This window comes from Zea mays, chromosome 4 (assembly GCF_902167145.1).
Source record: "Zea mays cultivar B73 chromosome 4, Zm-B73-REFERENCE-NAM-5.0, whole genome shotgun sequence".
NCBI lineage: Eukaryota > Viridiplantae > Streptophyta > Magnoliopsida > Poales > Poaceae > Zea > Zea mays.
The window spans coordinates 187,206,688-187,277,468 of NC_050099.1; the positions used below are offsets into that span (position 1 = coordinate 187,206,688).

General features: G+C 46.0%; 6 protein-coding genes and 1 pseudogene across 11 annotated transcripts; 3 read left to right on the plus strand and 4 right to left on the minus strand.

The window, feature by feature from the left end:
* The first annotated feature begins 8,905 nt into the window (after positions 1-8,905).
* LOC541656 (starch synthase homolog 1) lies at positions 8,906-14,474 on the plus strand. The gene is made up of 8 exons (NM_001111410.2): positions 8,906-9,239; positions 9,529-9,922; positions 9,992-10,056; positions 10,316-10,393; positions 10,491-10,601; positions 10,706-10,750; positions 11,068-11,241; positions 13,060-14,474. Exons 1-8 carry the CDS (start codon positions 8,967-8,969, stop codon positions 14,014-14,016), a joined length of 2,097 nt encoding a protein of 698 aa, NP_001104880.2. The 5' UTR covers positions 8,906-8,966; the 3' UTR covers positions 14,017-14,474.
* A 3,334-nt stretch (positions 14,475-17,808) lies between these two features.
* LOC109939178 (expansin-A5) lies at positions 17,809-19,436 on the minus strand. Of its 2 annotated transcripts, XM_020552756.3 has the most exons (3): positions 19,150-19,435; positions 18,718-19,039; positions 17,809-18,579 (listed from the first exon to the last, which is right to left on the minus strand). In XM_020552756.3, exons 1-3 carry the CDS (start codon positions 19,346-19,348, stop codon positions 18,270-18,272), a joined length of 831 nt encoding a protein of 276 aa, XP_020408345.1. In that variant the 5' UTR covers positions 19,349-19,435; the 3' UTR covers positions 17,809-18,269. The 2 variants fall into 2 exon arrangements, with proteins under 2 accessions (XP_020408345.1, XP_020408344.1); XM_020552755.3 differs by having other exon boundaries at positions 17,809-19,039; positions 19,150-19,436.
* A 7,205-nt stretch (positions 19,437-26,641) lies between these two features.
* On the minus strand, positions 26,642-34,260 carry LOC100382865 (uncharacterized). Of its 4 annotated transcripts, XR_004857604.1 has the most exons (9): positions 33,933-34,260; positions 33,730-33,825; positions 32,980-33,198; positions 32,773-32,869; positions 32,408-32,470; positions 32,025-32,219; positions 30,145-30,351; positions 29,603-29,797; positions 26,642-27,962 (listed from the first exon to the last, which is right to left on the minus strand). XR_004857604.1 is itself a non-coding variant. In NM_001175560.1 (7 exons), the coding sequence occupies exons 1-6, from the start codon at positions 34,146-34,148 to the stop codon at positions 32,026-32,028; spliced, it is 885 nt and encodes a 294-aa protein (NP_001169031.1). In that variant the 5' UTR covers positions 34,149-34,193; the 3' UTR covers positions 29,465-29,797; position 32,025. The 4 variants fall into 4 exon arrangements, 2 of the variants coding, with proteins under 2 accessions (NP_001388185.1, NP_001169031.1); XR_002268634.2 differs by lacking the exon at positions 26,642-27,962 and having other exon boundaries at positions 29,365-29,797; NM_001175560.1 differs by lacking the exons at positions 26,642-27,962; positions 30,145-30,351 and having other exon boundaries at positions 29,465-29,797; positions 33,933-34,193.
* Positions 28,067-29,569, plus strand: LOC103635700 (uncharacterized). Its single transcript, XM_008658090.4, has 2 exons — positions 28,067-28,320; positions 28,742-29,569. The coding sequence occupies exon 2, from the start codon at positions 28,808-28,810 to the stop codon at positions 29,240-29,242; it is 435 nt and encodes a 144-aa protein (XP_008656312.2). The 5' UTR covers positions 28,067-28,320; positions 28,742-28,807; the 3' UTR covers positions 29,243-29,569.
* LOC109946075 (uncharacterized) lies at positions 30,614-31,991 on the plus strand. Its single transcript, XM_020552757.3, has 2 exons — positions 30,614-30,734; positions 31,157-31,991. The coding sequence occupies exon 2, from the start codon at positions 31,223-31,225 to the stop codon at positions 31,655-31,657; it is 435 nt and encodes a 144-aa protein (XP_020408346.1). The 5' UTR covers positions 30,614-30,734; positions 31,157-31,222; the 3' UTR covers positions 31,658-31,991.
* A 17,608-nt stretch (positions 34,261-51,868) lies between the features above and the next one.
* LOC112695091 (uncharacterized) lies at positions 51,869-53,067 on the minus strand (annotated as a pseudogene). The gene has a single exon (NR_157377.2). The product of NR_157377.2 is annotated as an uncharacterized protein (transcript).
* A 2,709-nt stretch (positions 53,068-55,776) lies between these two features.
* On the minus strand, positions 55,777-57,549 carry LOC100501358 (uncharacterized). The gene has a single exon (NM_001196102.1). The coding sequence runs from the start codon at positions 56,118-56,120 to the stop codon at positions 55,827-55,829; it is 294 nt and encodes a 97-aa protein (NP_001183031.1). The 5' UTR covers positions 56,121-57,549; the 3' UTR covers positions 55,777-55,826.
* Between the last annotated feature and the right edge of the window lie 13,232 nt (positions 57,550-70,781).

Genomic DNA, 70,781 nt, shown 5'->3' on the forward strand with positions numbered 1-70,781 from the left:
GATGATTTATTGTGCATCCATGTGGAGTAAGATGATTTATTGTGCATCCATGTGGAGTAAGATGATTTATTGTGCATCCATGTGGAGCAAGATGATTTATTGTGTGGTGTGATATCTGCTCAGAACAATAAAGAAAATATGAGTAGTTGTTCATCACAAGTTACCTTCAATTTTGCTGTTCAAGGTATTGTTCTTCAAGATCACATGGGCCTTCTTTCTGCCAGAACCTGTAGAGGGATTTATGTTTCGCAAACAAGTTAGAAAAACATATTCGTAACTAATTACACAACTGACCATTTCTAATTAATAGGCATGAAGATCACGAAAAGCAAATCTGAAACATTCAAGACTAAAGTTGCTAACTGCGCAGAGCATGTCGGTTGAACAAACAGAATGGTCCTTGCGGTTTGGGATGGAGATCCAAATTAATGGCCTGTTAAGTAGATATTATTTAGCAGTACCAAAACTGTAGTATCAAGTGACAAAAGGCTTTTATAGACCAAAACAACATTACCAAACTATGGAGCTAACTGGTTGTACGGACCAAAGCAACAATAACCAAAGAATGAGACAGAGATATTTTTTGCATTCCATCATGAGAAGCTAACCAGTTTGATATAGTTGTGAAAATCGCAGTCAGTAACCAGAGAAATGTATTCATCCAACATATATGGCGATCTGTGCTATGTGGGTGCAGGGCGATGCGATCTTATGAGTATGCGTGGTTAGTGACTGGGATTTTCACATCTATATCAATTGCTTGCCCCACTAATGATTAGCCAGGGTCAGGTAAACCAGATTGTGTAACCATTACTGTAACACTGCAATCATTTTCTAAATAATACTTCTATAAATCCCAAACCGAAGGTATACATACACAACAATTAAACACCGGCTTCATCGCAGTACCAAAACAACAGTACCAAGTGAACAAAATAGCAGTAATTTGATGACTGGTGGTAACTATGAGATTGTGATTGTAACACAAATAAACACTCCTATATTTTTGCATGTGTCCCAAGATTGCAACCAGATTTGTACAAATAAACAGTATGCCCCAAATAAACAGCTAGAAGACCTATGGTCCTTGGATGGCCAGCATCATGCGGCGGACGGTGGGCGTCATCCGGAGCAAGATCTTGCGCCGCACACTCATCAATGATGACGCGCCAGCCCGCCTTTTGAGTACAACCTTGTGCATGGATCACTATCGAGAGAACTGGTTCATTTTCTATTCAGCTACATTGACTCGATGTTTTTGATTCATGGACTGCCATGGCCCTTGAGGCATAGATTCTATTAGTGAGAGTTGAGACAGAGGGTACAAATAAATAGAAGCCAAAAGCACACAAAATAAGAAACACATTTTGAACAAAAGCTCAACCAGGAGACTGACGTGCTGATCGTATTTACTACTGCCACCATAGATTTGTTCAAGACAATGGGGGAGAGCATTGTTAACTGTCAATCTCAATAAATCTGTCATGAGATACCTATTGTAAAATCAAAATAATAACCAGCAATGCCTAGATTATCAGCAATGAAGTCAGGCTTGATGATTATTTTGTGTTCTGCAATAGCAAGCACTCATTTAAAGTGTCAGTGCATAGGAATCATAGTGTCTATGCACCATAAGGGAAAAAACATAACACAAACAGAGAAGATTCAGGCGCCTAAAAGAAATGAAGACGTGCAAGAACGGTGTACCTGCTTGGCCGTCTTTCCTAGCGATGCGAAGAACACGCAGCACCTGCTCATTAGCTAAAAAATAGGCAAATGTGAAGATAGATGCCAGGGGCTACTGGGGCGGGGCGATGGCGGCAACAGCACGGCGCGTGCCGCGTGCGGACGATGGAGGGGCAATACCGCAGTAGATGGCCAGAGCAGGCGGGAGCACTTTTTGTGAAGATAGATCCCTTGTCATTTTTGGACTTCCAGCTACCCGTGCCCCTCCAGCCATCTACTCACCTACTCCAGGCCTCCAGATGCGACGGAACCAAATCAGAACGACATGAACCAATTCCAATTCATCCATCCAATCCAGGTGTCGATGGTGCATAGGAGTCAGACACGAGAGCGGGCAGCGAGGAGGAGTGTCGTACCTTCACTTATTGCAGAGCAGGGCAAAGCCTCCAGATCGCAGTGGCCAACCCTTCCTCCAATCCCCACCCGCCCCCACCACTAACGGCGGCGGCGCGCCGCAGACCAGATTCGTGCACCTCTTGGTCGCAGCCGCCGGAGCCATGGTGGACCTAACACAGGTCCTGCACCCCGCCCCTAGAGTCCGCGCGTGATGTCGTGTGCCTTGTTGAGGTTGAGCCAGTGGAGCACAGCCCGTGCGCAAGCGTCCCTGACGGCGATGTAGCCGTGGCTGTCCCCCACGGCGAGGCAGAGCGGACGGCAGTCGTCGTCGTCGTGTCGTTGAGGGATGGCGTGTCGGGGGGCGTCCAACGGACGACGGTGACAGAGGTGGGGAGGATAAGGGAATGAGGAGAACGTAGATCTCGTAGCGAGGATGTCGATCAGGTCCGAGTCGTTGAGAGCCACAACGGTGGCCGTCGACGACCGTGAGCTGGAGCCGACTACCGTCCTTGGAGAAGTGCACGTTCTCGACCTTGCCGCGCTTGACGGCGGACGGACAAGAACTTGGTGTAGCGCTTGTGCGCGCCCTCGGGGAGGTCGGAGGCATACGCAAATGGCTTTAAGGCAGTGAGGATGGAGCTCGGGTGCCGGCGCGGGGGCGGGGGCTGAAGCCACGAGCGCATGCAAATGGGATGGGGGCGACGGGGTAGGGGCGACGAGTCGTAGCGGGGTCTGGGCGCCGCGGGGAAGGAGCGTGTTGTGGGGACTGCAGATGAGGCAGGGCTGGATTTGCGCGCCGCGGACATATGGGCGACGGCGCGCGCGTGGCTAGGAGCGGGGGCATGGTGAGGCTGTGGACACCCAGTCCGTACATATGGTGTAGTAGAGATAAGGAATGGGAGCCATGATTAGATGGAATATCCTAGAAAGAGCAGGCATGATGGATCATCTAGCTTATTGCTTTCCTGTGACTGCAAGTACCACCAGTGGGGAAAATCTAACTTGATCCTCACAACGAATCCAATTGATGAGTCTTATGGGTCGTCTAAAGCTGGTTAGAAGTTGCATTTTGCAGAAATGCTCCATAAAAAACATAGCAACTCTCCACCGTGTAATGGCAGTCTAAAAAGCATTATTGTGGTGGCAGTAGTGAGCAGCTACAGTTATTGTGGACGCTACGAAGTGTTCCCTACCTTGCACATTCACAACAGTAATCATTCTAATAGGATATATCCATAACTCATGAGCAAAGCAAAAATATGAAATTGAGCCAAGTTTGCAGTTTTACTGTGACCGAGCAATCGAAAACGGGAGACGAAAAAACAAGCAGCTGACCTCCAAGATGGCTGTTGTCTGCGCGAACTGCAGCGGCCTCGACGACGGTAATCAAAGAAATAATAAAACAAGATGCAATGTGCTTTGGGGAATGGTGAAGCAACCTCAAACAAATAGAACCTTGCCATCAGAATCTTCTTCTAAGCACTCAACACCAATCATGTCATCCCCTGCATTCAACACCTGTTGGTAGAGGTGAATGGGGCCATCTGCACACGATTAGTAATAGCCAACAAAACCACGACCAGTGGATACAAAAATACCCCCACCTTGCTCAAGAGCTCAAGCTGTTCATCAAGTATGTAAAAGCTCACATTAGGTCCTTCTTCAAGCGTCGGCAAATTCTCGAGTCAGTCGATCACCTGTTACAGATCAGTGTACAGCTAGCACGATACATTGGACTTTATGGCAAGAACATAACATCAACATCCAATTGCAGGTCCAGAAATATAATAGAATGACTAATTGTCATTATTTTATACTCTTGTTAGCATTTTTTAAATGTTAAATAGGTTTATGTACCTTAAAAATATATATGTATGTGCCCATACTTCCGTATGGAAACTAAAAAGAAAATTACTAAATTCATATAAATATTAAAAAAATAGATAAAAAGTATCATAGAAAAGGCATAGTAATCTATTACACTGTTCTAGAGGATGCATGGAAGCACAACACATGACATTTATTTTTCAAATCACACACGTGTCAACAAAAACAACAAAACAAGATGCTTGTAGCATAAAATTTAAGTTAAATTGTGGAATGCAAGCAAGAAACCACATTTGAGAACAAGGGAAACCATGCTATAATTAATAGTACAATGCCCGATATTTGATATCTATAAAAATAAATCTAATATCAAGTGAACATATGGTACATATGTTGTAGAGATACATGTAGAGTATTTCTTCACCTTTGAACCAACGACAACTATCTCATATAGGCTCTACAATTTTTTAACATACACCAACTATACAAACAAGTAACTTAAAGAAGGTGGGCAGGTATCACGCAAAGGATAAAAATTGAATACAGAACACGGTAGTTTATAAAATAAATTATTCTCGTTAATTTGAATAGTTTTAGCAAATTAAGTCCAATTCCAAAGAACAAAATTGTCAGTCTCCTTGAGGTCAGACAACTCATCCCTCACATGCAGGTCGATCCGCTCCTCGTCGATATTTAACCTCACCCTCCACTGACGCTGCCAACAGACTCCAGCTCGTACATGGACTGCAGGCTCCGGAGCACTTTAGCAATGACTAACCCTGCTATGACAAAGTTATGGAATAATCACTGGTTGCTCGCAACACTTAAGCAATTTCAACAGTAAGTTGTAGTGTTCATAAAAAATACATTATGCATTATTTTGCAACACTTTATTGATCATGGAAAGGAACACAAAAAATAAAGTGTCTGAAACAGGAAACAGTTAGATCCATCCCATTGTATGGGGAGAACAATATCATATCTTCCTCTAAATGTTACTGATGCTAGTTTTGTATCAGTAGGTGTATAAGCATGGAATCACTTGCGAACTTGAAAGATATCATAGCATATGATAGCAGGGGTGATTAGATAGCCAGATATTAAACAGGGCATTGCATACGAACATTTCAAGACATTCTGCTATGCACTTACAACATAAAGAACTTGGCCATCATCCATGGTCTTAAAGGACATGGAGCTTTCTCGATGCTGCGAAGGAAAAAGTGAGTTGAACTGTTAATTCCAGCCTAACAAAATGGAAATATATAGAGAGAGAGTAATTATCAACCGTTGTTTATCACAACATATGCTATCATAGGAAAAAGCCCAGAACATATAATTGCGGGCATTGTTGGTCTCCTAGATGGCAAAAGCCTCATACAAAAAGAGAAGGTACTACAAAAGGATAACAAACATAATAAAAATTGTTTTATTCATGACTAACCATTTCATCAAATTGATCAGACTGTATAGAATTCCCAACTTGAAGTTCACGGTACTTGGGACCAGGCCTAAGCCCAAGGGCAGCAGCCTTAGATGGGTCAAACTTTCCCTTAATTTCTGGCAGCCTTAGATTATCCTGGGTGGGCTCTCTATTCCCTTTGAAAACCAACTTAGAGATTGGTAATTGGCATGCAACAAATATGTATAGAGTTATTACTATACTTGCATGGGCGAAGAATTGCTGAAAAGAGTGAAGTATAAACCCAACCTTGAAAGTCATCATGTTGAACAAAGAGATTTTTCCTCCAGAAGCAGACATGACATATGAATCATTCTTTGACAAAGCAAAGTAGTGAACAACTTCTTAAAGATTATTGTCAGTCGTGTCATTAGTCATCAAAATGCCACTTGTTGGTTGCCATAGAGTGGGAGATACACTTGTGGTTGCCTATAAGATTGATGAATAGCAAAATTGAACAATTTAGTAACAATCTACACAAAATTTTCGCCTTTGACATGTAAAGAAGATGAGCTATCTGAACACTATTTATGCACATCTATATGTACATAAGAAACAAGTCTCACCTTTCCAGAATTCCGATCATTGAGTGGCCATTTCTAGAGTAGACGAACAATGCTTGAAGTTAAAGCCAAGATCGCAAGACCAGAGTTTGTGTAAATCAATCTTGAAATCTGTAATTATAGAGAAAATTCTTCAAACTACCTTATGTTAAAATCAGCACAGTCATTGCCAAGGAAAATGGAGAAATCAAGATTACAAGTCATATATGATGTTATCCATCCCATTCGGTTGGACAAGCATCACATATATTGAACTAAAAAATCTAAGGTAAAACGCGCAGGCAGGACACACCAAATGACAAAAAGAGCTAACACACCAAATGAACCTTTCTGAAAAATGAAACCAAAGGTTTTTTAGTACACTTTGGCACTGCAATCACACAAACTTTTCTCCATAACGAGAATACAAAGCCTAATTATCTCACGAATGGTTCATCGTTGATTATCTCAGGTTAACATTTCAATGAGAACATAGAGCACAAACATATGTGACAAAGGCTCCATCGTTGTGATGCAATTCTCAAATTACCTCTGACGAAGTCCATGGCAGACGCCTCAGGAACGTCACGCCCACGCCAGGAGATGACTACGACGAGCTCGACCTTGTGGTGTAGAGACTTGAGTGGCTCTGGGATCTCGACGGCGACGGTGGCCACGCCAGCGTGGAGGAACGACGAGGTCGGCTTCAGGAACAGGATGGGCTCCTGTAACACACCTAAACACACGCAAGGTCAAATCCAGACTCCAGAGGTAGCATGGGAAGGAGTGGGGAGGGAAGTTGGAAGCGTGGCAGCATTTTGGGATCGAAGATGGGAGGTGCGCGACTGCATCTTGGGGACCGGGTTGCCGAGCTCCTGGTCGTTCCTCTGTGGTCCGATGACCAGGACCGGGATTGCATAGATAGAGAGGAAATTTAGGGTTAGGGATTTTGGAAAACTTGAGAAAGAGATGGAGCGAACAATAGGAGGGGAACAAGCTGCAGCTCACCACTGTGTCATTGGCTGCCTTCCTCCGTGGTCCGGCCGCGGGGCATAGACTGGGGCGCCCTCCACCGTGTCCGTTGTGCTCCCCCGTGGCAAGGAAGTTGGCGCCCCTCCACTGCGTGTAGGGAGCATCGTGGAGGCCCAAGGCGGACCTCCGTGCGACAATGGTTGGGGTCGACGGTGCGACAGCTGCGTGTGAGAGAAGGTGTAGCGTGTGAGGCGAGGAGATCCAAACACGTGCGAGGACCGAGGAAGGGTAGGGGCGTTGCTGGAGAGGGAGCGGTTGCTGTGTGACGCTCGTGCGGAGGAGAGGATGAGGAGGAGCGAAGCACGAACAGGTCTCGCGGCGGCAAAGGCTTTTGGTTGGGGATACGAAACATCTCAGAATTGCGACGACGGCTGTGCACGGTGAGCTCGACGACGACTCCGTCTTGCCCGCCTCGTGCTCGCGATGGATGTGAAGGCGGAGGTCGAAGCGCCTGGGGCAGGGCGTGGTGGAGACGAACCTCCCGCATCGCTTCGTCAGGTTGGGCACGTCGAGGCCCCTGGAAAGCAACGACCAACGGTCCCCGGGGGAGCGGGAGGGCGGACAAGGAGGCCGACGCGGCGTGGGATAGGTAAGCATAGTGGAGGAACGACTGCTTGACAGGGGGAGCAGGACTTGGGATCCAGGCTGCGGGCACCGCGCCGCCGCCGCTTAGGGTTTTGGATCCGAATAGGGGAGGCAAAACAGGGATCGCGAGCAGGTGTGCATCGGGGAAGAGGGCGCACACATCGGACGACAGAGGGACTTTATGGCGTATTGGACGGTCCAGATCGCTGCAAGGCAGAACATGTCAGAGGCAGCCTACCCCTTAGAGTCTTAATAGGTAGTATAGATACTTCTTGCGGTATGCTTTGGGTTGGTTCGGATTTGCGTGGTTCTATGGGCTGTTCAGAATTACGACGCCTGGGCTTTGATGTCGGCCTCATGGGCCACCATTTTTCTCGGTGCAGAAATCCAGCCTTCTATGGGATACACGCGTCCCACTTGTCAGTCAGAAACGATCGACCAAAGAATCTCTCATGTCTCAGCTTCCAAACTCCGGGACCCGTTTCTGTATGGTATGGATAAGAGTATGGACCAACAGCGCACACCCATTACTCCACGTGGTGCACGTAATGATGAACCCTGGCCCGCAGGTCAATCACGCCGCGAGTAAAAAAAATAACTTTGGAGAAAAAATTATCTCCCACGCAAAATGCAAAAAACCACACCAAGCCCCCGTTCCCTCCCTGTGCTTTATTTCGTTTTCGTCGTCCCCGACTCCCCGTACGCGCTCTCGCTCTCCAGGGCCCATCATCCACGCCTTAACACCGGCCGCACAAACTAGCGCAGATCTCCCCCCACTGCTTAATTCCCTCGTGGCTCGTGCGCGCGCTGCTCGCCATACACGCTCCAGTAGAGATGGCAATGGGGACCCGATCCCCGATTCCCCGCGGGGAATTCCTCCATTAGGGGATGGGGATGGGGAAGAAACTTCCCCCGCGGGGATATAAACGGGGAAAATTTATCCCCCGACGGGTAAACGGGGATGGGGACGGGGAAGCATTCCCCATCCCCGTTCCCCGCGGGGACCCGTTAAACTTGTACGTGACTATGTTTTTGTGTACTAGTTAACGACAAAAATAAATAATTACCTTATCAAGAGACCACTAATTGTACAAATGTGTTCATTTTGATGTATGCATAATGATTTCTTATATCTGACAATGTGTATAAGTGACAATATTTAACATTAATAGCAAAGTACGTATGTCTTAATTGTGATTTAAACGGGGATGGGGATCCCCGTTGGGGATTTATCCCCGCGGGGAACAGGGATGGGGAAGAAATGCTCCCCGCAAGCGTTCGTGGGGATCCCCGCGGGGAAGTTTTTTCGTCGTGGGGACGGGGATGGGGAGCTATTCCCGGGCGGGGAATTCCCCGTTGCCATCCCTACGCTCCAGGCTCTCGTTTCCTGGTAGGCGCTGGTACAAGCGGAAGCAGCAGTAGCGTGAGGCATCCCCATGCCGGGGGCAATCTCTTCCTCGTCGTCGGCTTTTCTCCTCCCCGTCGCGTCCTCCTCGCCGCGGCGCAGGCGGGGCAGTGTGGGTGCTGCTCTGCGCTCGTACGGCTACAGCGGCGCGGAGCTGCGGTTGCATTGGGCGCGGCGGGGCCCGCCTCAGGATGGAGCGGCGTCGGTACGCGCCGCAGCGGCACCGGCCGGGGGCGAAAGCGAGGAGGCAGCGAAGAGCTCCTCCTCGTCCCAGGCGGGCGCTGTTCAGGGCAGCACGGCCAAGGTTGATTTACTCGGAACATTTATTAACTCGATTTTTTCCCGCATGAAAAAGTACTCCGTATAAAATTGCTATTGGGTTTATGCACAGCTTGCTTGTCAAATTCAGCACCAACTCACCGTTTCTGACGGAAATGCAGCTGCACATGCAGTTTTAGCCGCTCCTTTCTCATGATCAACTACCACATGTGACACACGCGCTTGTATATTTTAGATGCGGATCGCTGAACTCTGTACTAGGTGAGCTTCGCTGATGCTAAGTTTCTAGCTGTGTCCCAAACCTGTTTACTCAGGCTGTGGATTCTGCTTCACCTCCCAATCCTTTGACATCTGCTCCGAAGCAAAGTCAGAGCGCTGCAATGCAAAACGGAACGAGTGGGGGCAGCAGCGCGAGCACCGCCGCGCCGGTGTCCGGACCCAAAGCTGATCATCCATCAGCTCCTGTCACCAAGAGAGAAATCGATGCCAGTGCGGTGAAGCCAGAGCCCGCAGGTGATGATGCTAGACCGGTGGAAAGCATAGGCATCGCTGAACCGGTGGATGCTAAGGCTGATGCAGCTCCGGCTACAGATGCGGCGGCGAGTGCTCCTTATGACAGGGAGGATAATGAACCTGGCCCTTTGGCTGGGCCTAATGTGATGAACGTCGTCGTGGTGGCTTCTGAATGTGCTCCTTTCTGCAAGACAGGTAGGTTGCATTTCAGCTGAGTTTCTCCGTCCAAAATAAGCGACTGCTCTGACAACCGTTGCCGCATAGGTGGCCTTGGAGATGTCGTGGGTGCTTTGCCTAAGGCTCTGGCGAGGAGAGGACACCGTGTTATGGTATTCATCTCTTTCATTTTCGTTATATCTATGCACCCTACGAGAGACAGCAGATACTGTTTCAGCTGCCATGCGCCTGAATGCAGATTCTGAACTCTTGTCCTTTGCGAAACATGGGGAAAAAATTAAGATCACATAGTCATACTTCTGTAACCACAAGTTTTGTCTCAGTGCTCTAATGTACTTCCACAAAAAAAAGGAGGAAATTATAATTCATATATGACCAGAAAAGTAATGCAATTTTGTGTCCTGATGTTAGGTCGTGATACCAAGATATGGAGAGTATGCCGAAGCCCGGGATTTAGGTGTAAGGAGACGTTACAAGGTAGCTGGACAGGTATGAAAAAAGTGGAAACAAAGTCGCTGTAGAACCGATCCTGTATGAAAGAAAGAAAATATGCTAGACCTGATTTTTTTCCTCCTGTGATTTTCAGGATTCAGAAGTTACTTATTTTCACTCTTACATTGATGGAGTTGATTTTGTATTCGTAGAAGCCCCTCCCTTCCGGCACCGGCACAATAATATTTATGGGGGAGAAAGATTGGTAAATACCAATTTTGAAGTGCTTTTGCTAACAGTAGAAAATCAAGTTGGATGCTTGTCACATTTATCTAAACTATGTCTCTGAATTTAATCACCTGATGGCAGGATATTTTGAAGCGCATGATTTTGTTCTGCAAGGCCGCTGTTGAGGTACTGCTAGCCATTGGTTTCTAAGAAATTCACAAAGTAACAAAAAAATTATGATGGCTTACTGGCTAATAAGAAGATAAATTCATCGCTGGTAAATTTTGATAAGTCAACAGTGACCAGGCCCCATAGAATTACACAATATACACCCTTCACTGTTTAGTTAATATATTTTTCTTCTACTTTTCCAAGCTGTCTATGCACCTCATTGAATAGTTTGTTATGACAGACTCAATTACAGCTCATATGGGCTATAGTTTATTGTGGGGCGAATAAATCTGCATCATCCTCTTTTTCAAAGTTATTTTGAACATTTGCAGGTTCCATGGTATGCTCCATGTGGCGGTACTGTCTATGGTGATGGCAACTTAGTTTTCATTGCTAATGATTGGCATACCGCACTTCTGCCTGTCTATCTAAAGGCCTATTACCGGGACAATGGTTTGATGCAGTATGCTCGCTCTGTGCTTGTGATACACAACATTGCTCATCAGGTTTTGCACCTTAAACTTTGGCTACCCTTTGTTTTTTTCTCTAAAAACTTTGAAATCACATGTACTTATTTTGTTGATATCTTTGTTTGTAATTCTCCTGCAAAAGTTTTCAAGATTTATCGACTCATAGCATTTATTGTTTTTTTTAAAGGAAAAATTCACGACTCAATAAACCTAATAGCTTTTTATATTTTTAGTTTCTTCCAGTTGTCTAGTGACCCAAATCAGATGAAATGAAACTATGAATCTTTTGAAAGGATAAAAGGTATTGGTGTATAAGAAAAGTTACCCATATCTCAGACAGGAATAGGGATGGCAGTTGGACCCGTGGGTATGGATACCCGCGGGTTTCGTACCCACCGGATACCGGATATGGATACGGGTACAAAAACTCACCCGTGAGTTCTATCGGGTCGGATACCCGAAATACATCGGGTCGGGTATGGGTAAAATACTTTACCCATGGGTATCCAGTGGATACCCGAAATATCAATATACCTCTTTAAATGTTCTACATCCACTAAAAATGTGCTACATTCACTAGAAAAACTCACTCGCATGTGTTGTTGATTAATGAATATTAATTTATGTTGTGTTAACAGTCAACTATAATGTAATCGAGACCAATGAGACATTGACAATGTTATAACTGTCAACTGTCATGAACTTATTAAGCTTTTATTCTCTTTACTCAAATTTAAATTTATTGGATGTGATAATTATAAGTTGAGATACTGTATCGACGTGTAGCCAAATATAGTCATTCTCGTGTTGCATTGGTGCTTAGATGTAAACTAAAATATTTTATGTATTTATTATAACACTGACCGAATGTTATTTAGTCTACACAATAACATATCCACTGGATACCCGATACCCGGTGGATACCCGATGGACATAGATACGGGTACAGTTTCTCGCTCGATTGGCTTGGTGGGCATGGATATTTGTAGAAGTCTCGGGTATAATTTCGGGTCGGGTATTGTTATACCCGAACAAAACCCGACCCGCTGCCATCCCTAGACAGGAATGTTACCCATGTAAGGAAATGCTTTTGTGATATATTCTTAGGAATACTTGTGCTAGATATGTAAAATTGTTACTTTTAGGCGTCAGTTCTTTGCTATTTTGAGGGATTGATTAGGTTGTTTCCTATTTTCAGCACTAGTTCTTTGCTACTTGGAGGCATCAATTTGGTCCTTTAGCATTTTCAGGTTTCATTTAGGTGCCGTTTGGTTCACATATTTGTAACGTAATGGATAAGTGATAACGTTAAATCATGTTTGTTTTAGTCCAACCGTAATCAGATACCATACTAAAAATTGATACCGAACTATTCAAACTTATTACCGCCAGTAATCGAGTGTAAACCATTACCATTATCATTTACGTTACATTTCTCGAACCAAATAGCACCTTAGTTCTTGTGGGAATGAATATGGTAATCTTAAAGGAGTATTTAAATGCACTAGAGTTAATGGTTAGTTGGCTAAAAAATTGCTAGTGTAATTAGCTATCTAATAAATAGTAGCTTACTATTAGTTAATTTGCTAAAAACAGATAATAGCGAAATTATTAGCTAGACTATTTGGATGTCTTCAACTAATTTTAAGAGCTAACTATTAGCTCTATTGCATTCAAACACCTCTGTTAAACCTAATGAACAATCATGTGTTCGAGACTTAAATATTGTGTATTTCAGTTAGATTTTGCTGGTTGACTTTTTTTAAAAAAAATATAATTTTCAACTTCAGACCTGACACGGCCAAAATTAGTAAATTGCTGATGCAGTTATGCACATTTTTCGCTTTTCTGAAGGGTCGTGGCCCTGTAGACGACTTCGTCAATTTTGACTTGCCTGAACACTACATCGACCACTTCAAACTGTATGACAACATTGGTGGGGATCACAGCAACGTTTTTGCTGCGGGGCTGAAGACGGCAGACCGGGTGGTGACCGTTAGCAATGGCTACATGTGGGAGCTGAAGACTTCGGAAGGCGGGTGGGGCCTCCACGACATCATAAACCAGAACGACTGGAAGCTGCAGGGCATCGTGAACGGCATCGACATGAGCGAGTGGAACCCCGCTGTGGACGTGCACCTCCACTCCGACGACTACACCAACTACACGTTCGAGACGCTGGACACCGGCAAGCGGCAGTGCAAGGCCGCCCTGCAGCGGCAGCTGGGCCTGCAGGTCCGCGACGACGTGCCACTGATCGGGTTCATCGGGCGGCTGGACCACCAGAAGGGCGTGGACATCATCGCCGACGCGATCCACTGGATCGCGGGGCAGGACGTGCAGCTCGTGATGCTGGGCACCGGGCGGGCCGACCTGGAGGACATGCTGCGGCGGTTCGAGTCGGAGCACAGCGACAAGGTGCGCGCGTGGGTGGGGTTCTCGGTGCCCCTGGCGCACCGCATCACGGCGGGCGCGGACATCCTGCTGATGCCGTCGCGGTTCGAGCCGTGCGGGCTGAACCAGCTCTACGCCATGGCGTACGGGACCGTGCCCGTGGTGCACGCCGTGGGGGGGCTCCGGGACACGGTGGCGCCGTTCGACCCGTTCAACGACACCGGGCTCGGGTGGACGTTCGACCGCGCGGAGGCGAACCGGATGATCGACGCGCTCTCGCACTGCCTCACCACGTACCGGAACTACAAGGAGAGCTGGCGCGGCCTGCAGGCGCGCGGCATGGCGCAGGACCTCAGCTGGGACCACGCCGCCGTGCTGTATGAGGACGTGCTCGTCAAGGCGAAGTACCAGTGGTGAGCGAATTAATTGGCGACGCCGACGCCGCTCCTGTCGCAGGACCTGGACGTTATTTAGAAGGCTCTTCTCCCTGGCGGCTTTGATGCGTGCGTCGCATTTGCGCCGGGCGGACGGGCGACGGTGGTTGGCCTACCGCCTACGTCGGCTGCGTGCCCTGGGAATTTGGGCGGGCACGATGATGCCACTGGGCACCGGGCGCGGGGTAGTATGATATGAAACCGACGGCGATGGAGATGAGGCGCATGGCATTTTCCCACTGATAAATGGGGAGTTGTATGCTACTTTAATATCGCCACTCCTGTTAGTATTTATATTGATGCTGTCAAGTTTTCCACTCCAAGAACAAATGACGGTAGCCGGTAAGTATAGGCCTATTTGTAGAGCTAGTTAGAAGTACATGTGCCCAAACCGACAACATTGTACGTACATTATAAAGCACGGCACTATTTGTTACTGTCAGTAACCGTGTCGTGCTAGTACTATACCTAACCATCGTCACAGGTACAGCATTATAGCACCTATGACGCCATTGTATAGCACTTAGTAGTTAGTAGTGCTCTTGTCGGTCTAGATATTATTTCACTTTAAGAGTGCTCAAAAGAGCTAGAACACCTTTAAAATTACATATATATAAATTTAAAACATAAACATGCATACTTTATTATATTTAAAAATCATAATAAATCACAATTTACAATCGCATGCATTGCAAGCAATCAGTCGTATCTATACTACCTACCGTGTCAAAGCAGTACGGGTTGTGTTATACCTAGTATCCATTTAGTATGATCCACTTGGCTATCTATAGTCAGAGGCTTGAACACCTCTTGGTTTAGCCGAACGTTTACAGTATTATTTATATTATTTGATTAAATTTGAATTGTTTAGTTTCTTCACGAGCCGTATTCGGAGCCGGTGTGGAAAGGTAACGTTTTAAACAAAAGTGAAAAAGGGCGAGCTCTCCCAGCCGTTCATTCCAACCGTAGACGCCTCAACTGTCAGCCCACGGGACAGGACACTGCTGGCCTAGCCTGCTGTGAGAGAGAGAGAGAGAGATATCACAGAGAATCAAAGCACAGTACTACGAAGTTTCTTTTTTTGAAGGAAACAGTACTACCCGTCCTTCGTATTTGCTACAACTGTAGGACTGTGGCCACTGACACTCGCACGTTGCTTGCCACAACCACCACCTCCGCCGTGTCAAACGCGCACGCATCGATGGCCATTGCAGGCCCCTTGGCAACGCGAATTGGGATAGCTTTTCCCATGCGAGTGAAAGTGAAGGTGCCTGCGCGGCTCCCGCACACACGGAAAGCTGGTTGCAAGATATGGACATGTCTTGCAAAAAATTCGTCACTTGTTGATTGATGCTCTGGGCTCCGAGATGTACGTCCAATTAATGCTGTTTCCATTCGTTAATTCTGTGAGATGACTCCAACTACGCTAACGCTTAGGCCCTGTTACAGACCGGTAATTATTAGCTAATAAATTATTAGTTGTTTTTAGCTGGGTTAGGCTGACTACAGTGGTATCCTCTCGCCTCCCCTTCCCTTGCCTCTGTAGTGATGGTGGCGGATACAGTATCACATTTGCTTAGGCTATCCGCACTCATTCAACTCTAAAAATCCACTCTAAAAAGAATATTCCGTCCTAATCAGCAATATTCTCTACTCTATACAACAATTTCCTGCGCTCATGTTTACTCTACATCTCAACTCTATACCAACTCCCACGTTTTATATTATTTTTCCCACTCTCCTACCCCGCCTATCTACCTCCCCGCTCGGCACTCCGCCTCCCCCGCTAGCACTGGGCATAAAACCCGAGCCCGAAGCCCTGTACCCGAAATACCCGAACCCGTACCCGTATAGCCCAAAACCCGTTACCTAAATAGCTTCAGCGGGTAACGAAACTAAATACCCGAATTAAGTACGGGCCTAATCGGGTATTAAACCACGCTACCCGAAGCACTGTAGCTGCGTGCTTGCGCCAGCCCGCCAGGTGTTCGGCCAGTCGGCCTGCTCAGTGCTCACGGCCCAGTTCTCAGTTTCTCACGGCCCACGCACTGGCTGGAAGCGCCCCCCTCCCCAGTCCCCAGACCCACTGTCCAGAGCCAGAGCCCAGAGGCACGCACGACCGCACGAGGCCACGAGCACCGGAGCACGACCATGAAATTGACAAATCAACAAAGCACAAACCCTAGCTCCTAGAGGTGGCGGCTGCCGGCTCCGCGGTCGGCACTCGGCAGTCGGCAACACCGCAGCAGGCATTCCAGGCATTCCAGGCAAGGGCGCAGCCGCGCAGGCGTGTGTGGGTGTGCGGTCTGCGGTGTGCCCCTGCGGTTCTTCTCCTCTCTCTCTCTCTCTCATTGTGAGGCAAGGCAAGGCCACAGCCCACAGCGGCACAGCATCGTCGGCGGCCACAGCGTCCACACTCCACAGGCAAGGCAAGGCAAGGCCTCTCTCCCGCAGCAGCAGGCGGCAGCGCCCAGCCTAAGGCTGGCTCCAGCAGGGTCCTGTAAAAGCTCCTGTACTCTACATATAGAGGTTTGTCAGATCCTCTATCCCTCCAACAAGGGACTTTAAAAGGTCCTCTAAAATTTATGGCTTGTTCGCTGCGGCTTGCTGCGGCTGCAATCCGGCTGCGGCTGCGGCTTCTACAGTATTTTTCTCTCTATGGATTGCAGCTGCAGCAGTCCAAACAGCTGCAACAGTGTCGGCTTGTAGCCAGCCGAACACGCCCTTAGAGGATGACATGCATGCGCTATGTATAGAGAATGTACGGCGGTGCTCTATATAGTGTGCTGATTTCTGTGCACGTGCTGACGAGCGGTAAAAAATAATATAGAATGTCAAATCTAGTAGCACTATTGATATAGAGGATGAAATTTAGGGGATATTGCTGGAGATGAAGAAGATATAGAGTACAGAATCTTTTAGAGAGTGCTGTAAAGGACAGAGAATATTCTTTTAGGGGATGAAATTTAGGGGACGTTGCTGGAGACAGCCTAACAGCGTCAGACGCCCAACACTCCAGCATCTTAGTGGACAGCGCCGCCCAGCCTAGCATCGGGTATTTTGATATTAACCGAACCCGTACCCGAAAGTATGGGTACCCAAAATTACGGGTACCCGACATTATGGGTACGGGTTCGGGCTTAGATGTTTAAAACCCGAAATATAAAAAACCCGACCCGAAATATCGGGTAAACCCGAACGCCCAGCTCTATCCCCCGCAGACAGTCCACGTGGAGGAATAGGGTATCCACTGCAAGACGCCATATCTGAGGTTCGAGCTTGCCTTGGGCCCGGTGCAGTTGGTCATACAGTCCACCGCTGCAGGGATATTTTACTGTAAATGGCGATGCATCCAGTTTGCAGTCCGCGAGTGCAGATAGCCTTAGTGCTGATTTGGTGACCAGGAATCACGAGAGAATCTATACGAAAGGAATTTCTTGTTATTCAATTTTGAATAGTAAGAGGATTCCGAAAAATCAAAGTGCCTACTTGTGTAATGAATACAAGAAATCTGAGTTAGTGTGTACAGTATTCAGAATTATGCCACGTAACAAAAACAAAACATGAGCGTTCGCGGGTGGTTGTTCACGTCGTATTGGACAGCTTTTTAAAAAAAAATTGCCAAGAGCTCACAAACGTTCTCAGTAGACCTGCCCGCGACTGTGGATTCCAAATCTAGGGGTCTGTTTGGTGTTTGGTTTATGGATTGATTAAGTTTAACCGTTCAAATTAAATAACTAATTTTAGCCAGAAAAGGTAGGTAAAATATGACAAATTAGATAGCGAACCAAATGACTATGCATACTGAAGTTCCAGCACAAACTTAATAGGGTTCATTACAACCAACACACTTGGGTAACACGCAAAACATCTCATCCGAAAGAGGCCATCACCATGAGACCCCACAAATGCTTAATTGGCGGGTGATAAAAGGCGGCCTACCTCCGTTAATCTGCAAGCCAGCCTTACCACCACTTCCAATTCCAAAACAACCAAGCAAAACGCTACCACACCAACCAGGCTAACACCAGCACGACAAAACCCGCGCTAATACTAGGCCTAAACTACTGGTAATTCCCCAGATCCAAAGCGAGATGCACCATTCATAAAACCATGGCGCCTCTCGGCAAGCTCCGAGTGAGGGTGGACGACTCTACCACGACCAACGGAAAACTACTACTTGTGGCACCGCGTCGACGACGGACGAGACGACGCTGCGGGAACGATGGAGGGTGTTCAGTTGAACTGGGCCCCGCTGAAGGTCTGGCCGAAGCCCCAGCCGCGCGGGGCAGCGTTGCTGGAGACCACGGAGCGGCCGTCGCTGGTGGTGACGCGGAAGGAGAGGGCCTGCCCGTCCAGGAGCGTGTTGCTCTGCCAGTTCTGGCCCCAGTTGCGCGACAGGGCCTGCCACCCCGCGGAACGGTCGCCCTTCACGGCCACCGCGTGCACGTCGCCGGCGCCGCCCACGTTGGTCACCAGCACCAGGTTGAAGTAGGAGTGGCCGTTGATGGTGAACCGGATGCCGCCCTTCTTGTTGCACGCGACCCTGCACAGCACGTAGGATAGGAAACAAACAAACAAACAAACAAACAAACAAACAAGCGCGGCTCTCAGATCTGCTCGAGTTCCTTTCCCTTCTTGTTTTGCTATACACGGGCAAAATAAACAACCACGGAGCACGGACCTGCGGTAGGAGACGGGGACAATGCCAGCCCTGTAGAGCGCGATGCGCTGGAACACGGGCTGCGACATGTCGAAGTGGGCGCGCGGCGGGTTGCACCAGCCGCCGTCGTCGGACGGGAGCGCGTTGTTGGGCGGGCAGAAGTTGGTGGCCGTCACCACGACGGAGCCCGGCAGACACGAGCGGCCGCCGCCCCCCGCCGCGTCGCACCGCACCTCGAAGCAGGCGCCGCAGCTGAGGCCGTTGTTGAAGAGCGCCGTGCTCAGCGCCGCCGTGTTGGTGCCGTACCCCTGGCTGTAGAGGTTGCCGTACCCACACGCCCCGCCTGCATGGACGCGCCGCGTTCAGATGCGAAATTCAGTCCAAGGCATCTCGGCAGGGTACTGAAACCTACGAGAACCGCGAAATGTTTGAGAATGGGGGTCGCTCACGTACCCATGGTGCCGGACGCATCGCCGCCGCCGTAGAAGGTGGCGTGAGCCGAGGACCACGCGCCACCTCCGAGCGGTGCGTGGCCGTGCGGCCTCGGGTGCGGCTGGGCGCGGTGGTGGCCAAGCCGCAGCCCGCGAGAGAGGGCGAACGGGAGCAGCGCGGCGAGGACCACGACCGCGAGGACGGCTTGGCGAGGCGCCATTGGATTGGAGCGGGGTGTGTGTGGCGGTGCAGAAAGGCGCAGGACAATGGCGGGAGTGGTGTGAAGTGAGGAGATGTGGGGTGGGGTGGGGCTGTGTGTCGGGATAAATAGAGGGGGGCGGCGGATGGGTTTCAAACCGCCGCGCGCGGTGCGCGTGGGCGTGGTGCCGGGCCGCGCAGGGCGTGGGCGGGACGGGGATGGACGGTGGTTGGCGGCTGTGGGGCTGGGCTGGGGCCTGGGGCGCGCGGCGCCGTGGCATGGTGGGCCACGCCGTGCTCTGGAAAAGTCGCTGAGCTACCACGTAGGGACACGGGTTTTCTGGCGGGCACCTTGGGAGGCGTGGCGGGCGGGAGAGGACGGGGAAAAAAAGGTGGGCGCCGCAGAGGACACCGGCGCGGTGACGGTGCTGTGCGGCAGCTTTGGAAGTTGAACATGGCCGCGCGGGGTGGTGACTGACGGTGGTCCACCGTTCTATTGCTCCAGCGAATTCTCCTGTACTACTATGTATTTGGCACTATTATTCACTATGAAATCATATTAAAATTAAGTTAAAATTGGATTTTTGAACCTACTGTTACATGTCTATGTGATCAGTTCAATATTTTTTTTGATAAATACTGAAGCCGAATTTACAGATCAATCTTGTTACGAGGTACTGTCCAAGTAAAAGAAAAGGTGACGATGATAATAGCTTTCCGGATTTACATATAAGATTACAAATAGGGATAATAAATCGTTGAAATCAATAAGTTTAGGGTCTTTTTTGGATTGCAGAATTTTTCAGTTTTCCGTGTTTTTTTTTCTGATGAACTGATTCCTATATAATTATTCTGAAATTCATGCATTCCAAAGGGCGTGACATATTGATATAGTTCTGTGTACCCGTCACGCTGCTACTTCATAACTAACTTTGGAAGGAACCGAATTCCTATGGGAACTGAAGTACCGAGTAATACCAAACGTCCAGGCCTAATTACAACACAAGCAACCACATAGCTTGAAAAGAGATCTATCAACATACGACAAGAGAAACTACATGAACAATCCACCTCAAACTCAGACCAGTACGGCAGTACCAAAGGTCCATAAAATGCTGGCTACTAGATCACCAGCACACACAAAAAAACATAAAGGCCAAAAAACTCTCAGATCACTCTTTCCACATCTAAAAAATCTTCAGATCGTTTCTGCAAGATCTTTACCCAGCTCTTCACTCTTCCATTATCAGCTATTCATTAGCTACAGCTAACATTTAGATGATTACTAAAAAAATAGTTTTGAACTGTTTAGAATCAATGACTGATAGACGCTATTCTCACATAGATATATTTATGCCTCATGGGCCCTAGCGAACACACAGAAGCACTTTCCTTGGGCACATGAAAATAACAGATGGGTTGTCTACACTGCATCAACACAAACTTCAACTCTAATAGGAGACAAACTAGGACCACCCTGAGCCTACTGCTACCCCAACACCGCAAGTACCCTAATGGCCCTAGCAATACCAATCGAACCACCTTAGGCCTTCTCTAGTGCCTCCCCCATCCCACGAAGGGGAGCTTTGGGGGTGAAATTGCCCTCCAACAACTACTCCAAAGCTCCCTCCATAAGGAAAAGAGAGGAAACTCCTAACCAGGTTATATTAAACTATGCTTTGCCTCACCGCACTATCCCTCAAGCAACGGACAAGCTGAGAGGGCAAACACTAAAATCCTTTGAAACCTCAAAACCTAGATATATAATTGTCTTAAAAACATAGCTAGGTATATCATCTTAGAGCCTGTTTGGAAATGCAGTTTTGAAATACTATAGGTTTGAGATACCACAGTTTACAATTGTACATAACACAAATACCACGATATTACTTTACCACAGTAAAACCATAGTATTGCTCAAAACCGAGATATGTAGAGAAAAGAGATGAAAACTGAGGTATTTTTGCAGTTTTGAAACAATACTATGGTATTTGATAATACTATAGTATTAGAGCTCAAAGGTTGTTTGGTTTGTACAGTCAAAACTCAGTTTTAAATACCATGATTTTATCCAAAACTGTGGTATTTTTGGTGTTTTCGAAACTCCACTCAGGACCTTAGTTTTCTTCTCTTCTCTCTACATATACTTTGTTTTTTTCCAATAGAACCAAACAGATCTCGGTTGTGAGCAATGATGCAGTTTTATTGTGGTAAAACAATATCATAGTATTTATGTCATGTACAATTGTAAACTATGGTATCTCAAAACTACAGTATTTTAAAACTGCATTTACAAACAGGCCCTCAAAAGCTCCAAAAATATCACGGTTTTGGGTATATTAAAACCATGTTTTATCTGTACAAACCAAATATCTTTTGGGGTTCCAATACTATAGTATAATCAAATAACATAGTATTGTTTTCAAAACTACAAAAATACCACACTTCCAAACAGGGCCTTAACTCGATTCTTTGGGCAAACAGAACTACTCCTAATCAGGCCACGAGAGAAACTCCGTTCTTTTTGGCCTATGGGGTCGGGCTCCCCTTGGTTATTGTGTATCAAGATGTTTTGCAGCAGCAAAGTACGCCCTAAGGATCTAGACTTGCTCGATGAGCAAAGATGACAGACTCTCCTTCGTGCGGTGGATTACCAGCAAGCACCGCGCCGCCACCATCTACGCCATGTAAGGCCATGGACACTTACAAAGGAGATATCATGCATGCTCTGATGTATCGTCAGCCAGGTAGGTATGAACAAACTCTATCCTGCCTAAGAGGGTCCTTTCCGGGTTACCGGAGTCTAGAAACCAGCATCTAGTTCGGCTCAGCCCTGTTAATATGCTTGATTTGTAGTATTTATTGTGGTCTATTGCAGTGCTCAGTGGTGAATCAGTGGAGAGACAGGAGAGAATGAGACAAATGACAGGGATGGTTTCTTTATTGCAGACAGGGTAGTATATACACAAGTGTTCTCAAGGGGTGTGTCCCTTGGGAATAACTGTCACATGGATGGATTAGATCACATGTACAAATATTTTGTAACACTCCCCCTTGATCAATCCTAATCCATTTGATCATCTGCAATCTGTCATCAAATTCTTGATCTCCTCAAAAACCCTGTGGGAAAAATAAGGAGTACACAATGTCTTTTGGATAATGAGAATAATCTCACATAGTCTCCAAAAGAAAAATATGCTTGTAATCATCATGTATAAAAACCCCTGTGGGGAAAATCAATGATGAAGCATATAGCTTTGTTGATATTACCTCGTTAAAAACTTTGAATGAGAAAACCTTAGCAAGGCAAAAACTCATACAAAGAAAAGAGTGTAATATGATGGTTCAATACAGGTTATATATCATGGGGAATTACTCCCCCTGAACCTTGCAAGCACTTAAGTCTTCTCATACCAATCCTCTCAACACATTTCTGAAATGTAGAGTATGGTAGAGACTGTGTGAATAGATCTGCAAGATTATCACAAGACTTTGTTTGCAAGATGTTTATATCCCCTTTTTCCTGAAGTTCATGGGGATAAAACAGTTTAGGAGAAATATGCTTATTGATATTGCTCTTGATATAACCTGTATCCATCTGAACAACACAAGCTGAATTATCTTCATAGATAATTGTTGGTGAGTTAAGAGAACCAATACCACAAGTTGTGAGTATATGATTCACCATTCTACGAAGCCATACACATTCATGTGATGCTTCAAATAATGCAATTATTTCAGAATGGTTGGTGGACGTGGTCACCAAAGTCTGCTTAGACGATTTCCACGAGATGGCAGTTCCACCTTGTAAGAATACGAATCCTGTTTGCGATCGGCCATTGTGGGGATCAGATAAATAGCCAGCATCTGTATACCCAATTAAACTACGATCATTACTTCTCTTGTAAAAGAGTCCTAGATCCTTTGTGCCATTTAGGTATCGGAAAATATTCTTAATGCCAACCCAGTGTCTTTTCGTTGGGGGCAGAACTGTGCCTTGCTAACAAATTTACTGCAAAAGCAATATCCGGCCGGGTATTGTTAGCAAGATACATCAATGCACCAATAGCACTGAGATATGGGAACTCCGGTCCCAATGTCTGTTCTTCATCATCCTGTGGTCTGAATGGATCTTTCTTTAAATCCAAGGATCTGACCACCATAGGAGTCTTTGAAGGATAAGACATATGCATATTGAATTTTTCCAATACCATTTGGGTATATGTACTTTGATGTACAAGGATTCCAGAAGGTAAATGCTCAAGTTGTAGACCTAAGCAAAATTTGGTTTTACCCAAATCCTTCATCTCAAATTCCGTCGTTAAATGATGACGTGCTTCATCAATATCAAGTTTATTACCTATGATGTTAAGGTCATCAACATAAACTGATATGATACAGAATCCCACTTTGGATCTTTTGATGAAGACGCACGGGCAATCATCATTTTTCGTGTATCCCTTACTCAAAAGGAATTCACTCAATCGGTTGTACCACATTCTGCCCGATTGTTTTAAGCCATATAATGACTTCGGCAACTTTACACAATACATGTTGCACTTTGTCTTTGGATTCGGTACATCTATTCCATCAGGAACTTTCATGTACATATCAGAATCCAGTGACCCATAAAGATATGCGGTCACTACGTCCATCAACTGCAAAGATAGACGATTTTGCACTGCCAAAGATATTAAATATCGGAATGTTATTGCACTCATGACTGTTGAATAAGTTTCGTTGAAATCAACGCCGGGTCTTTGTGTAAACCCTTGTGCTACTAGCCTTGCTTTGTATCTCACTACCTCACCATTTTCATTTCGTTTCCGAATGAAAACCCACTTATATCCCACAGGGAAGATATCACGTGGTGTAGGTATTACAGCAGAGAAAACTTCTCTTTTGTAAAGCGAGGCTAACTCCGCTTCGATTGCTGCCTTCCATTTGATCCAATCCGAGCGCTTACTGCACTCTGCCATGGTCTTTGGATCTAGATCATTTTGAAGGTCCTCAGCAATCTGCTCGGAGAAATATATGTCGACATTGGTAGCTTTTCTATCATATGTTTCACCAGTCTCAACATAGTTGATGGCAATTTCATCATTCCTTAGAGACTCATCAGAATTTCCCAAATTGATGTGTCTAGGATTTTCCGATGTCCCAGCCTCGGTTATGTGCACATCCGAGCTGGGTTGTGGATCATCACAATCCACATGATACATTGTATCATTTTGGTGTCCTTTTGCATTCACTATTGTTCTTTGCTTCTTGGCAACAGAACAGCGCTTATTCACCATACTTCTCCTCTCTAGGAGTTGAGTGGCCTTATTCGGTACTTCCACTCTTTCTGGTGCATTCCTAGCAGGAATGAATGATTTAGTGACACCTTTGTAATTAGTGAATGCATCTGGCAGTTCATTTGCAAGTCTTTGCAAATGTATAATTTTCTGAACTTGCAGTTCAGTTTCTGAAGTACGTGGATCAGAACCTGGAACACATTGAGTATTCCAATTTATTTCCTGGCATTCTTTTTGGTACTTAAATTCTCCCCCTAATGCCGGGAAATGTTCCTCATCAAAAATAGAGTCAGCAAAACGGGCTGTAAATAGATCCCCTGTTAAGGGTTCTAAATACTTAATGATCGACGGAGATTGAAATCCCACATAGATCCCCACTTTCCTGTGTGGGCCCATAGCTGTTCTCTGAGGTGGTGAGATTGGAATGTATACACAACATCCAAATTTGCGCAAATGGGAAATACTTGGAGGATTTCCACGTACCATTTGTATTGGGGATGTTGAATGGTATGCAGTTGGTCGTAATTGTATAAGGTCAGCAGCGTGCAGAACTGCATGACCCCAACACGACGAAGGCAATTTGCAATTCATCAATAATGGCCTTGCTATGAGTTTAATCCTCTTGATTAGTGACTCAGCCAAACCATTCTGGGTGTGGACATACGGTACCGAGTGCTGTACTTGAATCCCCAGCGCCATACAATAATCATTGAATGCCTGAGATTTGAATTCAGCAGCATTGTCCATTCGGATTGAACTAATCCGATGTTCAGGAAAATTTGCCTTTAACTTGATAATTTGAGATATTATCTTGGCAAATGCATGGTTGCGTGTTGATAGTAAACACACATGTGACCATCTAGTAGATGTGTCAATCAGTACCATGAAATACCTGAACGGCCCAGAAGTTGGTATAATTGGCCCACAAATATCTCCTTGAATCCTTTCAAGGAATTTAAGCGGTTCAGCTTTAATTTTGAGATATGATGGTCTCAAAATAAGTTTCCCAGTTGCACATGCGGTGCAAACAAAATCCTGAGATTTGGGAAAACTTGTTGTGGGCAAATTATGACCAATTGAATTGCCTGTAATTTTCCTCATCATCCCTACGCCAGGATGACCAAGTCGATCATGCCAAATCTGGAATGCATCAACATCTTGGAAAATTACCTTGTATGCAACATGTGCATTGCTCTTAATATATGTATAGTACAACCCCATAACTTTTGGCATTAGGCCCTCCGATTGGAGGATCATTAGGCCCATTAGGCCCTCCGATTGGAGGAGGAAGATGAGGCCGACGTGGCGGCCGGATCGAGGGCCATTAGGCCCTCCGATTGGAGGAGGAAGATGAGGCCACCCCATTTGGGTGATGGTCGGTGAAGATGATGCAGCCTCTCGGGGCATCAACAGCGCGAGCAGGCTGCCCACGACGGGCAGCGATGGTCCCGACGACCATAGACACTGGTGGAGATGGCGAACGACGAGCAACTGCCGCTGCAGGTGGCGGTGGTGCCTCCAAATTGACGTCCATAGGAGCGGATGCAGACGATCCCACGTCAACGACCGGCACCGGTGGCGACGGGGATGCAGTGGGGAGTCCACACTCCACCACCGGCAGCGGAACCACCGCTGTCCATCCATGGATAACACAGAAGTGCACATTTTGCACTTGCACACGGCGTTCAGGGATCGCGTGCACCGGTGGAAGCGCTGCGGCTTGCCCAACGGTGAACGCTTCCAACATCGCATCATCAACAATATGAAGAACTTCGCGCATACGGCGTATGCGCATGGAAACGGTATGTTTCATACCTTGCTGTTGATGTGCAGATCGATCTTGCTGTTCTTGTCAAGAACCGCGTGTTCTTCCTCTTTCCCTACTCTGATTTCTCCTTGAGACAGTGCTGATAACGTATTGTGGTCTATTGCAGTGCTCAGTGGTGAATCAGTGGAGAGACAGGAGAGAATGAGACAAATGGCAGGGATGGTTTCTTTATTGCAGACAGGGTAGTATATATACAAGTGTTCCCAAGGGGTGTGTCCCTTAGAAATAACTGTCACATGGATGGATTAGATCACATGTACAAATATTTTGTAACAGTATTATCTTACATTAGCCACAATTCTCTTCCATTTTACTATGCCGATGGTTGGCTCGTTGCTGACACTTTTGCCACAGATCAGTACGCTGTCACTGGGCTGAGGTTAACATATTCCTTAATTTTTTTAATTCTTACCGTTAGCGTAGGCCCACCGCCCTACAGGAGCAGCAGGATTGCAATTGCAGCCTGGGCGGGGGCGTGGAGCACCATAGCAGCAGGCTGGCAGTTGCAGACTGTGTGGGGCTCCATTGTCCATTCGCTTCAATCCGTCAGGTTGTGCGAGAAATCAGAAATAGCAAGCCAACACGGGACACGCACAGGCACATGCTCCCTCTGCCGAGTTCCCTTCCGATTCAGAGCGCCGAGCGCCCGCCCGGCCCCACCTGTGCATGCCGAAGTCCTGCACAGAAAATAGTCTGTCCCTTGTCCGAAGCCCACACGGGCGAGCAGCACCAGCACCTCACGTCGTCACCCACAAAACCGGAGCAGATTCCTAGGGTTTCCAACGTTTTAAAATGGTCGGACGAGAAACCCGCGCATGCAGATCGTTTTTAACAGATTCATTTGTCTTCAAGGTTGGCAAATCGTTTTTGACGGGCTGCTGCTGCTGCTGGCCGCGGCGGGAGCTTTTGCAGAGACGGGAGAGGGACCCGTGAGCCGTGACCTACGGAAGCAAAGCGCATCGATTCGAACCCGTGGGGCCACAAGCCACGTCCCGATGGCCGCTCCAACGGCAGCACGGTTCCAACTGCGAAGCCACCGGCGTAGCGCCGTACGCACTGTAGACTGCGTCCGAGCGATACGTGTCGCATGAACGACGCAGCGAAACGCGCAAGTGTCCTGCGGCGTCAGCCATGCAGTTGCAGTTGCAGGTCCCTCGCTGTGGCCGGCCACCTGCAGTCTGCTCCTCTCCGTGCTGGGTCACGCGGCCGGGTGGGCAGTACTGTCTGGCTGTCAGCTGTCTGCATTGATTGAACGGAGGAGGGCCATGAACCTTCCAGAGTCCCCGCGCCAAACGGAGACAACCAACCAGCCCAGCAGCGAATCCAGACTCCGTTGGGCCCGTCAGATCTGCGGCTCCATTCCTTTCAAATCCATCCCAAGTCTAAGGAAATCAAGATCAACAACAAAGCAGAGTAGCTCCAAGAACATAACCTCTTTACGTCCTCTCCAACAACCTTTTTACGCCCTTTTCTTATGGACAGGGAATCCCGGCTCCCGGCATAGAGATGGGCTGGGAAAAAAAACTTCAAAAGCTTTGTCAACTAGATCTCCAAATATTCCTATATATATATATATATATATATATATTATTAAAGCAGGAAGGAAACACGGCCTGATAGCCCATCCACGTCAGTCGAATTATCTTAGCCGTTCGATTGTCAATCGTTGGTTCCCATGCTCTCTCGTGCGCCCATGTGTCTTATCTGGAGGCTTCTAGGTGACACTTCTTTCCTCCTCGCATCCTCTCTCTCCATCCTGACTCACGCTCCCTCCCTCCCTCCCCAAGCATCCCTGCCCACCCACGGCTCCGGCGACAGCGGCCGCCGTTTTGGACTCCAGATCTGGCCGCCATCGCTGCAACGGTCCAGGTAAGCGGCTAATCTGCTCCGTTGTGCCCTGCTCTGCTCCTAGTCCTAGCGACGCAAGGGTTTTGGTTCAGTTTTTTTCCCTAGGGAAAAGGGAAGGGAAAAGCGAAGTGCATGAAATACAAAGATTTGCTTTGGGATTTTTTGGGGGCACTGCTAGTGTGTGTCGTGGCATTGGAACGGAGTAAAAAGTGAGGGTTTGGTTTGGTATTTTTGGAGCACTCCTGACTTAGTGTATGTGTCGTGGTATTTTATTTCAAGATCAATCCATTTGGTCCCCTATTTTCTCATGTCGGCTAAACATTTTCCCTCTCTTGATTTACAGCATTATTTCAGTGCAGTTTTGTTAACTCCTTTTTTCCTTTAGCATGTCTTCATTTAGTTTCTTATTATGCCCATCCTTTTATTTTTGACTATGAAGCAGGCTTTCTGGAATCACATTTCTTGAGAACTATCTGTTGGAGAGCTAAACTAGGCTCTTGTTCATATTATGGATCAGCAAGCTAAGATTGATGCTGATTTTCTTGAACCAACTGTACTCTTAGATGAGACACATTACCAGGAGGGGTACAGAAATGGCTATAATGATGGTTTGGCATCTGGAAAGGAAGAGGGGAGGCAGGTTGGTTTAAAGATTGGTTTCCAGGTCGGTGAAGAACTGGGTTTCTTTCAGGGCTGTCTGGATGTGTGGACGTCTGCAATTCTCATTGATCAGAATGCCTTCACAGCTCGGGTCAGGAAGAATATCGAGCAACTGGCTGCACTGGTGGGCAGCTATCCGCTGTCCGATCCGGAGAATGAACAAATTCAAGACGTGATGGAGAAGATAAGGCTGAAATTCAGGGTCATCACTGCAAGCTTAGGGGTGAAGTTAGAGTATGAAGGGCACCCCAAATCATCTAAACAGGATGTTGAGGATCTGTGAGCGGTGATTGAAATTACATTTTAGTTTCTCCGCCCTTGCTGTTTAAAGCTCTTCAACTCATTGGCATCATGAGGAACTGCCGTGAGACATCAATGGTCAGAGTCCGACCATAACCACATATATAGTTTTAACAATGTCTCAAGTTTTGTGTTATTATCTGTTGTCTGCCATATGTAATAGTTTCCTTTTAGAAGGCAAAAGCACTTCCTTCCCATTTTCTTTGAAGTACTTGTATTCCTATAGTCCATTCCCGATTTCTTTTTCGCCAATTACAAAGACAAAGATACCAAGCCGAAGTGCTAAATAAGATATAGACAACTCGTCGAAGGACTTTGCCAATGAGGATTTAGGGACTGGTACCTCACTTGCAGGCTACGCCATAAACATGAGGGCTAATGATGTAGGCGTTCGACAGTCGGACACCGTCCAGGCTCAGACTCGAGAACCCAGCATCTCGGATGCTCTGTCCGGTTCTCCTGGTGAGGTGGCATCCGTCCGCTACGAATTGCTGCAAGGGATCAAGCGCACCTTGAACCAAGCGGAGCAACGTACCATCTGTGTCACGGACAAGAAGCAGCAGCTGAATCAGCTGTTAGACCGAAACTCTTTTAGGAAAGAAAAACAAATCCATATACCATATACAAATGGATGATACATATATCATAAAGAAGGAATATGGAGCAGGTAGTCAGTATCGAACCCGTAACCCCAAGGTTATGAGCTTTGTGAGCTACCAAACTGCTCCACCTTCTTAGCGGGAAACTAGTGGGTTGGATAGGCCCCTCTACCATATCTATACAAATAGAATAGTCCATTTATACAGAATGGTAAAGAGGGCTCTTCTACGATCATCAATTCGAGAAAACCATACAAATATGAAAGAAAGGGTATTTTATCCTTACCAACTGGATCTTGTTGCACCCGGTAACAAACATGCATAAACCATTTCTCGAAGTATGTGTCCGGATAGCCCAAAGTCTCGATAGTTAGCTCTAGGTCTTCCGGTTAAAAAACAACGTCGATGAAGGCGTGTAGGTGCACTATTACCCGACAATATCAACAACCAGCTCTGATAACACTTTCACGGTGCTTCTATGCTCTTGTAAAAACTAAATGTAAAAAAATATATAAAAAAGCGTCATTAAGAGCTGAGTGGTAAGAGTAAGCTCTTTTGCTGGTTACTGATCTTGAATACCTGGTGCGATATATATTATTAAAGCAGGAAGGAAACACGGTATGATAGCCCATCCACGTCAGTCGAATTATCTTAGTCGTTCGATTGTCAATCGTTGGTTCCCATGCTCTCTCGTGCGCCCATGTGTCTTATCTGGAGGCTTCTAGGTGACACTTCTTTCCTCCTCGCATCCTCTCTCTCCATCCTGACTCACGCTCCCTCCCTCCCTCCCCAAGCATCCCTGCCCACCCACGGCTCCGACGACAGCGGCCGCCGTTTTGGACTCCAGATCTGGCCGCCATCGCTGCAACGGTCCAGGTAAGCGGCTAATCTGCTCTGTTGTGCCCTGCTCTGCTCCTAGTCCTAGCGACGCAAGGGTTTTGGTTCAGTTTTTTTCCCTAGGGAAAAGGGAAGGGAAAAGCGAAGTGCATGAAATACAAAGATTTGCTTTGGGATTTTTTGGGGGCACTGCTAGTGTGTGTCGTGGCATTGGAACGGAGTAAAAAGTGAGGGTTTGGTTTGGTATTTTTGGAGCACTCCTGACTTAGTGTATGTGTCGTGGTATTTTATTTCAAGATCAATCCATTTGGTCCCCTATTTTCTCATGTCGGCTAAACATTTTCCCTCTCTTGATTTACAGCATTATTTCAGTGCAGTTTTGTTAACTCCTTTTTTTCCTTTAGCATGTCTTCATTTAGTTTCTTATTATGCCCATCCTTTTATTTTTGACTATGAAGCAGGCTTTCTGGAATCACATTTCTTGAGAACTATCTGTTGGAGAGCTAAACTAGGCTCTTGTTCATATTATGGATCAGCAAGCTAAGATTGATGCTGATTTTCTTGAACCAACTGTACTCTTAGATGAGACACATTACCAGGAGGGGTACAGAAATGGCTATAATGATGGTTTGGCATCTGGAAAGGAAGAGGGGAGGCAGGTTGGTTTAAAGATTGGTTTCCAGGTCGGTGAAGAACTGGGTTTCTTTCAGGGCTGTCTGGATGTGTGGACGTCTGCAATTCTCATTGATCAGAATGCCTTCACAGCTCGGGTCAGGAAGAATATCGAGCAACTGACTGCACTGGTGGGCAGCTATCCGCTGTCCGATCCGGAGAATGAACAAATTCAAGACGTGATGGAGAAGATAAAGCTGAAATTCAGGGTCATCACTGCAAGCTTAGGGGTGAAGTTAGAGTATGAAGGGCACCCCAAATCATCTAAACAGGATGCTGAGGATCTGTGAGCGGTGATTGAAATTACATTTTAGTTTCTCCGCCCTTGCTGTTTAAAGCTCTTCAACTCATTGGCATCATGAGGAACTGCCGTGAGACATCAATGGTCAGAGTCCGACCATAACCACATATATAGTTTTAACAATGTCTCAAGTTTTGTGTTATTATCTGTTGTCTGTTGTCTGCCATATGTAATTGTTTCCTTTTAGAAGGCAAAAGCACTTCCTTCCCATTTTCTTTGAAGTACTTGTATTCCTATAGTCCATTCCCGATTTCTTTTTCGCCAATTACAAAGACAAAGATACCAAGCCGAAGTGCTAAATAAGATATAGACAACTCGTCGAAGGACTTTGCCAATGAGGATTTAGGGACTGGTACCTCACTTGCAGGCTACGCCATAAACATGAGGGCTAATGATGTAGGCGTTCGACAGTCGGACACCGTCCAGGCTCAGACTCGAGAACCCAGCATCTCGGATGCTCTGTCCGGTTCTCCTGGTGAGGTGGCATCCGTCCGCTACGAATTGCTGCAAGGGATCAAGCGCACCTTGAACCAAGCGGAGCAACGTACCATCTGTGTCACGGACAAGAAGCAGCAGCTGAATCAGTAACGCCTGACAATATCAACAACCAGCTCTGATAACACTTTCACGGTGCTTCTATGCTCTTGTAAAAACTAAATGTAAAAAAATATATAAAAAAGCGTCATTAAGAGCTGAGTGGTAAGAGTAAGCTCTTTTGCTGGTTACTGATCTTGAATACCTGGTGCGGCAACATGTTCAATGAACACGTAGAGACCACCGGGCTTTAGGACTCGCTTTATTTCTGTACAGAAACATGGCTCTCAGCTCTTAAAACGAGAAAATGCTGAGCATGTGCAATGCAAGATAGAAATACAAGAACTGACTAAAGTTAATACTACCGTACAGAATCAGGTATCGAGCGTATGTTAACTTTGTAGAAAATAGCCACAACGAGATATAATGTATTGATTGCATTTTATTTGTATGACCGTATTGCCGAAATCAAAATGAGACCCTCTACATGTTGGTGTGATTCGAATAGTCTGTCACGAAAAGAAAGGGAAATAGCCATTACTGTCCTGGCTAACGAAGTATAACTATTACCTCTCAGTGCCATGTCGATGTTGTTTACAGAGCACAGCACCAGTGTGCCGACCACCACATCCATGGAATTGTCTTCTGCCGGCAAGGCTTCAGCAACCTAACAGAATTGTGCATCAGATGCAGCTGTTACATATATTTAACAGGGAAACAGAGTTAACAATGTGAAAAACGGACAGCACCAATACCAAAATTGAGCAACAACAATACCCCTCTTCTGAATGTGAAGCTCGACGACGCGAGTCCAGCAGACACAACAGCAGCCCTTGCATAGTTCTCCATGTGCTTGTTAGGGTCCACTCCGATCACATTAACCCCATCTTCACTTGCATAGTATTTGAAGTTAGGCCCTGTCCCAACACCGAGCTCGAGAATGTTCTTTCCCGCAGGCGACAGTTGAGAGAAGAGCTTTACTTTGTATCCTGCGATCTGCAATCTCCACCAAGCGACGTGTTTAGCATGATTATGACTGTGACTTAGTTATTCAGTACTGATGCGCTCTTGTTCTTTGAAATGGCAGACACTAGAGTCAGTTATGGTGGACATTATAACAAAGGTTAAACAGTAGCAGCACGAGTGCCAATCTCACTTCTTTTTAACAGATCTTAAATGTGGCATGGGTATTCCAGTACTCACAAATCATAATCAATCATTGGTAAATTTGGCATTAACAAGCATTGGAAGAAATGTTGTATGCAAAGTTGTTATAGTATCAGATGAAGACCCAGATATAGATATAAGTAGCTGAAATGGAAACAGAGACGTGGCAGATTAACAGTCTGCACTAAACCCGGTGATGCTTCCAACTGCTATTCCTTTCTAAGAGCTAATAGGGATACTTTGCAAACCTATTCTCGTTGACACAACACTAACTGGTTAGGTTTGACTACATGGTTCGTTTATTTTAATTCAGTAGGTAAATGGAAAAGTAGAATCATAACTAGAGACAAAACTGCTCACCTCTGCTTCGTATGATTTCATTCCCTGGTCCATGGCCGAGGCATAGAACTCCTCATACCAGTCCGGCCTCGACGGGTGCACTCGCTGGAGCACCACCTGCCCAACCAAGCAAAATCAAAGTTGGTTCGGGCGCGCACGCACCAGGCTGGCTAGACGCATAGAGAACGTAGACGAGGCGCCGTAGCCCATAAGGAGGAGCTCACGTCGGGGTCGACGGGCGGAGCGGCCAGAGAAGGAGGGGCGAGGAAAGGAAGGAGAGCGGCAGCCGAGGAGGCACCGATGACGTGCCGCCGTCCACAGTGGCACGGGAGGGCGGCGAGGGTTTGGCCGCGGCGGGTCACAGAAGTCGGATGCCGCCGCCGCCGCCGCCGGCCGGCGGGGGCCATCGGTGGTGGCGCGACCAGGCTGAGGCAGAGCATGACGGGCGCCTCGCTTCCGCTTCCTTGCCTAATCTGGAGCGCACGTTGGATCTGTAGCCCATTTATAAACCACAGCATGCTGTTTTATGGATACATACAGAGCCCAACAGACGACAAAATACTTGGACAGAACACATGCTTGAGTGGGCTGGGCCAACTATTCTGAATATGGGCTTTAGTTCGCAGGCTATCATCGGTTCGGCCTCAGAACAATCGAAGGCAGGTGCAGACGATCGCAGCAGTCGCTTCTCTCTCTCTTTTTTTTGCTTGATAATAACGATGACGAAAATGATCGTGTTGAATTGTGGACATTGGAAGGATATTGAACATAAGCGTTTTGGTCGTACTGTTTTTCAATTTTATGATTAGTATGGTTATTAGGTGATCATTTGACAGAGATACAGCAGACATGCGCACCGGTGGTCAAGCACAAGCTCTCAAGCAGGGAGTAACCAGAAGAAATTATCGCTATCGCGTTGTGGACGACAGCATCATTTCTCATTTCTAGCGGCGGTTGGCTGAAGCTGTCTCCAGCAGTTATGCTATCCTATCTTCTATTTCATTCAGTATTTTAAACTTAACTTATACAGAGTAAAATCCCTATTTTAAATGAACTATAGTACACATGCACAAGGTGTTCGTACAAATGTTTAGCTAGGCACTTTGGATTTTTGAGTTATAGGTAAAATAAAAAATATTGAAAGAGCCGTTTTGCCAAACGAATTGCAAAAAAAATGTGGCTCCTGTAGAGAAGTCAGAGCCAGAGTTAATTTTAGAGGAGACAAAGCTATACCAAAGATGCTCTTATATTAGGGTGTGTTTGATTTGACTTTTGTCTTTGGCTTTTGTCCCCTAAAAGCCAAAAGCCAACCAAAGGACTGGATCTAGGAAGCAGCTTTTTTTAAAAGCCGACTTTCTCGTAGTGCAAATCTGAAAGCACCACTCGACCTGCTTTTAGTGGCTTTTCGGATGAAACTGTGAAAACATATATCGAAGAATTTTTAGTGACTTTTAGTGATTTCCACCAAACGATTTTTAGCTTTTTAACAGCATACAACCTACAACAGCTTTTTTCCACAGTTCACAGCCCACAACAACTTTTTTCACAGCCACAGCCCAACCAAACAGACCCTTAGAGCATCTCCAACAAGACCTTAAACTGGTGTCTCAAATTAAAATATATGGCTCTACGCAGGATAAACTACTCCAACAATGCCTTATTTCATAAAAAATGATCAAAAAATTATAGGACACCTCTCAAATGTTTCAAATATACATACTACAGCATAATGTGTTGTCTTATAGTTTAGATCTGAGCGGAATGTTTTGTTGGGACCCTATTTTTTATAAAATATATTTATTTTTAAATTATATGATATTTTTATAGATCACGCTATTGTAGGTGCTCTTAGCCCGCTTGCTCAAATTGGCTCGCCTGCCTAGCTAGACAAGCTTCTTGTGTGGCTCGATCGTGGCAGCCGGGCAAGACGAGGTGCTCCTAAGAAGAATGGGAAAACGTTCTAAAACAACCGCTCAACATTTTGAAACGAAGAAAGCATTAAACTAGAGAATAATGGTTATTCTATATGCTTAGGATCAACTCGTCATGCATATAAACTGCTTAAGGACTAGATTTAGCTTGCACCGGCAAGAGAGACACTACCGGAATCCGAGGCTCTCGGCAAAGAGCCCCTTTACCGAGTGCTGAACACTCGGCACAGGTAGGCACTCGGCAAAGACAAGTTTGCCGAGTGTCACACACTCGGTAAAGGGGGCTCTCGGCAAAGTGCCGTCAGCGGCCGTTCCAGAGCTGACGGCCGTCAGTCTTTGCCGAGAGCCAACGGCTGGCACTCGGCAAAGATGCTTCTTTGCCGAGTGCCACGTAATAGACACTCGGCAAAGCCCTCTTTGCCGAGTGTCATCTCCAGACACTCGGCAAAGTGTATTTTCATTTTTTTATTTTGTCTCCCAAACTTTTTGTGGTATGTTCCTACACTATGTAGACCTACATGTATCATTATAACATAGTTTTTATAGTTAGTAGATTTAGTTCGTTTATTTGAATTTCTTCGGAAAATTCAAATTTGAACTGCAGGTCACTTGAAACTTGGAAAACCGTGCATGAAAAAAATGATATTCATGTTACTTAGCATAAGTTACGACCGATTGCAGAAGCGTACCGGAAACTTCGAGCAACATGCTCACTAAACATGGCCGTGAACTTGACATCCACATGTTTAAAAATTGTATAAAACACAAACAAAGTCAGAAAATCATGAAACTTGTCCACGTGTCATGATATCATATGTACAGGCTGTGATAAAAATTTTAGAATGTTTGGAGAAAGTTGTGAGACACTATGTGTAGAAACCTAAGAGATCCACATGAAATCTATTTCATGTGGATCTCTTAGGTTTCTACACATAGTGTCTCACAACTTTCTCCAAACATTCTAAAATTTTTATCACAGCCTATACATATGATATCATGACACGTGGACAAGTTTCATGATTTTCTGACTTTGTTTGTGTTTCATACAATTTTTAAACATGTGGATGCCAAGTTCACGGCCATGTTTAGTGAGCATGTTGCTCGAAGTTTCCGGTACGCTTCTGCAATCGGTCGTAACTTGTGCTAAATAGCATATTTATTATGTTTGCATGCACAGTTTTCCAAGTTTCGAGTGACTTGCAGTTCAACTGTGAATTTTCCGAATAAATTCAAATAAACGAACTAAATCTACTAGCTATAGAAAAAACTTTTCTAATTGTCTCAAAATGGTACATGTAGGTCTACATAGTGTAGGAACATACCACAAAAAGTTTGGTTGCCAAAATTTAAAAAATTTAAATGTACTTTGCCGAGTGTTAAATTATGACACTCGGTAAAGACAGCTTTGCCGAGTGTCAGTCGGTTGACACTCGGCAAAGAACATAGAAAAAATCTTTGCCGAGTACCTGTCAGTTGACACTCGGCAAAGCCGCCTTTGCCGAGTGCCAGCGATCTGGCACTCGGCAAAACATATTTTAAAATTAAAAAAATCTTTGCCGAGTGCCAGATCGCGGGCACTCGGCAAAGAGGAGAAATAAACGCCCCGCGCGCCTTCTCCTTTCTCCTTCCTCTCCTCTCACTCGTCTCTGTCACCGCTGCTCGCCGTGCGCCGCCGCCTCGTCCGCCGTGCGCCGCCCCTCGTCCGCCGTGCGCCGCCACCTCGTCCGCCGTGCGCCGCCCCTCGCCCGCCGTGCGCCGCCTCGCCGTGCGCCGCCGGCGTCGTGGGCCGACGTCGTGCGCCCCTCGCCAAACCCGCCCGCCCGCCGACGCCGCCGCGCCCCTCTCCCTCTCCCTCGCCCGCCCACCCTCCGACACCGCCGCTGTGGCCCCGTCACCGCCACCGCCGCGACCCGGCCTCAACCGTCGTCCCCACGCCTCGCCCTCAACCGTCGTCGCGCCCGGCACCACGCCGTCGTTTGGTAAATCATTCTTTATTTTTGTTGAGCATGTGATTGATAATGTGATGGATAGTTAGAGCTATATTATATCTAACCATTCTGTACTTAGAATTTCCATTGTGTGGATAACCTTTTTTCTAGTAGATTAAAAAAAGAATGCCAAACTCTAAAACATGCATAGATTGAATATATATATATATATGTGTGTGTGTGTGATTGCTGGCCATCGTGCCGTTGAATTATGCGTGGAAGACAGCCATCGTGCTGATAGTTTTATTTGCAGGATTTCGAAACCTCCCCGTGCAGGGGAGGTGCTGCCGAAATTTTCTGTTGCTAGGCTTCTGTTAGGGGATGGAGGACCGTGAGTGGATGTACACGGGCCGTAGAGGAAGGAACGATGTCACCACTGAATGGATTAGAAAGACCGATGATTTCGTGGAACGGGCATATGGCGAAGCTGCTAAAGGAGCGAGTCTAGTCCCATGCCCGTGCAGCAAATGTGACAACCGGAAAAGAAAACCAAAGAAGACCATGGTAAAACATATTTGGAAGAATGGATTTACGTTGGGCTATACTCGGTGGATATTTCATGGTGAAGCGCATCGTACGATAGAGGAGGTGCTGAGACAACGTGTCGAGGATTATGACGCGGATGCGGGGGTAGCGGATATGTTGAACGACTATCAGGAGGCACAGTACACGGGAGGATGTATGGATGACGAGCCAGAGCCGACTGCAAAGGCGTTCTACGACATGTTCGACGCGGCACAGAAGCCCCTTCACGGCCAGACAAAGGTTTCTCAACTGGATGCCATTGGGCGTGTAATGGCGTTCAAGTCGCAGTACAACATGAGTAGAGACGCATTCGATGGCTTGTTGACGGTTATTGGGAGTCTGCTTCCGGATGATCACGTTCTGCCAAAGAGCATGTACGAGGCACAGAAACTACTTCGTGCACTCAAGATGACGTATGAGCAGATTCATGCTTGTCCGAAGGGTTGCGTGCTATTTAGGAAAGAATACGCGGAGGCAAAGTACTGTCCCAAGTGTAATTCGTCTAGGTTTATGGAGGTAGACTCTGGTGATGGACAAAAGAGGCAGCTCGACATCCCCTTGACAATCCTACGACACCTTCCGTTCGTACCGAGGATCCAGCGTCTGTACATGATAGAGGAATCCGCGAAACAGATGACTTGGCACAAAAATGGAAAACGATACAATCCTGACAAGATGGTGCACGCATCAGATGGTGAAGCATGGAAACACTTTGATGACATTCACCGTGAGAAAGCCGAAGAGGCTCGTAATGTACTTCAGTGGATCAAGATGTTGATGTTCCCTGATGGGTATGCAGCTAACCTGAGTAGGGGGGTGAACTTATCTACTATGCGAGTCTTAGGGATGAAGAGTCATGACTTCCACATATGGATTGAACGGATTCTTCCTGCGATGGTTCGAGGCTATGTCCCTGAGCATGTCTGGCTAACGCTTTCAGAGTTGAGCTATTTCTTCCGTCAGCTTTGTGCAAAAGAGTTATCTCGGACCGTGGTTGCAGACTTGGAAAGATTGGCCCCCGTGTTACTGTGTAAGCTTGAGAAGATATTTCCACCCGGCTTCTTCAATCCAATGCAGCATTTGATTCTTCATCTCCCCTATGAGGCACGAATGGGGGGCCCCGTGCAGGGACGTTGGTGCTATCCAATCGAGAGATGTCTAAAGACTATTCGAAAGAAATGTAGAAATAAATGCAAAATCGAGGCTTCCACTGCAGAGGCATACATTCTAGAGGAGGTCTCAAACTTCACAACAACTTATTATGGTGACAAACTATCGAGCGTGCATAATCCACCCCTCGTTACAATGATGGCGACAATGAATCGAACCTTAGCATATTTCGAGGCCAACTCGGAAGCGCAAGTGGCTCGACCACGAAGACCCTGACACATGAAGAGTGGCGACATATCATGCTATACGTATTGACCAACCTTGAAGAGGTGACGCCATACATGGAACAATTTCGTCATGAATTCTGGCGTCGATCAAGGGACCCCACTCCACAGGAATATGACGCTCTTCTTAGAAAGGGTGCGAGAAATGGGTTGCCCGATTTCATTTCCTGGTTCAAACGTAAGGTACGTGCTTAGTTTGTAAAAGAGATACGTCTTTGAACTCAATTTAGCGTCTTTTAACTTGCGAATACTTGCAGGGCCAAAGAGATCCGTCTATGAGTGCCGAGTTGAGACAAGTAGCCAACGGCTTTGCTTATAGGGTCAAGAAATATTCTGGGTATGACGTCAATGGATACCGTTTTCGCACAACACACTACGACCAAAGTCGGCCCAATCGGAAAACAACGTGTTCTGGAGTCTTTACGCCGGGCCTTGACAATGTCGATTATTTTGGACGAATTGAAGAAATATATGAGCTCAATTTTTATGGTTCCAAACCTCTTACTCCAGTGATATTCAAATGTCATTGGTTTGACCCTCAAGTGACGAGACGGACACATTCTAATCTTGGGATAGTGAAAGTTCCCTTTGCCCGGGAACAGGATCTGGATGTCGCCTAGAGGGGGGGTGAATAGGCGAATAAAACTTATTACTTTAAAACTTAAATTCTTACTCTACTCGAAGACTTAGTACGCAGTGGAATGAGAAGACTCTTTGAGTAGGTCGCAGCGGAATGGAAGATCCTGTCTCAAAAATGTCCTGCACTTCAAATCAAGCTTATACCACAGATAAGTATTGAAGTGCAGATATAAAGATGAGTAAAACAGAGAGTCAGGATACAATACAGAATAGAGCACATAGACGCAAGGATTTATCCCGAGGTTCGGCCAAGCCTGAAATGCTTGCCTAGTCCTCGTTGGAGTTAGCCACACCTGGGCTTGGAGTCTATTTCAACTCCTTCCTCCGTTTGCTCAGATCTGTCAATATGACAGATAGAGCCTTTCACTATTGAGTGGGGTTACAACAGAACCGCGGCTGCTTACAAACTTCTTGGCAGCACTCCGGCAGAGTAACGATACGCTCAAGACCTTGCTCTAGCTCTAAGCAGCACTTCTCCTCTCTCTAAAGGCTTATAGCTGTGCCTTCTACACAAACTATAGAGTTACACACACGAGGGAGAGTGAGAATTGATTCGAGTGATGTCTACACTTGTTGGCTGCACTTGTGTTCTTCTTGAGGCGCCTAGGGGTCCCTTTTATAGGCACAAGGGGCCTAGGAGCCGTTGGAAGCAAACCAGGAAGGCAAATCTTGCCTTCTGTCGGGTGGCGCACCGGACAGTCCGGTGTACACCGGACACTGTCCGGTGCCCGATTTCTTTCCTTCTATGGCGAAGCCGACCGTTGCAGATGCGGGAGCCGTTGGCGCACCGGACATGTCCGGTGCACACCGGACAGTCCGGTGCCCCCATTCGACCGTTGGCTCGTCCACGTGTCACGCGCGGATTGCGCGGCCGACCGTTGCCCAAGCCGACCGTTGGCTCACCGGACAGTCCGGTGTACACCGGACAGTCCGGTGAATTATAGCCGATCGTCGCCAGACTTCTCCCGAGAGCGGCCTGTTCACTGGAGTTCAGCCTGGCGCACCGGACACTGTCCGGTGCACCACCGGACACTGTCCGGTGCACCACCGGACAGTCCGGTGTGCCAGACTGAGCTACCTTGGCTGTACATAGCCAAGCCCTTTGCACCTCTCTTCTTTTCTTCTTCTTTCTGTTTCTAACACTTAGACAAGTATATTAGTCCACAAAACCAATGTACTAAGTATAGAAACATACCTTCTCTTAACCATTAAATCTATAGCATTCCACATGCTTGAGCTTTGATGTTGGACTCATAAATCATCAAGTTGGCTTGACTTGATCTAGATTGACATTTCTTAGCTCCAACATCCTGCAAAGGTCACATAGAACATCTCCAAACATAGGAACAACCCAAACTAAAGATCAAGATGAACTTAGCTCTTTTGGGCTGCTTCCAGTTCTGGTTTTGACACTTGTTCTCCTTCTAGTGACCTTGATCTCCTTCTTAGAGCTTGATCTTGAGCCTTATGACTTACACCACATGACTGTAGCTTTTACCTCATTGGTTGTAAGTCACGTCCTTATGTAGTGATCCTTGATGTGTCGTAGCTGTTCTCAACTCGATCACCCTTGACTTTGCAAGCCTTCTTCTTCACCCTTGGCTTTGGGTTCCTCAGTCTCCTTGACCTTCTCCCGTGCACCTGGTACCTCGAAGCTCTTCTTGCCTCAGTCCTTGGCTTGATCAGTTGTCTCCGAGCTACTCACCCGAGTATCACTTTTGCAATGTCCATCTTACTTGTGATGTCCATCATGTATCCATAATCCCGTTCTTGGACCATCACATTTGTTCACTTGTGTTGAACCCTGTCAGCTTTACACTAAGCACCTGTTCAACACTTAACACACTTGTTAGTCCTTTAATTGAGTTGTCATCCAAACACCAAAACCATAAGAGAGCTTTCAATCTCCCCCTTTTTGGTGATTGATGGCAACGCAATTAAAGCTTACATTAGAATATGATTTAAAGCACAAACTTTGAAATCTAAGTTTATAGAATTGCTCCCCCTAAATATGTGCTTACTTCAAAATCATAATTTTGGCCTAATATGCCAATTTGCACATACTTAGGCAATTCGAAGCATTTCTACACCTTAGCACTTTTTGAAATGCATTGTGTCAAAGATCAAACCATGATGCTATAACACACAATGCACGTAATCAGAGTTAAACACCATTCAATTTAGTGGATATCTCACAGGAATATCAACCTACCACTATTCACCATTAAGATACCAATTTAAACTCAGATACTAATTTAAAGCAATCTTAAGCACCATAAACCACATGCATCATTATCAACACGACTGTCTATTTCAGAATGAACACAATAGATGCCAATTAATTCATAGCAACGGAAGCACTAGTCAATATGATGCAACACATATAATACTGCAAGAAGCATATGAATAACACACTAGCAAAGCTCAAACTAACACATCACCAAAGCTCAAACTAACACATCACCAAAGCTCAAACTAACACATCACCCCTTAGGATAAGCTTTCCTCTCAGGTTGAGACATAAGCTTTAATGCACATATTCTCCCCCTTTGACATCAAACACCAAAACCATATTCAAGCAAGAACATAGGATGATGTCAAGGGACGGCAGGGTGTTAAGGAGGAGAGACACATTATCAAAGCTCCCCCTTACTTATTGAGCATATGCACTACCAACATTTAAGTAAGATACAAATACGCAAAAAGATTACTACTTCCTTTTGTACCTTTACCATGTTGTAGTGTACTTCCCATCTTGAGAGTATTTAATCTCTCGAGAGCTTCTCCACACTCGTGCCTGATTCTTTATCCTAACCTTTTCTTGTTGCTAAGACACCAAACTTAGAACAAGTTATAGTATTGGGCACAAGAAGAAACTTCTATTCTAGTGATTACGAAAAGATACCAATTGAAGCACACTACCAAGGCTACCAATTGAAAAATCATCACTGTCATAGCTCCATGATATTTCAAGATAAGCATCTAGGATCACCAACTATTATAGAGCACGAGCAACCTTTAAATACGTAATTACTTACAACTTTAGATACCAATTACTAGACTTGTGGAGGTACCCAAGTCCTGATCGCTCCATTTCTTGCTCATCTTCCCTTTTCCACCTTGAGACTATATAGGATCACTCAAAAAACAGTTAGTCTCAAAAGACACAAGTTATGTGTGCTCCCCCTAAAGTTGTGCATCAAGTATTTGAATGACTTGCACCTTGCACGTTCTAGCATCCTCAGAAGTAAAGGGGAAACATACCTTGGTCTAGGCATAATATATCAATTACATCACAAAAAGATACCAATTGAATAGATGAGATAATACAACTTATGACTAGTGGAAACAATGCATGCCTCATGATATATAACATTTAAAAACACCAAGGCACGCTTCACACATGATGATCATTGCAACACATATACTAATTGAAAAAACAACAAGATCATACATATAAAGCACAATGTCTAAGCACACCATGATTAAGAAGTATTTTCTTAGGTACACCAAAAGAAACAACATTTAAAGGCATAAGGCACCTAAGCCAAGATACTACCAATTGAAAGGCAAGAACATAGCTATGATCACAATCAACGGAACTTCAAGATATTCAATGAATTTGCATAGTTCCATTCTCCATACCTTTGCCTTTTACCTGAATGCCATGAGATTCATTCTTTTAGGTATTGTGTAGTGAGAGCACATGTTGTCACCAATTTAGGGCTCCTTTTGCTCATGCACCTCATAGCTCGAGAGGGTGCATTAGAGACACAACATGGATTTCTTGTTTTGGTATACACAAAGTACCAAGACAGAGTAATCATGTGAACATGGACTAAACAAAACTATCATGCTTGCACATAGGTTAATTATTGAAAAAACACATAGCATGACTTACAGAAAGATACATGTTTATCCACATACACTAAGAGAGTTAATCATGGTGGATATATCAAATGAAAAGCTACCCATTGAATGATTCAAGATATATTCCCTATAAAGCACCAGTCATGATTAAACAAACATCATTATGATTCATTTAACACAGGTCATCATAAAGCATCACTACTCCAAAGATAGGTAGCACAACAAGCCAACTTAAGAGCAATACTAAATTGCAGTTATGTACTTAAAATTCACAGGTACCGTCCTTTGGAGAGCAAGTTGCAGATTCTCATCAAGGTCCTTTGTTTGATTCACCAATAATGATTAAGGACCTATTCACCTTAATTCACTTGAGATGAACATGGGATTAGTGTCGCACAATAATTCAACCTTGGATCAATAAATAGACATTAAAATTGATAGCTTAAGCATAGAGTTCGAATTAACCATCTTAAGCTCTCCCAGGGTCTCCAGTTCATCTCAAGGTACCTGCATGGTCTAGTTAGCACAGTTTGGTACCCACCTAGGGATGGGTCCCTGACATTCAACTAAAAGTGCCTTTGGTACCCAAATAGTCTTTGTGCTAGTTCTAGGTGATCTCGTTATAGATCTAGCACAAGTGTATGATTTGGGTCTCCTAAGCGAATAAGATTGAGACAAATTTACTTGCTTAGAGACCTCACCGTTATTACATACCTTCGATAGATGACCTTGCTCACCACACAGTAGAGGACAAGCAGTGATCGTGTGGTTCTTGTCATTGCATCCAAAGCATCTCCTTATCCCTTCACCCTTGTTGGTGTATGGACACGATGCGATGAGGTGTCCTGACTTGTTGCACTTAAAACACCTCCTTTTCCCTTTTCTCTTTTTGTTCTTAGATGACATAGAGAAAAGATCAGTGCAAACAACATGATTAATTGAATCTTTACCTTTTTCCAAGCTCATGTTGATTTCTTCATTTTTAGGAACATTCTTCTTATTGAGCTTGACACTGGCTGCAGTTTTTCCTTTCTCAAGCTTCTTCACCACGCGCCCGTGGATATCTTGAGAGAGTTGAGCAATGTGTCTTCTCCTTAGTTGTCTTTGTTTCTTGTTCCCACACAATTTCTTTTGTGACCCTGCAGCTTGATGCTTATTCAAACATTGGCTTTCTTTTGACCAGCAGGGGTTAGCACATGGTGATGAAATATCTGAATGTGTACTTGTGCAAGAATGAAGTTCACATGAATTTAAGTTCGTAATTACGACCTCATGAGCAACTTCAAGCATGATATGCCTATCCAAGAGATTATCATGATAACAAGACAATAAGTCATATTTTTGAGTCAGAGCAAGGTTATCATGACTCAACAATTCTACTTTATTCCTAAGCATAGAATTTTCAATTTTAAGTTGAGCAGCATTAGATAATACATCATGATTATTTCTTTGCTCAATTAGAATCGATTCATACCGTTGGACCAAATTCCCATGAGAGTATTTTAGCTCCTCATGTTCTTTGGTCATCTTCTCCAGGCTATCATTGGTTTTGATGAGAGTCTCCTCTAGCCTGAGAAGCGTCTCGCCTTGTTCCTTGTTCCTTCTCAGCAACTTAACCAGGAGAGCTTTGTCTGCTTTGTTGAGATGGTTGTAGAAACGGCGAATCTCCTCTTCTTCCATATCATCGGTCTCATTTTCCCTGTCATTAATGTCAGTGGAAGCAATATAGGAAAATGTACCTTGTGATGATGAAGATTCATCCTCGCTATCATCCTCATATTCCTCCTCATCATGGCTTTCGTCTCCACCGTCATTGTTAGCAATAAAACATTTATCACTAGTGGAGAACAAACCTGTCGACGAGGTGGATTCATCGTTTGGGTGCCATCGTTCTTGATCTTCTCCCTTTGAGAGGTTAGTATTACAAGCAATATAGGGAGTAGAAGCAGTACAATTTGCCACACAATATTTTACTTTAATTCTATTCCATAAATCATGAGCATCAACAATTAAATCATTATCACTACTCATGATGGCAAAATAAGCACCTCTAGAAAGAGAATCAACTAAGATGCTGCAAGCACGGTAATTGAGAGAAAAACATCTTAGTTCATCATTAGAGGGATTTTTACTAATATCAGATGGAAAAATACTTCTCCTAAAGATCTGTCTTAAATCAGGATCAACACTCATGAAAGCATTATAAATAGAGACAGACCAAGATTTGTAATTAGAGCCATCGCCTAAAAGAAGTTCTACAGTTACCTCTTGTGACGACATCGTTATCTCCGGACGGCTAAGCCCACACTGGAGAGGCCTAGCTCCGATACCAATTGAAAGTTCCCTTTGCCCGGGAACAAGATCTGGATGTCGCCTAGAGGGGGGGTGAATAGGCGAATAAAACTTATTACTTTAAAACTTAAATTCTTACTCTACTCGAAGACTTAGTACGCAGTGGAATGAGAAGACTCTTTGAGTAGGTCGCAGCGGAATGGAAGATCCTGTCTCAAAAATGTCCTGCACTTCAAATCAAGCTTATACCACAGATAAGTATTGAAGTGCAGATATAAAGATGAGTAAAACAGAGAGTCAGGATACAATACAGAATAGAGCACACAGACGCAAGGATTTATCCCGAGGTTCGGCCAAGCCTGAAATGCTTGCCTAGTCCTCGTTGGAGTTAGCCACACCTGGGCTTGGAGTCTATTTCAACTCCTTCCTCCGTTTGCTCAGATCTGTCAATATGACAGATAGAGCCTTTCACTATTGAGTGGGGTTACAACAGAACCGCGGCTGCTTACAAACTTCTTGGCAGCACTCCGGCAGAGTAACGATACGCTCAAGACCTTGCTCTAGCTCTAAGCAGCACTTCTCCTCTCTCTAAAGGCTTATAGCTGTGCCTTCTACACAAACTATAGAGTTACACACACGAGGGAGAGTGAGAATTGATTCGAGTGATGTCTACACTTGTTGGCTGCACTTGTGTTCTTCTTGAGGCGCCTAGGGGTCCCTTTTATAGGCACAAGGGGCCTAGGAGCCGTTGGAAGCAAACCAGGAAGGCAAATCTTGCCTTCTGTCGGGTGGCGCACCGGACAGTCCGGTGTACACCGGACACTGTCCGGTGCCCGATTTCTTTCCTTCTATGGCGAAGCCGACCGTTGCAGATGCGGGAGCCGTTGGCGCACCGGACATGTCCGGTGCACACCGGACAGTCCGGTGCCCCCATTCGACCGTTGGCTCGTCCACGTGTCACGCGCGGATTGCGCGGCCGACCGTTGCCCAAGCCGACCGTTGGCTCACCGGACAGTCCGGTGTACACCGGACAGTCCGGTGAATTATAGCCGATCGTCGCCAGACTTCTCCCGAGAGCGGCCTGTTCACTGGAGTTCAGCCTGGCGCACCGGACACTGTCCGGTGCACCACCGGACACTGTCCGGTGCACCACCGGACAGTCCGGTGTGCCAGACTGAGCTACCTTGGCTGTACATAGCCAAGCCCTTTGCACCTCTCTTCTTTTCTTCTTCTTTCTGTTTCTAACACTTAGACAAGTATATTAGTCCACAAAACCAATGTACTAAGTATAGAAACATACCTTCTCTTAACCATTAAATCTATAGCATTCCACATGCTTGAGCTTTGATGTTGGACTCATAAATCATCAAGTTGGCTTGACTTGATCTAGATTGACATTTCTTAGCTCCAACATCCTGCAAAGGTCACATAGAACATCTCCAAACATAGGAACAACCCAAACTAAAGATCAAGATGAACTTAGCTCTTTTGGGCTGCTTCCAGTTCTGGTTTTGACACTTGTTCTCCTTCTAGTGACCTTGATCTCCTTCTTAGAGCTTGATCTTGAGCCTTATGACTTACACCACATGACTGTAGCTTTTACCTCATTGGTTGTAAGTCACGTCCTTATGTAGTGATCCTTGATGTGTCGTAGCTGTTCTCAACTCGATCACCCTTGACTTTGCAAGCCTTCTTCTTCACCCTTGGCTTTGGGTTCCTCAGTCTCCTTGACCTTCTCCCGTGCACCTGGTACCTCGAAGCTCTTCTTGCCTCAGTCCTTGGCTTGATCAGTTGTCTCCGAGCTACTCACCCGAGTATCACTTTTGCAATGTCCATCTTACTTGTGATGTCCATCATGTATCCATAATCCCGTTCTTGGACCATCACATTTGTTCACTTGTGTTGAACCCTGTCAGCTTTACACTAAGCACCTGTTCAACACTTAACACACTTGTTAGTCCTTTAATTGAGTTGTCATCCAAACACCAAAACCATAAGAGAGCTTTCAGATAGTCGAAATTCGACAAGATTCCACCTTAGCAGGAGACGATGTCTATATCGTGGCCCAACAGGCCACACAAGTGTATTATCTCCCATATGCGTGTCAAACGAAAGAACATCTTAAGGGTTGGGATGTTGTGTATAAGGTATCGCCGCATGGGAGGTTACCTGTTCCTAACGATGAAGATTACAACTTAGACCCGGACACATATGATGGAGAGTTCTTCCAAGAAGATGGGCTAGAAGGGCGATTTGAGATAGACTTAACTGAAGCTATCGGAATGGACGTAGATATTGAAATGGTTGTTGATGAGGAGGATGATGAGGTGCAAAATGATAATGACTTAGTAATCCTTGAAGGCAATGATGAGGTTGCGTCTTCCGATGGTGTTGAGATTGAAATGCTTGATAGTGATGATGAGAGTTATGATCCGGCTAACCCCGACACATATGAAGATTATTTTTAATCGATGTAATGCTATATGACTTTTTATTTCGCACCTGTTTTTAAATACATCTTTTTATATGTGCTTATTTGTTTACTCTTAATTGCAGGTTGTTGAACAAATATGGTGGGTGGTTTCCTGAGGAGGAGGAGGGGGAGGAGTAGGACGGCGGACGATGCAGAGCAGGCAGCGCAGCAACACGAGGCAGAGCAGGCAGCGCAGCAGCAGGCGGCGCCTCAGGACGACGATGACCAGCAGCAGGACGACGACGACCAGCAGCAGGACGCCTCAGGTTCAGGCGGCTCTAGTTCGAGGAGCATCTACCTGCGAGGCCCCGCGAGTCTCCCGCCGCGTCCCATACTTCGGGACAGACGGCCGTTGATTCGGCCGGAAGGGGAGAGGTATGTAACTTTATGTTCTTCATTCTTGTTCATATTATGTGTTCAAAATCATAATATAAACTAATACTTTTTATTTATCACTTGGACAGGTCTTGGACGGTTTTGGATTATGCTGGGGGTCATCGTCGCCCCCCAACAACATCCTCGGCTTGCTGTACAGGGAACACTTCCCTGGACTTGTGGAGTACGCCGGAGTGACGGGCCCAGCCTTCACCTTCGACCACTACGTCGTCGCCCCCGATGCAGTAGACCGGGACGACAGGGAATTCAATAACAAGGCGGAGCGGGTGAAGCAAGAGCTGTGGGTAAGTCTTAGTATAATATAAAATATGTCGCATTCGTTGCAAATTCTTGAAATAATGTATGGATACATCGTTTTTGTATGCAGGATTTCTTCAGATGCGATGCTGGATACGAGGCTAGGGCGGATGTGGTGGCCACCACGTGCTGTAAGAAGCTCGTCGTGGACATGCACTATGAGGCCCGCATCCAGGCCATCATCACCTACCACGGCTCCGTCCTTGGGGAGAAGGTGACCAAACCTCAAGCCCGAACCATGTCGTTGACCAGGGAGCAGTACCTGCAGGTAAAGTCATGCATGTTTGGTACCAGTACTCCATGCATGAATTTTATTTTATCTTCTGATATGCACTTTATGTGTTTACTTTGCAGGTGATTCCACATTGGTGCGCCGCACATCCTCTGTGCTGGGAGCAGATGGTGGATAGGTGGTGTTCGGCTGAGTGGGACGAGGCGCACACAGCTAGCCGGGAACGGCGTTTGCAGATGCAAGGCCCCTCGCACCACCAAGGCAGCCGGAGCCTGGGCCAATATGCCGAAGCATGGGTACGCCACCTTTTTTATTTAGATATATAGCACTAAGTTAGATATTATTTCTAACTATCTCGTTGGTTTTCGTTGCAGTCGGCGTCACATGGTGGCAGGCCTTGTTCCACCTTCTCGGCCTATGCTATGGCCCATAAGGGTAAGGCGACGTCCGACGTCACCTACAACCCGGATGACGGGCCCGAGGCCTACACCAACCCCGCCGTCTACAGCCGCCTCCATGACTACACCGCCATGGCGCAGGAGGTCCATGGCCCAGACTATGATCCGAGCACCGAGCCTATCGACCCCGATGTGCTCATGAGGGTCGGAGGAGGCAAGAGACATGGGCGGTACTAGATTGCCGACGGGGCAATCGACTCGTCCTCCACTCCCACTCTGTCTCAGGTGAGAGCAAGGAGCACGGGCTCGAGCCCAGCCATTCGACCTCGGCACGACAGCTCACAGCATCGCATACAGCAACTCGAGGTTAGTGCTTCTGTAACTCGTCCTTCCTTTAGTTATATACCTAGTCTTTGAGTTACTATAACGTTGGCTTGTAATATTACAGACCCAACTAGAAGAGATGGAGGCGAGGATAATGGCGGAGCGGGCGGCGGCTGATCAGAGGATGGCAGAGATGTTCCAGTACATGCAGAGCCTTGGCGCCGCACAGGGCATCGCTCCGCCACCTCCATTGTTCCCCCCAGTTGACCCTACTCTCTTCCACACTCCTGTGAGTATCAAAATTGTAGTTAGATGTTTGTAATGCATCTGGTATAACACATGCTATCTCTTCTCTGTGCAGGGCCAATCTGGGGCGGCATCCAACAACCCTCCGGAAGGGTTCAGCCCAACGCAACCCCGGCCAAACCGCCCACCTCCATGAGTCATTGTTTTAGACTTCAGAACTTATGTATATTACTTATGTTTCTGTTTGATACTTATGTGAGAGCTTGCGACGTTTGAGACTTATGTTTGTGTTTAATACTTGTGTTGAACACTTATGTTTGTGATGGATATTTATGTTTGTGGTCACGGTTTTATGTTTGTGTTGGCTATTTATGTCTGTGATGATATTTGTGATGTATATATGTGATATATATGTGATATCTTCTGTTTGTGTGGATGGAAAACAAAAAACAAATAAAAAAGGTACATACTGGTCACTTTGCCGAGTGTAACACTCGGCAAAGAGCCTCTTTGCCGAGTGTCTGGGTCATAACACTCGGCAAAGAGCACAGACCTGGGCACCGGCTTAGGTTCTTTGCCGAGTGTTATGTCGCTGGCACTCGGCAAAGAGGTCGGCGTTGCCGAGTGCCGCACAGAACACTCGGCAAAGAGCCTGACATGGGGACCCTCCCTGGCGGGCTCTTTGCCGAGTGTCCCAACTGGCACTCGACAAAGAAGGCGGCTTTGCCGAGTGCTGCCAGGAGGACACTCGGCAAAGATATCTTCGTTGCCGAGTGTCACCGTTGACACTCGACAAAGCCGCCGTCTCCGTCAACCGGCGCTGTAACGGTCGCTTTTCTTTGCCGAGTGCTCCCTGACACTCAGCAAAGATGCCCGAGAAAAAGTACTCGGCAAAGAAGTCTTTGCCGATGCACTGTTTGCCGAGCCTTCTTTGCCGAGTGTAACACTCGGTAAAGCCTTTGCCGAGTGTTTTTAAGACTTCGCCGAGTGCTTCCGGCACTCGGCGAAGCTATTGATTCCGGTAGTGAGAAATCAAAATCGCACGCTTGTATCAGCAAGTTTCTCGTTTCTCGTAGAGCGAGGTGAGGCGTCTCTCGCCACGAAAGAAGACAAAACACCCCACATTTCCAAAAAGAAAGAAAGAATTTAGATTTGAATGTACATCGGCCAGGGGATCCTCATTACTTGGATTATCATCACCGCTCCATTCTCTGCTACTGTCATCTCCGGCTCCTTGCACGGCGCGCAAAGAACAAAGAAAGACGGCGAAGGAGACTCTCCGTAGTCCGTACACGTCTGAGGGAATGGAAACTCCACAGAGCATCCATCTGATGAATCCGATCTCGTGCGTACGAAAACCTGCAGAGCTCCCTGCAAACCACCCACTGCACTGCACCCTGGACTGCGGTCGTACCCTGCCACATATAATAAGAAAACTCAAAGGAACAAGCGCATATCACACGAACAAAATTGATTGGACGATCCAGAAACGCGCGAGCTTCTGTGCTGCTTACCTTGATCGATCTACTACCACCTCTTTAGCCTAACTGAACACCCAGAAAAAAAAAAGCACAGAAGGACGACTGACTGAGAGACCGGACCACACACACCATCTGAAAGGCCCTGCATGAGAAGACGAGGCCATCGTGTAGCCAAAGAGAAGAACCTGCCGGACGGACGATTCCTCGCAGTTTGCTGCGCGCGGCAGCACATGCATGCATGCACACGTAGTACGTACACACATATGCATGCATGCATGCATGCGGCGTGATGTGTTTCCCGGCCGGTCAGGGACGAACGAGAGAGGCATATGTCGGCCGGCAAGTCATCCTTGGCTACATAACGAAACGCACAGCCTCATCCCCACATGCAAGCGCCCTCAGATGATCATACTACGTAGTATACATATATATGTGGCGAACTGCACGCATGCAGCAGCTAGAGCTAGCTGATCGGTGATGGACGTACATAGCCAGTCATTGCGTCACCTGCCGGCCGCTTGCTAACTATATAAACTGATCGATCGGTGAGCATGCGTGCAGTTGAGCACACGATCGAGCTGCTGGCAACGAGATGACGCACGGAACACGGTGACGCATGCATGGATGGAGAAAGAGGAGAACTACACCGGAGGTAGGAGAGAGAGAGAGAGAGAGAGAGAGAGAGAGAGAGAGAGAGAGAGAGAGAGCTCCCTGGCCTCCTGCTACATGATGCTAGCTATAGCTGTGAAGCAATGCAAAAGCTTCGTCGTCTTGCAAGACGAGACAAGCAGCTGAAGCTGGTAACGACATATACATGTGGGTGTTGTGGCGTTAGCCGATGAATATGCATGTGCATGCCTGCGTTTCCCTGAGTTCTTCGATCGGGCTAGTATATATGGGGGGAGAGCGAGCGAGAGAAGAATGAAGGTTGGTACGGGTGAGCGCCTAGCCATAAAGGAAGGAAGTAGCGCATGTAATAAAGCGAGGTGGCGCTGACGAGATGTGTCTTTAAGCGTGTTGGGTGCACACACTGCTTGCAGCGCGCAGCACGGGCACGGCCCGGCCCCCTGCCCCTGGCCTGCATGGATGGATTTGACGCTGCGGTACTGACAGGTCTACCGGACTAGAAGGCCGGCCGCTAGCTAGCTCATTGACAATTTGACGTTGCGATTTCTTGTGATGGATCGATGGATAGATCAGGTACGTACCGTTGCCTTTGCCTATGTGTGGCTATGTTTACGTACCACTAGTCCTTACAAGGGAACGTCTGGTCTATGCCACTTTTTTTTTATGCGGTACATGCATGTGCGCTGCTGTGCTGTGCCCTCGTCACAATCATCATCATCATCATGCACGGGACGAAAACGCAAGAAGAAGAAGAAGAAGAAGAAGAAGAAGAAGAGGCGAAATCAAAATATGCCGCGCGCATGCATGCTCTCTGCATTCCATCCGATCCTTCACGAGAAAGTACGCTGCTGCATTATGCACGTAAGTTTGCCTTGTCGTTTTGTGCGTGGGCTCATATCTTATCTCATGTAAGGTATGTAACAGAGGGTTCATGTTCATGCGCATCAGTATTCAGTACTCCCTCCGTTTCTTTTTATTTGTCGCTGGATAGACTATCTAGCGACAAATAAAAAGAAACGGAGGGAGTACTACGGTGACGAATGTAAAATGTAGCAGCACCACCGTACCGGCGGCAGTAAAATATATGAAGTGAATCAGACCTCCCTCCCCTGTAAGATCCGAGTCCACGATCACGGAGAAAGAAAAAGTTGGGAGCCCCGTACGTCCAATAGAAGCTCGAAAGGCTAGCGGCTACGTTGTACAACATGCACCACAGATCTCCGCGGAACCGACGACACGTGTCACGTCATGTTGCGCAACAGACAGCCTAGCTACGACGAATCTATACTAGTCCTACGTACTGTACTGTACTGTACTGTAATTCTGAAGGCTGAAGCGTACAGTACTGTGACGGCCCCTGTCTCCGCGGACGCCTTTTTGCTTTTTTCCCCCAGTCAGTTTCGATGAAACAGTACGAGATACATCATCATACATCGAAACATGACACTGCTCAATATCTCTCTGCTCCGGCCTATAGTTGGCTTGCACGATTACTTTGCATGCAGTTCAATATCTCTCTGCTCCGGCCTATAGTTGGCTTGCACGATTTATGCGTGGGGGTAAATGTACCTTAGCTTGCTGGAGGATTAAATTCGATAATTCATGTGGAGGACGTACGTACCTCAACACTGAACTAGCTTTATTTCAGGATCTTCATCGGAAGACGACAAACATAAAGGTTTACTAGTACAATAGCCTTGCGTTGCGACAGCACACGAATTATATTTATTATCTATAAAAAAAATAAAATTAATAGCATAATGAGCACATGGTGTACATATAATATATTAAATTGATAAGAACAAATATCACAACCTTAGCCAAAATACCGAAAAAAGTATGAGTTTAATAGGAGCCCAGCCCTTTTTTATAGATAGTTCGGTCGCTCGTCCTCCTTAAGCTAGTGAGGTTGTACTATGTGAGAACGTTGTGTTGTGTGTGGCTTTCTGTTTAGTTGGACTTAGATGGTTTTTCAAGACATCGTTTGTTAGGTGAGGAGTGGAGAAGAGAAAAGACCTACGAGATTGAGTTGTTTCTAAAGACCCGTTTGTTAAGCGAGAAATGAGGAAGATGAAAGGACTACGTGCTTCACACGTGACGCACGCCGTCTAACACGTGAAATTAGTGCTTTAATATAGTAGATATATGTACACATAAATTATATTCTGTGCTTTTGTGCAAAACGGACACATGTACGCAGGTTGTCCGATTACCGCACATGGATAGTTTAACATTGTTTTTACTTATTCGCAGGGGCAGACGCACGCAGAGCTGAGGGCCCCAGTCAATTTCCCACTATATTATATGTTTCTTATGCTGTTTAGAAGTAAGCCCCCACTCAACCAACGTATGGTCCCCCAGTCACCTCAAGGCAAATACAATCGTGACATTGTTGCACGATACTTCAAATATAAGACATAACTAAAACATAATTTAATATAGTGGGCGTATATAAAACTTGTGTCTTAATATATTCATTTCACTAATCTGAGTATTCAATAGATTAAGTTGATCAATTAGATAGTCATATGGCTTAAGCATAGAGACAAGACACAGTGTCTTTATCAAAATGTCTTAGTTTTTTTACATTTACCCCCTTAGATACGCTAACCAGGCCTGTTTGGTATTGCTCGAGAGCAAAACTCTAAGGTGAAGCTGGCCAGAGCATACCAAACACCCTAACTCTAGATTTGTAAACTCTATGAGGTTTTTAGAACTGCAGTATAATTTTTTGAATTATCTCTTTTGCTACTATGAAAACTAAAAAAAGAGGAGTTTAGAGTTATTTAACTGTCACTGCCACCGGTTATGAGAAACAATCTAAACTCTGGAGCAGAACTGCTCCACCCAGAGTTTTTGACTAGAGTTGATGTAGAGTGAAGCAGACCCATACCAAACTCGCCATAAATACCATCATGACCTCACCTATTTCTCTTCCATCCAAATACGTTTTGTCGTCGGCCCTGTTACCACTTACCAGCTTGTGTGGGTGAATACAATCCTTCTCACAAAAGCCAACGAAGTCCGGAACAAAAGCGAAACGTCGGTCGCCCATAATAAGCCACTCGTCGTTCTCGCCTGCGGCCTGTCGCGCCACTCGCCAGGAGCTGTCGCACGCTGTACGAACCACGGTGGCGCCCCGCCGGCTGCCGCCGCTGCTGTCTTCCAACCCGTGCCGGCCTATTACCAGACACCAGCTTGAAGATTGCTGATTGTATGGTGCTTAACCACGTAAGTCTAGGGCTCAGACTTAAGATTTCAGAGTTTGTTATTTTTGTTTCTCTAAATCCTGACGTCATATACCTGCGTACTATTTTTTTTTGGCAAGCTTGTAACTTTTTTGTTAGGAAAATAAAATGGAGAGATTTTTTTTACCAGGACAGCAAATCGCAGTACCAATGTAGGGAGTTCCAGTGGAAATGCACTAGGACATGCACCAAAGCATAACTCTGCACTAGTGCATCAACTAATTGATTTGAGTAAGTGGTGTTTGAATACTAGTGAAATTAACTAGCTAACAAATATCTAGTTAACTATTAACTAATTTATTAAAAATAGCTAATATTTGAACTATTAGCTAGGATGTTTGAATGTCTTCAACTAATTTTAGCCACTAACTATTAGCTATAGTTCATTCAAAGACCTTCTAAGCTTCCTCGCTAAAAGAAAAAGAATGGTGGATTATCACCCTAACCAACATGAGGAGATGAAAAGATAATATTTGTTTTGGGGACCTCATCAGCCTCGCCAATTCAATTTTTCCATATAGAGATATTGGAAGGGACAAGAAGAGGCGGTTCGATCCTAATGAGATCATCATTGTCCATATCTAATGAGATCATCATTGTCCATAGGGATTTATTTGAGCTTCGGTCTCATTTGCTTTATTGAGAAGGAAATATTGGGCTCAATATCTAATGAGATCATCATTGTCCATCGTTTACACAAGACGGAAGGTCGTCGTGCGAAAGAGTTGAAATGTATAGTCACTGCCGGACCACTGTACTAGCATAAATTAAGCCAGAGTTTAGTACAGTTGAGAATTTCAGATGAAGCGATGAAAGAAACACTAGCAAGATGGCGTGCAACCTTCGTCGCTCAACAACGGGTGGCTCAAAATTCCATGGCCCTGATTGCGAAGCCGTACGTCGGAGACTGCGCCGCTGCATGCCCTCGGTCGCAGTACCTCGTAAGCCGTACTAAAGCCGGTAGGGGTCCGGTGGTCTGACTGCTGGCCGCACGTCAGCGTTGCAGCCTTGGTCCTTGGAGAGGATCGGAGCCAGTAGGCAACCTGGCTGCAACTGCATCGCCTGCAGCGCACGGCGAGGCCATACGCCTTTCTCTTCCAGGCCCCCGGCGCCCGGCCCCCGGCCGCTCTGCATCTTTCGGCGCGCCCCTCTCCGCTGCTTGCGTACGCGTAGCGGCCGGCGAGGCCTGCAGGCTGGCTGCTGCACACGCCAGACGATGCATGTGTACAACTACAGTTCTATACGTCTCTCAACTGTCTGTGCCAAGCGACAATCGATGCTGTACATCTACAGTTCTAGTTGGCGATGTACTGTGCACATAGTTCTGTAGCTAAACGAGAACTCTCTCTGACTCTCTCTCTCTCTCTATCACAGTTCGTTGCACTCCGATATTGGCCCAAGCCAAACTGTAAGGCGCTGTCTCCAACAGTCTGTATCCACTTTTTTTATATTCAAACTTTATTCTACGATCAATATTATCAATATAGTGCACAGTGCAAAAAAATGTATAACATTGGTGACTATATAGGTGAATCGCTGGAGACAGCTTTCAATAGCTTACTCGTCCTATCTTCTATCTCATCTTTTATTTCAAATTTTACTATATAAATTATGCTATCTTACCCAATCCGTTCCTTATCTGAACGAAAATGCGTGGACACGTCATTAAGCATCGACGCAAAAAACACTGAAACAATGCAGTAGCGGAGTTCATCCAGGCGTTTGGGCCATATAGAAACTTGAGCAGGACAGTAAACAAGTCTGAACTTGTTTGTGAACCAAGTTCAGATAGAGAACTGATTAGTAGCCCGCATAGTCACTTTGGGAGCTGCTCCTCTTTGCCTGCTTCCTCCAGCTCCAGCTCCAGCTCCCTGACGAGGTCCCCAATCCTCTGCTCTATCCCATCTACATGGCGTAGAAGATATCTACGCGCGATTCAATCGAGACTTCGAGAGGGAAATGATTATTAGTTTCAAACTGAAGAGAACCAATGTGCTGAGACGACAGTGGCAGGCTGGCATCCGTTCGGTATGGTCATGGTCTGGGCTCAGTCAGGCCCGTGCACAACTGCGCTAGGTCAGGCAAGGTCCGCCGCGCCGCTGGGTCGTGTCTCGCTGGCCTTTGTGCCTAGCCGACGGTCCATGCACTATCTGCTAGGCCACTTTTTGTGTCGGGCCGATATGAAAGGCTCGGCCGGAAGACCGTGCTATGTCAGCCCAAAACCCATGTACATAGAAGACCACAAATTCACTAACTGTTATAAATCACAGGTCACAAAATTGAAAAACAACCAAGAGTAATATTTGCATAATGGAAAAAATGCAATGTTTAGTATCTATTGTTTAGTTTGCACGGACAAAAAAATAAGACTTTTTTGTGAGCGTTATTTACATATATGTATACTAGTTTGTGTATAGCACAGATAATAGATTAATAAAAAAATGCTTGCATCATTTAATTATATATTAATTAACTCCAAGAAAGATCAAAATAATTTGCTTCTACGATGATCGATCAAATCAAAAGCTCCGATTATGTCATGAAAGCTGATCATAGCTATCGATTCTATATTAATATACATATGAATAATTACCTTCATATAAAATCATATCTTATTTTATTTCGTAGATATGTTTTGAAAAGTTTTGTAACTAAAAGACTCTCTCAGTGGTTGCAGTTGAGACGGGAAGGGTGACCATTAATCTTAATAATTCGTAAACCATTTAATATATTGAAGTATGTACATTTTATTCCACTGGCTCATCCATTTACTGCCTTCCACAGGCTTTGCAATTTCTTCAAGCTGCATGTGCTCCTAGAAATCATAGTCTGTGACAAAGGCAAGATTTTCACTAGCACGGTTTGGAGGTTTTGTACACATTCTCCAAGACACTTTGGGACATCCAACAACACTCAGTGTCATGCCCTAGACTAGGGATGGCAAAACGGGTTTGAAACTGTTAAGTAACCCTAGTTAGGGTTATATGGGCAAATACCGACTTTGCCCCTGAGGGGTCTCACATCTCTATATAAGGAACATGTACACTCCTTCATAATACAGAGATCAGAAAGAGGCCAGAGGCCCAACCCTATATCATGTGTCTCGTGTGTTTCCTCTGTCGTGCTTAAGGGAAGGGAGACGGGTTCTCTACAGCTTCTTGCGCCTCTACTACTGACGGGAGGGAAGGGAGCAGATCTGGTGATCCGTGGTAACATAGTTCTCAACACGTTATCAGCACGCTCTACCTCGACGTTGCTGCCGAATCAGATCTGCATCAACTCTTCGTCAAGCCGGCAGGTCTCTTGGCCTTGCCGAACTGTCCTACGCGACAGACTTCGTTCTCGTTTGTCGAACCAGGAATCACGGTATGAAATCTTGAGTGGATTTGCAATTTAGTGTTCATCGCGTATATCGCCTACGAGCCTGTGTGCATGCTGTTGGTCGGAGTAGAGCACCATTCGGTGGTCGACTGATCTCGGTTCATGCGCCAAGATGCCGCGCTGCAGTTCACGAGAAAGCCTGCCTTGCCAAAATCAAGGGCCGGGAGCCGTGCATGCCGGCACCTCCTGCAGGATAGCGGATCGTGATTGCCTTGGGGGCTTTGACGTTTCCTTGCATGGCTGTTCACGTTTTCTGGACCGCATGCACCTGCTATTACGGCATGCAAGCCACTAGCGTTTTTTTGTCAAATGGGTTGCGGATTACAACATGCAAGCCACTAGTGTTTTTTTGGTCAAAGCGGTTGCGGGTGACTGAGAAAGAAAAAAACAAAGCCAAAGCCGCATGCCTGCATGCAGCTGATTGACTAGAGGTGTATGTATAGGAAACTTGCGAGCGATGAAAAAAAATCTCTCCATTATACATGTTTTAGTTTATATACATGCTTCATGCTATTTTATCCTATTTTCCTAATGAAAATAATAAATAAAATCAAGCATGGTTTGTGTTGCGATTTCTACTTTAGTTAATTATTTCTAGTCGCAAATAATTAATAGAAAAAATGTGTGCTTAAATATGAGAACATTTTTTACACGAGATGTGTTATGTTTATGCATTAAATCTGGTATTATTTTTCTGCTTTTATTTCCGTAGTAAATAATTAGCAGAAAGATATGAAGGCTATATTATGCATTCTTAAATCACTCTAAATATTTATATTGCGTTGAGCTTTTAAACTCACGATGAGCGATTAAATTGTATAGTGGGTACTCGGACACGCCGATCAGGCTGCGTTATTAATCGGTTGAGTTATGGCATCACCTATGCATTGGCTGCGCCCTGGCAACACGACGCAGTATTTGTGTCGTACGAACTTGGCTGCGTCATGTGATTATTATGTAGCACTCTCGTTCATTCGGACAGCTCTCATTGAGTCGACCCGCCATCACTGAGTCGCGTATTTTTCGCTTGCCCTGTAGGCACTGTCTATCTGCCGTGATCATTCAGCCACAATTGCGCATGTTGCGCACGTTGCGTGGACTTATCGTGTACCCCGATTACCGAGCCATAATTGTGCCTGTTGCGCTTATTACGAAGGCTTGTTGTGTTGTCGTGGCCCTGATGGCCGCTCACGCGTTGACGCCAGATACGCTAGAGCTTATACTCGCGTGGATTTATGGTGGGTTGTTCAAGCCCCTAAAGTCACATTATGCGCAACCTTCGTAAACAATTTTGTTTAGCTCTATATTTTATTTGCTTGTGTTGTGTGGCATCATATATTTATTTATATTGCCAAGTGGCCATAACAACTATATCAAGCTTTATAGTGCTTGGATAATCTGGGAAATTAAATTGAAATACAACAGAATATGGATAAGTTAATTCTCTCCTCTCTCTTCATGCATAAAGTTTTACCCGAAGTAACCCGAAGATATATAATATAATGCATGAAAGCCTTTTTGGCATAGAAGATATCACGAATTGGGATTATATTAGTAAGCAAAAAGACCTTACCAAATGATTTAAGATCAGAAATCTCAGTCATACATTGCTCAACCAGATGTTAGCACATTGCTCTCTTTGTCGCTGGATGACATGAAGCAAACTATGAGATAAAAGGACATGTAACCGCTAGCAACACGAAGTTACGAGTATACCGAGAGGTTATTCTGAGAAAAATCTATGTTGGTGTGAAAACCATAGTGTGTTTCCGTCGAACCACTTTACTCGTTCTATCGAGGACCTCTATGCTTGTGTCGCATACATCTCGGAAATGTAAATATTTATAGTCACTGAATTGACTCAGGATAGTCCTTTAACAAGTTTGGTATACACTGTAAGCTAAATGGTAAAGGTCGATCCTGAATGGACACATACGTGGGGTTTATGTAGCCGAACTACACTGAATTCCACCTTTTGGCATGCTTACCATAATCTACCTCCGATCTACCAGAAGTGAGAAGATTAGACAAATAACTATGAAATCCCACATCACAACAGAGCTTGAAGCTAAATTAGACATTAATATGTCTTTGGTCCTCGGAGCCAGAAGAGCCATATATCTTGACCACTAGACTACTAGTGATGATAATTTGTGATAGAAATATGAAGATCTTGTAGAGTCCTGTTGTATCCTCTCTACTCATGATGATTTCTTCGTATGAGAGCAGTAATATCTGTTGTTGAAGATGGATCCTAGGCGGATACCAGTATTGTTTCGTTCTTGCCAAGCACTTATCATCATTTGCTTCATCAAAAGCTAGTTATATAGTGATTTTTCCCAGATAAAATGAATTTTTGGCCTTGTCTGTTCTATTCCAAAGCTTCTCTTTTGTCGAACAACGAAGAGATCGATAATGCTTTATAGAACAATTTGGTATATAATATGAGGAGAAATGTTTGCCCTGCTGGCAACACCACAAATAATTAACTATTGTTATAAGTTCTCTCTCAAAATTATTATACCTAAAAATGTTGCATAAATCGATACCCAATTTCAGAGTAGTATGAGAAATTGGGTAAACCATGGGCAGTGATAAAAATAAACTGGACTATACATCTCTGCATATAAAAATCTTTGCTTGGCAGCATTGACCTGATGTCGTGCACTTCACTACCAATATAAACACACACATTTTTCCTATGTGCTTAAAAGCACAATGCAACCAGTGAATGTCTTTGTGAGCGTTAGACCCTGATGGTCATTTTACTTGTTGATCTGAAGTCAACTAATGACTCCAAACGACGAATGGTATGCATGAGCCCTTGAAGGACCCTTATGGATAAAATAGTGTTGCACATATCGGTCTAAATCTTAATGATTGACTATGCATTTGGTAGTAATAACAATAAGTTTGCAGAATTGTAACCATGAAGCAACTTGTTGTTGTGTGTCTCGCTGGATGTTGAGACTAACCCTTCATGTTGAAGGACAAATATGTAGTATTCATGCCACTACATTAATCTAAGTGCAAACCTCACTGCATAAAACCCCTATATGTAATGTGCGTAAGATTTCCCAAATAAATCACCACAATAGCATACATTGCCCACAACTGGATGATTGTGGTTGGGGATTTTATCTGTATGCTTTTAGAACATCTCGGCATTAGGGGGAGGAATGCCCATATAGTGTAATGCCTCAATATTCTATTAAACGCACACAAGCCAAACTGAACCTGTCGTTCGGTGTGTACTCCTGTGTATATGGAGTTTGCCAGAAATCGTTGAGGATTAACCATATTGGTTTGAATGCTTCTACCTGATGTAGATGTGGATATACCCGGGATTAATATCATATCCACATTTGACTTATTGGCATTTGATCTATTCTGCGGGGACGCCTGCGGATATGATCCATCGGCCTTAGTCAAAGCATATGTTCTGATTGCATATTCACGTGGTCTGTGATAACTCTCCTCTGATTAATTCACCCTGATGGTGATTTGCCTCATGAAGAGGTTCATCTTGATGATGAAGTTCCTAGCAATGCACGCAATATCATTGTGCTAGGAATACGGAACAATGAATCTTTTGTTTTTGGGAAATGACGAAGATCATTATTAAATGTGGGAGACAAATGTGTCGACACCTATCTTGTCTCTCTAGATTGCAAAGGGATCCAAAAAAAGTCATAGGCATGAGTGCTTGCAGCTCTCTTATCGGGTCATTGATAAATGCAATCAAGGCTGAACCAATAATCGCAAAATGAAAGTCACGAGCTTGAAGTTCGGACATTTATGGGCACTATTGAAATAATGTGTGGTGAATGCGATGGTTCAAGTGGTCTTGTGAGAGACCCATCCCACATATGTGTTGAATAACCACTGTTCTGCTATGTAATATATCTGGCAAATGGCATGAATTAAAATATGCAGTTAATAGGATTCTGAAGATCCGTCATGAGATCCTAGGAGGACTCATATATTTGAATTATAAATATGCAACATATAAATCTAGTATTGAATAATACATTTCCGATGAATGAACACTCTCCTATGTAGAGAGAATATCTCCTATTTGAGATTATAGTTCCTAGATGGAACCTTTCCAGAAGACATAAAGTCTGTGTTAAACACTAAAGTTTGATAATCCCTATAAAGGGATAAAGACCCATACAAACCCGAAAAGGAATAAGATGAGGTACTGAAAGGATCACGATGCCCAAGAGGGGGGGTGAATTGGGCTTTTCTAAAAATCAACACTAATTAAAACCTAAGCAAGAGCTAAACAAGAGCCCAACTTCACCCCAACAACTAGCACTAAGAAAATAATACTTGAAATGTAACAAAGCTAAGACAATGCTTCAAATACTTGCTAAACAAATACACAAAGTAAATAGCTTGAATTAAGTGCGGAATGTAAAGCAAAGTTTAGAAGACTCCTCCAATTTTTCCCGAGGTATCGAAGAGTCGGCACTCTCCACTAGTCCTCGTTGGAGCACCCACGCAAGGGTATCGCTCCCCCTTGGTCCTCGCAAGAACCAAGTGCTCACTACGAGATGATCCTTTGCCACTCCGGCGCGGTGGATCCCTCGAGACCGCTTACAAACTTGAGTCGGGTCACCAACAAGATCTTCACGGTGATCACCGAGCTCCCAACGCCACCAAGCCGTCTAGGTGATGCCGATCACCAAGAGTAACAAGCCATAGACTTTCGCTTGACCAAGAGAAGCCTAATGCAAGTGGTGTGTGCTCTAGGTGGCTCTCACTAGCGCTAATGAGGAACAAGCGCGGATTATGATTCTCTAATCTCCTCACTAGGCTTTTGGTGCTTGCAATACTCTACCAAGGTGCTGGAATAACTGTGGAGTGCAAGACATTGAATATGGTGGGTGGAGGGGGTATAAATAGCCCTCACCCACCAACTAGCCGTTACAGGCAATGTGCTGCGCGATGGCGCACCGGACAGTCCGGTGCGCCACCGGTGCGCCACCGGTGCGCCAACGGTCACTTCCAACGGCTAGTTCTGACAGCTAGCCGTTGGACTCATGGCGCACCGGACAGTGAACAGTTCACTGTCCGGTGCACACCGGACAGTCCGGTGCGGTGTCCGGTGTGCCACTAAAATTCAACTCTGAACACTGCGCTCTCGGGTTTCTGCGAAGGGAAAAACACTGCCGTGGACCAGACTGGCCCCACCTGGCAGAGGGTGCACCGGACAGTCCGGTGCACACCGGACAGTCCGGTGCCCCTAAGCCAGAAACCCTATCTCTTGTTTTCAGCTGATTTTTCGAATCGGTTTTCGCTCTAACTTGTGTGTGAGTTCTAGAGTGACACCTAGCACTGTATATGAGTGTGATTGCACACCAACACTACACTAGAACTCTCTTGGTCAAACTACTCATCGACAACCCCTCTTTATAGTACGGCTAAAAGAGAATAAATGACCTAACTAAATCACCAGTGTCCACATCTTCTTGACACTCGGACTTCGTAGACCTTCACCTTTTGTTCCGTCGTTTTAGCCGTCGCTTCGAGTTCTTATCTCCGGGATTGTTTTCACCGTTGTAGTACTTCTACCTGTCATGCGACCTAACTTACCATTTGTCTCTGCAAAACACACGTTAGTCACATATAATATTACGTTGTCATTAATCACTAAAACCAACCAGGGGCCTAGATGCTTTCAATCTCCCCCTTTTTGGTGATTGATGACAACCCTACAAGTTTTGTGAGAGTAGTTTGTTTTGAAGATTCTGTCAATAGAGAGAATGGTTAGTTATACTCAGTAATCTTTGACAGAAAGAATGTGTACCATAATAATAAGAGTGAGCGCATACACATCATAAGATTCTTGTTCATATAAAAGAGAAAGTAAATTAATGAAACAAGAGCTAGAAGACTGGTGATATGATATAAGGTGAAAACATAGTACACACAGTCAAACGTACGCAACGAGAGTATATGACGAGTTTGTGAGCCAAAAACATAAAGCTAGTACAGAGAGTAGCAAGCACATATATTACATCAAAATGACTCTGACTCTCTACTAACTCTCGAACTCCCCCTAGCTCTCACAACTCATATCTCTCCCCCTTTGGCGTCAAACACCAAAAGGGACCTGAACCTAAACACCTGAAGCAGGAGGAGGCGGCGGGGGCGCATCCGGTCGAGGTCGAGGTAGCAGAGCGAACGCCGGCGGAGGGTCAGAGTCAGTCTCGGATCCAGGATCTGTGGTAGAAGCTGGAGCTGGTACTGACTCGGACGGAGGCCGCGCTGCAGGAGCTACCGGAACAGAAGCGATCACAGATACTGCCACAGCGGTAGTGGTAACAGCAGATGCTGGTGGCACTGGCGGCTGCGGACAGATAGAGCTGAGAGCCGGAGAGGTGAACGCCAAAGTGACCGGCCGGAGCGGAGAGGTACCAGCAGAGGGTGCAGACAAGATCGAAGGCACCACTGGAGCGTGAAGAGGAGGAGGCGGAGCAGACTGAACCGGAGGTGCTAAAATACCAGAATGCTGAAGCATGAGAGTCATGAATGCCCTATTCTCTGCCTGATCCTGAAGTAGCTGCTGCTGAAGAGCATCCTGCCTGTCCTGCATGCTCTGAAACATCGAGAGCATCCTGTCGGATAAACGGGCCTGCTCGGCTGCCAGGAGAGCCTGCTGCTGGGTGAGAGTCTGCTGCTGCTGGGTGAGAGTCTGCTGCTGCTGGGCGAGAGTCTGAAGAATCGAAGCAAGGGCAGGGTCCATAGCCTGAGGATGAGGAGGGGCAGCACTAGAACTCCCAGCCTCATGATCATGTGAGCGTGGAGGCATAGGAGGCGGAGGCGGAGGAGGAACCCCAAAATCATCATCATCATCATCATCAGCAGCTGTACCCTGAGTGTCAAACTGTCGTAGAGCGGCATCCTCGGCCTGAGAGTCAAACACAGAAGCAGAAGCTGGCACTGGAATCTCAGGAGCAGGGCGGTAAGATCCAAACACAAGGCGTGAGGCCTCAAGGGTGCTCTGAAATCGAGGTGGCTGAATCAGCTGCGCAAAGATGTGGCACAAGTAGTGAGCATAAGGTAGCTGCCGACGAGCACGAATCCCATCCAGAACGGTGTCCTCGATCTCACAGATCAGAAAGTCCACAACATCAAACTCAGAGTGGGATACCAGGGCACCAAGGAGCCAAAGCTGAATATGAGTGGTAGCCTCCCTGTATCCCATCCTCGGCAGGAGTGTCCGTCTGACGAGCTCATATAAGAACTTTGCTGCTGTAGTGAAGTCTGCTGGTGAACGTCGCGACCCATCTGTGAAAGGCGGGCGGAACAGAGCCGCGACGTGAGCTGTCCCTGGAGCAACACCGCCGTGAGGGCGACGAGGAGGATCTGAAGTGCCGTAGCAGAGGCTGTGAAGGCGAGTCGTCGACTCAGGAAATCCAAATAGCTGTCGGATCTGACTAGCAGTGATCGTGACATCCTCGCGCTCAAAGCGGAACCTCATCCAATGATGATCCGGGTCAATCCAAACGGAGGCATAGAAGACGCGGACCCACTCCTCAACATATCTGCCGCTGATAGTCAGAAGAGTCAGGAGGCCAGGCAGATAGGTGAGATGCGCCTCAGACTCAGCACCGACTGCTAGCAAAAAAGCTGGAAGATCCAATAGGCGGTGCACTCGCAGTGCAATCTGAGCAGACATCTGAGCCCTGAAGAATGACTCCTGAATTCGTGTGCTGAAAAGAACACCTGCTGCTGGGTCTCTCTGAGCTGGCAGCCAAGACTCCACGGGTACGTACCTGAACCGACGTACCCGGGCTGCAGTAGCGCGCTGAAGATCAAACAGACGAGGATCCGAAGCCAGAGGACGGACCTCAGTCTCATCACGCTCCCGGAAGCGAGGTGGAGGGACAGGAGGAGCTGAAGCGGGAGCGGGGGCAGGGGAAGCAGTGGAAGCTGGCGTAGTGCTGGTAGAGGGTATGGCGGTGGAGGTGGATGGAGCAATAGGAGTGACTGGAGCAGGCAGAGTGAGTGGCGGAGTGGAAGCGGAGGTGTGAGTGGAGGAGCGAGACTGGGAGGCGAGACGACGAGCACGGAAAGCAATCTGATCTGATGGAACATCCGGCTGATCTCCAAGTGCTGCCTGCGCAGCGGCTGCTGCAGCTGCTGCTGCACGAGCCTCTCTGTCCGAACGCCGCTTCTTGCGGCCTTCCTGCTGCTCCAAAAAGACAGTCTTGCCCTTCACCTGCCTGAAGGGGCGACGAGGGTCCTCGTCATCGCCACCCCCTGATGCCGACGCATTCTTCGTGCGCGGCATCCTGAACTAATGTCTGCAAATGAGATAGAGAGACTAAGCACAAAGCAAAAGTGACCGATAGATTTAGCAAAGAGTGAGATGTCTACCTGGAAAGCTCACACGAGAGGTGACGATCCAGGCAGGACGGGAGACGGCACACGGTCACACAAGATCACTGAAATGACAGAAGAGGTGAGCACGTATTAGTCACATAGTCATAAGCATATGAAATGTGAATAAATACATACACAGAGAGATATGGCACGGGACGGGACGATCAAGAAGTCAAACGACGTGAAAACGACGTTTGACACACAAATAGTGACATAAGAGGTTTGGCATTCGAAATGAGGCACGAAATGATATGGAATTGAGCCGATACTTCACGAATAGGTTTATATAGGTGAATATGAGTGAAGTGTGTGCTTGGTTTGAATCTAGGCGAAGAAAAAGGAATTAGGGCACTCGGCTCGGAAACGATCGCTCAAAACGGGAATTTTGATGAAATTTAAGCCTGGGATCTCGGATTGGCGTGAAAGTTTGCAAGTAGGTTACTGGAAGTGTGGTGAAAGTGCCTGAAAAACTTGGGTTCAATTGGAGCAAGTTTGGCTGGTTTGGGCATTTCATCGAACACGTGGTGTGCGGGGAACTAGGGTTTTAGGAATATGGCCATTTGAGGTAGGAATACCCTCCCGAAGGAGCCAAGGACCTGCAGGGATATGAAATAGGGACAGGGGAACACAATCCACCAACTGGATGCATGGGATTTCACAGAAATTTGAAATTGGTACAAGGGGTGGTGCTTTGGATGCCACAGTGCCATTTCAACTGAGAGCAGGGAGATAGAGGGAAGGAGAGAGGGGGATGAGTGCTCACCGGAGAGGGAAGGGTCGCCGGAGAGCACCAGGTCGCCGGAGAGACGCCGGTGGGGGAAGATCGCCGGCGCTGGGGAAGAAATGCCAGAGACAGAGAGGAGCAGGCGGCTTGCTGGAAAAGAAAGGAAGTCTCTGGCTCGGTCGGACTGGAGGCTGTTTTTTTTAAAACGCGAGATGGGCGCACCGGACAGTCTACAGTGCCTGTCCGGTGCACACCGGACAGTGCACAGTAGCTGTCCGGTGAACCACCGGACAACGCACAGGAGAATTGGATTTAAGCGCGCGGCTGCCGGTGCACCGGACATTGCACAGTGCAGTGTCCGGTGCACACCGGACTGTCCGGTGAGCCCAGACAGAGGGGAGTTTGGAAAATTTTGAATTTTTCTATCTAACTCCTAACCAAACCAAATCCCAACTTATAATCACACAAAATAACACTTGTTGGGACAGGTATTGGCACCCTCATATACTTTTCAAAATATTTTGCCATAGGCTAGATAATTTTTAGAGAAAATAGGCAAATGGTGAAATTTGCATTTGGGCTTGCACTAGGGGTTTTCAAGAGTGATTTGAGTTTTGAATACTCCCCCTAAGTGCAGTACCTCATGCATATTTCAAGAACCAATAATTGCATGAAAAGTAAGAATTTAAGTGCTAAAAGCTTAAAAACTAAGACTTGTCAGGTTTGACCCGAGTTAAGCTTTTTCACTCGCTTTGTTGGCGGTTATCTCAACTAGGTTAGTGTCACACCCGGTTTTAAAGGACAAAGCTGGGTGCATCTCATACATGCGCCAAGAAGACAACACATATAATAACAGAGTGTATAGAGATAAATGTCAATAACATCAGAGTATTTATTACATAGCGGAAGACTTATTACAAAATAAAATAATAAATATAAAACGAACTAAGGATCGTCGGCGCCAATGTCGACTGAGAAACGCCACCTAGATTGAATCGAACTCCTCGATACGTGGCTCCTCCTGAACCACCTGTTCTTCTCCTGTGGGGGGTGTGAGACAGCAAGAGTGAGCTCACATACGTTCATCGCTCAACAAGTTGTGGGGAATAATGTGGCATGAACTCACCAAAGGTGGGAGTTCATGTAGTGTAAGGCTGATCAATGTAATAAAGGCTGAGGCTGAGCATTGCTTTTATAAGTTGGTCAAAATTTTATTAGCAATTACTAAGTGCAAGTAAATACCAAACCTTAATAATAATAAAGAAAAATAATAATAAAATAATCCCAAATGCGATGCAAATGTCAAATTAAATTTAAGTTCCATAATTAATCATGTGAGGGTCCGAGCCGCTCATGACCGTGAGCACGGCTAGTATACCAGTTTTACACTCTGCAGAGGTTGCGCATCTTTACCCACAAGTCATGTTACCCATCTGCCAAGAGATGGCCAATCCCATACACCTCTACCGAGGAGGCGAGGCAGGGTAACACTACGAGGCCTTTACAAAGTTCCACTAGCTTCAGAAATCCCGCTACAGTTTATAGGAAGCTCCAGTGCAGGGTTCTTGCCTGACCGCCATCGCAGCAAAATCAACCCAAGGACCTCCCTACACTGACCACTCCCCTACTGCCCTTGCCCCTTTCGGGTAAGGAAGACCTCCACTAGCTTTCCTAGTTAATCAGCCAAGGGCGTCCCATTAAACCCTTGTGGTAGCACTGTTTTCCCGGGTGGTCGCTCCATGTTCCCATTAATTTAATGATCTTAACATGAACAGTAATAATAACAAGATAATAACAGGATAATCATGAGTAGTGTATCTTCATACCCAAATCCACATAAAGCAATAGCAAGTACTACCCAAAAATATTTCAGGGGTGAACAAGGTATAAAGATAACCAAAACTGGGGTAACCTAAAGGATCCCATCAAAATTAACCTATGCAGATCATTAAAATTAACAAGAACATGGCTGGGAAAAGTAAGTGATCAAGGGCACAACTTGCCTGGCACTTGAGATCCAGGTGACAGGATGAACTTCAGGTGACTCGCAACCGCACTGCTAGTCGCAGCAATACAAACAGACATGGTATAGACAAAATTAACATCACACCAAACATAAGTACAAACTGAATAATAATAATCTATGCGAAACTACGAGACTAACACAACTTGAACAGATCAAATCGGAGTTAAAACGGAGGAGTTATGAA

What these genes read in the sequence shown, in the direction of transcription:
- LOC541656 (NM_001111410.2), top strand. Translation starts at nt 8,967, where the DNA reads ATGCCGGGGGCAATCTCTTCCTCGTCGTCGGCTTTTCTCCTCCCCGTC. An exon ending in GTTACAAGGTAGCTGGACAG is followed by an intron (nt 10,394 to 10,490) that starts GTATGAAAAAAG and finishes TGTGATTTTCAG; the next exon opens with GATTCAGAAGTTACTTATTT. An exon ending in TACACAACATTGCTCATCAG is followed by an intron (nt 11,242 to 13,059) that starts GTTTTGCACCTT and finishes GCTTTTCTGAAG; the next exon opens with GGTCGTGGCCCTGTAGACGA.
- LOC109939178 (XM_020552755.3), bottom strand. Translation starts at nt 19,348, where the DNA reads ATGGCGCCTCGCCAAGCCGTCCTCGCGGTCGTGGTCCTCGCCGCGCTG. An exon ending in CGATGCGTCCGGCACCATGG is followed by an intron (nt 19,040 to 19,149) that starts GTACGTGAGCGA and finishes GCGTCCATGCAG; the next exon opens with GCGGGGCGTGTGGGTACGGC.
- LOC103635700 (XM_008658090.4), top strand. Translation starts at nt 28,808, where the DNA reads ATGGATCAGCAAGCTAAGATTGATGCTGATTTTCTTGAACCAACTGTA.
- LOC109946075 (XM_020552757.3), top strand. Translation starts at nt 31,223, where the DNA reads ATGGATCAGCAAGCTAAGATTGATGCTGATTTTCTTGAACCAACTGTA.
- LOC100382865 (NM_001175560.1), bottom strand. Translation starts at nt 34,148, where the DNA reads ATGCTCTGCCTCAGCCTGGTCGCGCCACCACCGATGGCCCCCGCCGGC. An exon ending in CTCCGCCCGTCGACCCCGAC is followed by an intron (nt 33,826 to 33,932) that starts GTGAGCTCCTCC and finishes TTGGTTGGGCAG; the next exon opens with GTGGTGCTCCAGCGAGTGCA. An exon ending in GCTTCACATTCAGAAGAGGG is followed by an intron (nt 32,870 to 32,979) that starts GTATTGTTGTTG and finishes CAATTCTGTTAG; the next exon opens with GTTGCTGAAGCCTTGCCGGC.
- LOC100501358 (NM_001196102.1), bottom strand. Translation starts at nt 56,120, where the DNA reads ATGACGTCAGGATTTAGAGAAACAAAAATAACAAACTCTGAAATCTTA.